The 72,089-nt window shown below is 45.5% G+C and overlaps 1 protein-coding gene across 1 annotated transcript; it reads left to right on the top strand.

Annotated features, from left to right (window-relative positions):
- The first annotated feature begins 13,856 nt into the window (after positions 1–13,856).
- Positions 13,857–46,234, top strand: LOC139759182 (uncharacterized). The gene is made up of 11 exons (XM_071681230.1): positions 13,857–15,255; positions 37,311–37,426; positions 37,863–38,041; positions 38,630–38,816; positions 40,179–40,339; positions 40,471–40,558; positions 41,031–41,161; positions 41,483–41,621; positions 41,942–42,171; positions 42,612–42,817; positions 43,216–46,234. Exons 1-11 carry the CDS (start codon positions 14,454–14,456, stop codon positions 44,598–44,600), a joined length of 3,624 nt encoding a protein of 1,207 aa, XP_071537331.1. The 5' UTR covers positions 13,857–14,453; the 3' UTR covers positions 44,601–46,234.
- The last annotated feature ends 25,855 nt before the right edge of the window (positions 46,235–72,089 follow it).

The following is a 72,089-nucleotide window of genomic DNA, read 5'->3' as shown; positions in this document are numbered from 1 at the left end:
TGACAGACCCCCTACACTCTGTCTCTGTCTCTTGACTGACATGACACATTGTTCCTGTCTCTCTCTGGCTCCACGGCTGACAGATCTGCCACGCTTTGCCTGTCTATGAAGATATTCTTCACATTGCTGGTGTAGATGTTTGGGACTGGAATTTTCCCGCCTGTGGACCTCGGGATGATCCCAGGATTGGCCTGACCCTGCCTGGGGACCGCTGGAAACTCTAGGGGACGGGTCTAATCCGGCCTGAGCACTGCGGGCGACCCTTTCGACCAGCCTAATTTGGGGACGGCTTAGACTCTTTAGACTGGTCTAATTCGGCTTTGGGGACTGTTGGAGAACTCTTGGGACTTGTTTGATCCTGCCTGAGTACTGCGGGCGACCCCTGGGACCTGCTAAATCCGGTCTGGGGACTGGGGTAGACCCATGTTGGAAAAGTATACATCAGGGTGGGCGGAGCAGGCCAGGTCCACCGGTTCAGAGAGGGCCGACATGACCCCCTTGCGGTAGAACACACGCCTCGGGTATTACTTATCTGTACTGTACCTGTCACCCTCCTATGTCGATGTAGTGAACCCATTCTACGCTCTTTACTTGCCTTCACCCACCCCCTAGATATGTGCCCTACATCCATACTCTAATTGAAATTCTTTGTGTATATTTGGATACTAAGTGTGCATATATATATATATATATATATATATATATATATATATATATATATATATATATATATATATATATATATATATATATATATATATATTTACAGAAAAGGGAAGGAGTTCTTCATTCGTGAGGCCCCATCTTTTGCACACTCTTTTTTCATCATTGAGTTTATTTCATTCTTTCACAATTCTTATACTATAAAGTACTTCTTAACATCTTTTTCAGTAACTTTCTTCCTCTATTTCATGTAATGTTTTCTGGATGTTCTATCCCTCCTTCTCTCGAAGAGCTGTTCACTGTTGACGCCATCAAAGTGGTTTATAAACTTGTAGACTGTGGTTTGTATGCGAAGTAAAGCTGTTAAGACCACCAACAGCATGTTGTACTGTAACACAGTTTTACTCTAAGGTTTTGCTAGTTTTCCACAAACGGGATTTGTTGTGGGGTGTTGCTTGTGGCGCAATGCTGCCTTCATATGGTGGTGTGGCCAGAGGGATGGCCAGGCAGTACGAACAGTTTCAGACGAGGCATTACGTATAGACTTGGCCCTGAGCCCCATCATCCCCTGTTACAAGTAAGGCAACCATTATAATGTATGAGAGCCAGTGAGGCAACAGTTCCATACTGTGTTCTCTGTGGCTAAGTTTCTGGTCGATATTTATAGATGGGACTTGGGCAGGCTGCGGCCAGGACCAAGGGGCAGACCTCGGGATTGTGGCTACACGAATGAACGTCTTCCCTCGTCATAGCGGCCTCTCTGTTCCTTGCCTCGCGTGTAATGACTGTTTCCGTTATTTTTTAATTCGTGTGATAACCTCACAACGGCGTCCAGTCAGTCGCGACCCCTGCCCACCTTGCCACAACTCACCACAGCTCCTGCCCACCTTACCACAACTCGCCACAACTCCTGCCTGCTCAGCAAGACCCTCTCCCACTCCTCACGTTCCTCCTCACTCACCACTCTCCTCCCCACTCACCGCAGCCCTAACCCAACCCACCACCATACTAAAGTTCCTCCCCATTCCCTTCACCGTCTCCCCACTCGCCACAGCCCTTCCCCACTCACTCACGAGAAGGCTCCTGTTCAGAAAAGGAGGAGAAGGAGGATGAATCATGAACCATTTCCCTGGGCGGAGGACATCACAAGGCTTTAGCAGCTGCAGCACATGCAAACCTCACATGGTGGACGCCTCTCATTAGATAGGCGTTATCGTGCAATCTAATCGTCGACCAACAGGTGTCCGGTCCGCAGATGTCTCGCAGCATGTGTCCACTACTGATGTCACACACTGCATGTGTAGCTGGGCACGGGTTGCAACTACATCATTTCAGCAAAGTGTACTTGACATTCCCAGCTGATCTGACCTTTGCCCCGACTTCATGATGTGATGGCTGGAGCTATGCAGTAGCAATCATGTCTGGTGTTACTTGAGCCCTCTGTGGTGCTCCTTGTTTCGTAATATTGCTCTGAGTGATTTATATTATGTTGTGACTTGTATTTCAGTGTGCAGCGAGCATAAAGCCAGGACTGTGTCACAGGTTTGCCATATAACTTTATTCTCGTCTACTGTGTCTCGAGTAGCAGTGAGTTGTCCACGTACCACATACTTCATTTAATATACGACCAGCAATCTAATACCTTCTGTTTATTTCGACCATAGAGGGTTTATTCATTTCAGAGAACGTATAGACTACTAGGATATTTTAAGACACAAACTCATTAGTGACCGGAAATTTATTATAGAGTTAAGTTATTGTGTATTTCATTAATGCTTTGTCAGTGTTTGTTTAGACATATAAAGATTATAAAACTGTACTAAAAAGTAAGCGTGAATTTGTATCCGTGACTAAACGTTCTACTGACGTGGAAATATCTTGTTCAGATCCTTTTTCTTTCACAACTAAACGCAGAATCTAATGTAAACATCGAATGGAGTAAATGTCAGACTGTTGATCTTTGAGGATCCATCTCTGAGATTGTTGAGTCTCGAAGAATTTTGAAACATTTGCTAGAATTCGTTAATCTTCGACTCGAGAAGGTTAACATTATTTTTAACCCCACTGAACTCGACATTACGACCCTTAAACACGACAGTACTACCCTTGAGCCGGACGGTAAGACCCCTGGGTATGATGGTCTGGTCTTTGACCTTAACAAACACACGCAAACTTGAGCAGAATTCCTCACAGAAAACGTGGAAGTAGTATATCGTGTCACTGTGTCATATCAAAATATGTTACGAGAAAGCAGCGTTGTACAGTATACTATTATGTATAACATTACGCATTTTATTACCGAATTCTTATGTATTATTGTGTCCATTTCTCGCAGACTTTGAGCTCTCATTCATGGGGCCCAGTTTCTGGTTCGTCGCTGTGGCTCCATTGCTAATACCCCTTTCCCTGTGATGACTTGCCACTCCACCAGGGCCAGGATAACCCGCCACTACCCCTGCTTTCGTTCCACTAACCTCAGCCGCCGCCACCATGTGCCCCACACATTCCCACGTCCCTCAGCGTCCCGCTATTCATCCACCATGGATGAATACAACACAAGCCACTGACAGCCTGGTAAAACAAGCTATCTGTCTCTGCTGGCTGGACACCACTCCACGTCTCCTCCCCCATCAGGCACCCCATCGTTTGCCCGCCCCATCACACATCGTTCCCTCTCACGTCCGCCATATAACTTCCCTCACATTCAACTATACGTCTGTATGCGTTTAGGTCGATTGACTCCCTGCTTTGTCTTGCCCAGTCTGTAGCATGTGAAGTGAGGGAAATAAGAGGGAGTAGATACATTTGAACCTGACTCTCTGCCTTGATGAACTTGACCCTCTGCCTTGCTGAACTCGACCCTCTGCCTCGCTGAACTCGACCCTCTGCCTTGCTGAACTCGACCCTCTGCCTCGCTGAACTCGATCCTCTGTCTTATTGAACTCGACCCTCTGCCTCGTTCAACTCAACCCTCTGCCTCGCTGAACTCGACCCTCTATCTTAGTGAACTCGACCCTCTGCCTTGTTCAACTCGACCCTCTGTCCTATTGAACTTGACCCTCTGCCTTGTTCAATTCGACCCTTTGCCTTGCTGAACTCGGCTCTCTGACATGGTGAATTCGGCCCTCTGCCTTCCCTCGTCTGCCCAAGGGGCGAGGCAGCGTTTAATGGCGTGCAAAGTGGTAAAGACGGTGTACTGGCCCCTTATCACGACGGGCCGGAGTGCCACAAGGGCCCGCTGTGCCCCAGGGACCCCACTTACCCGGTGTTATCACCCGCTCTCCTCACACTCACTCCCCGGGGCCACAAGTCCCACAGCTCCTGTGGTGTGTTCCCCGGTCTTGTGGTGTGACCCCGGCTGGGTCCTATGGTGTGTACTCGGGCCCTCTGGTGTGTCCCCGGGTCCTATGATTTGTCCCCGGGTCCTGCGAGGTGTCCTGGGGTTCTGCGATGTGTCCCCGGGGTCCTGCGATGTGTCCCCGGGGTCCTGCGATGTGTCCCCGGGTCCTGCGATGTGTCCCCGGGTCCTGCTGTGTCTCCGGGTCCTGCGATGTGTCCCCGGGTCCTACGAGTGTCACACATACTGCCTTTCTCGTTTCTGTTGGGTGAATCAGGTCCATACATTATCTCACATCAGTCCAGCTTGTCTTCAGACACAGACTCATTAATGTGTATATTCACACACACACATGTATCATGTATACTACATCTTTACTTTGGAAAAGATTAAGAAACCTTTCACGTTACCTGTATGAAATATCAAACCATTTTCTATGATGTCAGGTGTGAAAATGAGAATGTCGCGTAAAATGATAATAGATTTTACGTTTTCGTTATTTTCGGCACAGAATGCAATGCCACATATTTTTCCGAGTGAGAAAATAGGATTGTAGCCTCTGACGCCGAGTCATGTTTACATACACAGCTGTACTCCTTAGCATTGGCGCAAGAGTCATGTTTACAAACACTGGTGTACTTGGAGGTGGAGACCAAAGTGTTGTAATCATTATTATGGGCTGGTGTTTATAGCTGCGCCAGACACTTTGGTCGCTAGCAATGTAAACACGGGAGGTACTACAGCGAGGGGACGGCCTCCCCTCACCACCTGTTTCCCTAGACACTTGTACCGCTGACACCAGCTGTGTCAGCAGCGGGCGGGCAGGACACCGTAACGGGTCGTAATGTGGGCAGTCACACCGTCACCGCCGTGGACGGTGTGCCGTAACGTAGACGCTCGCCGTCACTGTTTCGGACGATTGGCCGTGACGCAGACAGTCACCGTCACTGTTTTGGACGATTGGCCGTGACGCAGACTGTCGCCGTCACTGTTTTGGACGATTGGCCGTAACGTATGCAGTCGCCGTCACGGGCGCGGATGGTAGGCAGGTGACGTAAGCAGTCGCCGTCACCAGGTTAGACGTTAGACCGTAACATAACCAGTCGCTGTTACTATGATGGCCTGTATGCCGTCACACCAGTGATGGAAATGGATTAAGAGGACCCACCAACACTCTCCCCCACTCCCTTTCTCACGATAGCAGGGAAGGTGCCTGTGGAGTAATTATCTTGACTAATATGATGGTGTGATTAGTGTACTGGCTGTTATGATCAGTGTATTAATTTGTCTGACATTGCTTACGTAACGAATATGTGGTCTGGTAACTGGTCAGCAACAGAAGTAACAGCTACTAACAGGGGTGATCATAGTAACATGAGTAATTATTATAACAACAGTGATGACAACGGAGGAAACACCAATATGATTACACCAGTAGCAACAGTAATAGTGCCAGCCTTAACACCAGTAAGAGCAACAGTCGTAGCAACAGTGATTGCAGCAGAATTAGCAACAGTCAACAGCAACAGTAGCTGTTGAGAGCGAGGATTAGCAACAGCTGTGACAGCAACAGCAGTGACAGCGATGCAGTAACATCCGTGACAACAGCAGCAGCAGTAACAGCAACAAATATAGCAACGACAGTAACAGGACCATCAGCCAACAGCATGAGGGAGGGAGGGAGCTGGGCAGACCGGCCCACACCACCGACACAGTTGTCGGCTATTTGTCAGCGGCGGTGGCGGGAGGAGGAGGAGGAGGAGGGTCGCCTGCCGCCGCCTCCTCCTCCGCCGCTGTTGTGACGCTCTCATCAGTACCACCGCTATCCCCTCCGCCTCCCTCCACCGCTCCCAGGCCCCACCACCACCAAACCTACCCCAACCCCCGACACTGCCTCACCCCCTTCGCTCTCATGCGTCTTTCTCTTTTTCTGTCACACGAAAACGAATGCATAGGAGCGCGTGAGTGAGAGGGATAGTCTCTCTCTCTCTCTCTCTCTCTCTCTCTCTCTCTCTCTCTCTCTCTCTCTCTCTCTCTACGAAGCTATGAGGAGGTAGAGGAACCCTGCCGTTAACGAGGAGCACATGTTTTCGGTGCATATTGTCACGTGTGCATAACGTAGGGAGCGGAAGGAAGGCAGTAGATGCACAGGTATGTGGCCCAGGCCAGGTGGAATGAAGAGTGGTTTATCAGGGACGTGATAAGGCCCGTTATCGCTGGACCCGTTGAACGCAACGGCATCACCCTTGAACCCCACGATACGATCCTTGAACACCACGTCACGATCCTTGAACACCACGATACGATCCTTGGGCAGTACATGACCACACTTAAATGTGACGACGTGACCTCTGACCGCTAAGAATGAGTCTCTGTGTCTTGGTCTGTACATGTTTGTGGTCTCCAACACCTTTGGTTCCTGGTACGAACTTCTTTCGTGGTGGCAATGCTGCATTCACAGTCACACGATGCTGCATTCACAGTCGCACAATGCTGCATTCACAGTCACACGACACTGCATTCACAGTCACGACGCTGCATTCACAGTCACACGAAGCTGCATTCACAGTCACACGACGCTGCATTCACAGTGCCATCCCTATTTTCATAAACTCAGTAAGTTGTTATCAACCAGTCACGCAAGGCAAAGTCCACTGTCGCAAAAAAAAAAAAAAAGAAAAAAATATGCTTTAGATTCTTGACATTGTAGATTTCTCCTACCATAGTGATTGCCTTCCCCCGTGATGTGGGAGGAGTTCTTTGTAGGATAGCCAGTGTCTTCCCTCCTCACCTGCGGGATGATCTCCCGATCCAGGATGACTAGTGGATAGACACAGAGAGACACGTCTGTGTGGGAGAGTCGCAGGACCCTGACGTGTGTGGAGGAGGACTGTTCTCCTGAGGCGTGGCCTTGGGCTGGACTCTCTGCTGAGAGATAAGGTCACGTGCTGCTGACCCCACGCTTGCCACATCCAGCTCCTGGGTAATCAAACCTCCTCCAACCAGGTCAGGGGAGGTAAAGTGACACCACCATCCGACCGTTGCCTCACACACACTGGACTTCCCGGAATTATCCTCGAGCACTGCTGGGTTCAGCCAGCCTCAGGCACTTGCCTTGAACGACAGTGATAATGTTTTACCCCGACCCTAGTGACTTAGTCGTCCTTGGTTTGACACAAAGTTCCTCACTTGACCCGAAGGTTTCTTAAAACCCGAAGTTTGAACCCGACCCGACCGTAGGATCTTAAGCTATTTCCTCAAAACAAGAAAACTGTAATGATAAGTAAAACAATTTGTCGTTTAAACTTGATAAACGTGAGCCAAAATAGACGTAACCCAAGATAAACGTGAGCCAAGGTAAACGTGAGCCAAGATAAACGTGAGCCAAGATAAACGTGAGCCAAGATAAACGTGGCCAAGGTAAACGTGGCCAAGGTAAACGTGAGCCATGATAAACGTTAGCCAAGATAAACGTGAGCCAAGGTAAACATGAGCCAAGATAAACGTGAGCCAAGGTAAACGTGAGCCAAGATAAACGTGAGCCAAAATAGACGTAACCCAAGATAAACGTGAGCCAAGGTAAACGTGAGCCATGATAAACGTGAGCCAAGATAAACGTGAGCCAAACGTGAGGCAAAGTGGTCTTCCAGCGAGCGACCATGCATGATCCTGTAGTTGCTTACCAGTGGGACCGAGACCCCAAGTGGTGCAAGACTGTACGAGTTAAGGCCCTGGCTACCAGGGCGTAGGGCGAGTGGAGCAATCAGCTGATGCACTTGGGACGGGTGAGGCAATCAGCTGATGCACTCACGCCTTGAGGCATGGGTCACAGCGACCCTCATAAGGACCTCATCATGGAAGAGCTGTGATACGGAAGGTATGAAGAACCTCAGTGCCAGAATAAGGAGGGAAAGTAAAGCATCGCCTCGTTACCTGCTGGTTAGAACTGATTGTCGCCTCGTTACCTGCTGGTTAGAACTGATTCTCATTATCCATGGGGGGTCAGTCCCCCTCACAAGGACCTCATCACAGTGGAGGTGCGACCGTGAGGGACTTCTCGTCCTTAGGAGAGGAGCGATGAGGATGAACATCCTCGAGAGAGATTACCCCGTCCACCTTCTGCTGACGAGTGTGTGGGACGTGTCACGCCTGACGCCCGTCACGCTGTGTAAAACGGTTCGTGAACGCCTGTCCTCCATGCTAGAGCCTCAGGGAAACACACAGTATTTATCTCCTACAATTATACATCTCCCTCCTAGTGTCTCTCTCTACCAGACTCGCACCTCTCCTTCTGCCTCACACTCTACCTAACTCCCGTCCGTTCCTGTCTCTCTGTCTCTCCCGTCCCCTCCCGTCTGTCTGTCCGTCCTGTCTCCACCTCCCCTGCCGTCCGTTCTCCTTGGGGATTATTTACGTCGTCTTCCCGGGACGTTTAACTTGAACGCGAATGCCGACCGAGAGCCGTGAAATGCTGGTGTCTTGAACCACGCCTTCCTCGCTGGAGAAATACCACGGGACTCCTACCACAACCACCACAACTACCACACCTACCCCAGCCACCACTACCATGACTGCCACCACTACCAGTGCCTCCACTACGCTACTGCCCGTCAGAGCGTCCCTCCCTGCCTGGGGCACACCTTGTGCACGGCGCCCCACCACGATCACCGGGAGCCAACCAATGAGATTTATGCCAGGAACGGCGGGAGTTTATGCCCGTGGGTGACGCGGGGAGATGGCCAGAGCTGGGAGGGGAAAACTGGCCCCGTGGATACGATCCTAGAGCACGACGGTACGATCTTAGAGCACGACGGTGCGATCCTGGAGCACGACGGTACGATCCTGGAGCACGACGGTACGATCCTGGAGCACGACGGTACGATCCTGGAGCACGACGGTACGATCCTGGAGCGCGACGGTACGATCCTAGAGCACGGCGGTACGATCCTAGAGCACGACGGTACGATCCTGGAGTACGGCGGTACGATCCTAGAGCACGACGGTACGATCTTTAAATACAATGGTTTTCCTTTGACCTGAGAAGGAGAGACGTGGCCATGGGAAGGGAAGTTAGATGTGACCCAACCCACGTCTCAGGTACACCATAGACGTCCATTTCAATTTTTTCCGATGAGGCTCAACCCTGTCCCTTGGACGGTGGGTGGGGCGCCCTGACCCCTCCCACGGCCCAGGTTGGGAGATGGGAGGGCTAAGGGGAAGGGTAAAGAAAGGGGGAGTGAGGAAAGGGAACGGGACGAGTGGGACCACACGAGGAAAAAATATTACAAAGGAAATTGTCAACCTCTCTCTCTCTCTCTCTCTCTCTCTCTCTCTCTCTCTCTCTCTCTCTCTCTCTCTCTCTCTCTCTCTCTCATATTTGACTCCCTCGCACATCATCCACACTCCCTCTACCGGAAAATGAGATAACTTTTCGTTCACTTGATGTACGCTAATTTACGTACGTACGTACGTGTGTGTGTGTGTGTGTGTGTGTGTGTGTGTGTGTGTGTGTGTGTGTGCGTGTGTGTGTTCCAGGGCTGGGAGTAGTACCGCTCACCTCTGGGGAAAAAAATAATCCAGTTCTATTAAGAACGAGTCGCGCACGCTTCGCGTCGGTTAGGCAGAAGGAAAAGACAGCCACTTTGGGCCGAAGGAGTGGAACTTGACAGCCACTAAAGTACTGGTTCATTAAGCAGTCGTTTCTGTATAGCTCTCCCGATACCCGGTCGAGGGTAGTACTGGTAACGTGCCTCCAAGGTCGGTGGGTAAGGAGAGGGAGGAGAGTGAGTGTGGAGGGAGGGAGGCAGGCAGGGAGGGTTGACCTGTGGGAAGGTGGTTCTGACATCAATAAGTGATGACTTCATTACCGTTTTCACTGAGGCGGAACCTGTGTGTGTACCCTCTCTTGACAGGTGTGTCTGTGTGTGTGTGTGTGTGTGTGTGTGTGTGTGTGTGTGTGTGTTACAGTTTGAGAATTATACACTCGTGTTGCCCCGTCTCTTTACCTTTTATATATGTACAACGTCTTTTCTCCTGTGTATGTTCACACACACACACACACACACACACACACACACACACACACACACACACACACCTCATTTGTGGAGCAGTCGCTAGTTAGCTGTGGACAGAAAGAAACGTGAGGCACCTGGGCCAAAAGAGTGACACTTGATAGCCACAGAAGTATTAACTCACTCCCGATAGCCAGGCAAGTAGTACCTCCCTGGTCTCATATTATAATAGACATTAGCAAAGGAGCAGACTGAACACGCCGAAAGAAAAAAAAAAAAAAGTTAATTATGTTAAGTTTAGTTTCCCCCAATTTATTCGATTTCGTCTGGACGTCCGTCAAAGAAAACCTCTTTTTTCTTGAGTAACTAAAACAAATAACTGCCGTTACTTGATCGGATCACCTGAAAATTCACCCTCCAACCTTTCTTTTTTTTTTTTTATCTTGGTTATGTTTGCACACCAGCTAAACCAAAATCAATCCAGAAATAGCTAATATGTTTAAAAGGACAATACGTGTTTACAACTATGGGCAACTCAGGAATCAGAAAGTAAGGAAAGTCAGTTCGATAGAGAATAACACTGTATACAGTTTTGACTTGTCTGAAAGGTCGATACATGAATAGTAATCAAAATGCTTATGGAGGCTTCGGCAGAATTTAGGTTTTGGGAGGAACCGCCACACAGCCTATGATTGGTACAAACTACTGCATTATCTCCGTGAAATTAGAAATAAACATGTATGTATGGCCTTAGAAAAACGTCCATTTTAGTTCTTCTAACGAAACCTATTTAGGGTAGGTAATTTTTTTTTAAGGGTTATGGTTAGGCACTCTCAGGAATATTCCTTAGTATTTAGATAGCTTTAGATACCACCTCATATCACAAGGTGTTGTATGTCCAATGTAATGTGAACAGTTCAGCTACTTTCGTAGAATATTCCATTTTGGGCGCTGAAAATATTGTACCATCACCTGTGCTGATTTGGTTTGCTGACGTAATTGAACCCACACAGAATAATCAGCACTAATTCATTGAAATCTTGGTTCAGTTGCGCTTTTAACTCGTAGACGTCAACACTGAATGGTTTTATTTAGCTCGCTGCCTCGTAGACGGCACGCTAAAAGTGGTTTAGTTAGGTTGTCACGCCACAGATGGCACCACTTATACGGTCGCTCGGGTTGCGTCGCGGTTGACATGGCGACGGTGAGCGGTTAGCCTAACAACATTTGAGACCACGCGTTACCCTAACAGCCACACAGGTCCACGGAGGCAGTGGTGACTCTTGAGGGGAAGTCCAAGGTTTGATCTTGTTACTCAACCCATTGAGGACGACGGTACGATCTCTTAAGTACGGTATTGCGAGGCTTGAGTCCGACGATATGAACCTATAGCACGACGGTACGATCCTTGAGCACGGCCGTACGACCCTTGAGCACGGTGCGATCCTTGAGCACGACGGTACGATCCTTGAGCACGGCCGTACGACCCTTGAGCACGACGGTGCGATCCTTGAGCACAACGGTGCGATCCTTGAGCACAACGGTACGATCTTGAGCACGACGGTACGATCCTTGAGCACGACGGTACAATCCTTGAGCACAACGGTACGATCCTTGAGCACGACGGTACGATCCTTGAGCACGACGGTACGATCCTTGAGCACGACGGTACGATCCTTGAGCACAACGGTACGATCCTTGAGCACGACGGTATGCTCTTTAAGACGGTACGACCCATGAGCAAGACGGTACGACCCATGAGCAAGACGGTACGACCCATGAGCACGATGTTTCGACCCTTAGGTATGATGGCATGAACTTTGACCTCCTTGTTGTCAGGGTAACTTGATATCGTAATGAAACTTAGCTGAGATCACAATATACTTTCTTATCTTCCTCTGTTATGATAGAATTAACGCAGGTAGCACTGTTATGTGGCGTATGGCAACTGTATGATGCGAGTATGTTTCATATATGGCAACTGTATGACGGCCTTGGTCCTCCTTGGCATGAATATATGATACATATGATACATGTGTGTATCCATGCCATTCTCATAATTCTAGGTTTTAAGGAATGTTTTAGAAATACATATGTCTACCATGGTGAGTAAGATACTCATAAATATGCCTGACGTCGCGTGAAAATGATCCTTTCATTCCTCATAGCATTGAATTTGAGAACCGGAATTTAGTATATCCTTAACCATTTTCTCTCATGTAATCAGTACCATTTTCTTTGAATTATTAATCTAATTTTTGTGAATGGGAATTATTGAACTATGTGGGTTTTTAGTTACGTATGTATGTAATTTGTGTGTGAGGTGATTGTTCATTACAGCACAGATTTTGAGAATCACACTGATTATATCTGCTACAATATTCATCATACTGGAAGAATGTGATATAGATATTAAGAATGGCATTTGCAAGGTTCATAATTTATCATGTACAAAATGCGTGTTATGTTAATGCTTTACTTGAATCCAAAAGTCCTTATGTGAACAGGAATCTACTTGTTCATCATGCCGCGTGTCTTGTTAAACCATATTTTATTCTTCGTGTTTTGTTATAAGTTTTCTTTTTGGTGTTTTAGAATATGAAACAGTGAAAGTATCCGTTTTCTCTGAAGCGAATAACAATTCTTCTGAGAGAATGGTATTAAGGACTGACTCTTTTAAACTCGATAACTTTGAGCTACTGTGAAAATTATCACGTTATTGCTGTAACTTTGTTTTCAGAATGATTTAAGGCGATCATGAGTCTAGATAATATTCATTGTTCGCATGATACTGACAAAGCAGCAGCTTTGTACTGAGGTGTGAGCAAAAAATAAAAAGTTTTTTGGCCGTTTAAAAGAGCTTGGGGTGTCCTGTTGGTAAGGCATATGTCCCTAGCGGTCACTTTATACCCTGCAATCACACTTCTGGGTAATTAAGAGGGAAAGAGATATCACTTCTGGGATAGGGGACATATACCTTTGGGATAAGGGATACGACATCAATTGACCTGTGTGAAAATCCTCGGGACCTGAACACGCTTGTTTCTCATACGTAGACAGTATGATAACAACCATTGTTACGGGTAAATGAGAAGTCTACTTGAAAAGTGGTGTAGAATGAGATGAAAACTCCAGTTACACCTTCATCTGATGGGTCTTACATGACCCACAGCGCACTGGCCGGATAACCTTGAGAAAACGAATATATACTTCATGGTGTAATGTGAAGTGAATTTAGTATCGAATCTCATGGTTTAATGGTTGGCTATTCTGGTCTTACAGACCTGTCAGCTTTTAAGGGTCACAATGGCCGTCATCGACGTCATGATGATCGTCTGGAAAATCCTGGACACCTTCTTCAGGCGTTCCAGATAATTCGAAGACTCTGTACACCCACTGATATCTTGGTCTCGTGTGGACTTTTGACAATATAAAAGAATTTCTTCAGCCCGAACGATGCATTGTGAACGGCGTTTGCACTTCTCACGTTAGCAGGAAATACATAGTGTTATTTGTCATGTTGTCTTGTTCTTTTTTTTTTTTTTGTACATATTGGTGGTATAACAAATTTGATGTTTGATCTGGTTCCTAAGGGTCAGGTCAAAGGTCACATTATATTCGCCTTTGTCGTATCGCCAGTAATCGAGGAATTATTATTATTATTATTATTATTATCATTATTATTATTATTATTATTAGAGTGATTAATTCATGTATTATAATTTTTCGCACTGTTGGACGGGGGACCATGGCATGACTGGGCGGAGTCTGGCGTGTGTGGGCGGAGCGTCGCCCTACAGGGGTGACTCGCCCAAACCTCGACATAACATTACACTCCCGACTCCCCCAACACACTGGCGCCTCCTGTGCTGCCCTCAGCTGTGGTGCCTGCTGTGTCGTTCACGGCTATGTTGCCCCCTGTGTTACGTGGGAGGTTACGCCGGCTCCCACACATGCCTCCCTCCTAATCAGTGTGTAAAGATTGGTCTTTCGAAGTGGCTTTGTGGTGTGATGGTGACAATGTGCGATAGCGTTACTGTAGTGGGAAACACTGTATAGTGGTGTTACTGTATGTGTAGTGGGAGACGCTCTGGAATGCTGTTACCGTAGTGGGTATCACACTACAGTAGTGGTAAATACAACACAGTGGTGAATACTTTGATGTATCACTTACTGTAGTGGTAAATACTATTTACTGACATTATTGTAGAGGGGTAAATACTTAACAGTGGTGTTACTGTGGTGGTAAATGATGTGTATCGGTTTTACCATGAACTAGCACTACTCGCTGGTAGTTACAGTGTGCTGTGGTACCATGTAGAGGTATTACACAGTGGTGGGGTTACGGTGTAGGGGTGTACTGTAGTGGTAGTGTTACAGTACAGGAGTGGTATTGTGTAGTGGTGTCACTGAGGTGTTGGTGTTGTCCCGTTATTGTAATGGGGCGTTGGGGTCGCCGAGGTCGTAAGCCTGAACCCCGGGAGAAGCCGCGGACGAACCGTAGCGGGTCGTACAGCGACGACTACCGCATCACTCCTGAACTGCAGGCCGCGGACGCCCACACCCACGCCCACAAGATGGTCTCCGACGCCCATGTTGTGTGTGGCGACGCATGCTGTTCCCAGGACGAGCGATGCTGTACGGACGACGGGTCTTGCTGCTCCCAGGATGAGCGGTGCTGCAGCAAGCTGGAGCCGCTACCCCGTCGGTATAACCGAGTTCGAAGTCCTTCAGCTGAAGGGTCGCGCCGCGGGTCCTTCAGGGGCATGGAGGTTATTGTAGTGGACGAAGGGCGTGTGGACTTGCGTCGCGAGGCCCCCTGCACCTCGTGCGAGTCTTGCGACACCTGTCGCTGGCCTGCTGATCCCGTCACCAAGATCGAACTGAAAAATCACCTATTTACGTCGCCCATGCACGCAGACACGACGCCCCACGAGTACAAAGAGCGCGAAATGTCGCCCCATCGGAGCCACAACAGCCCTCACAGGCGCTATATCAAGTCGGAGGGCGTCGGCCAGCGGCCTGTTGCAGCTCTAGAGGTCAGTGGACGTCAGGGTGTAGGTGAGGATGGGAGGCTGAGGGCCCCAGCAACTAAGGGAAACACAGGGCGTAACCCTAGCAACCCTAGCGGTGTGCGGAGGGCGGCCAGCGGCAGGAGAACCACGTCGACCGCATCGAACTCAGACCAGAGTCGGCAGAGTCGCAGGGACGCACACAGGACCCAGCAGCATACACACGCAGGTCAGTACCCAACACGCCTCTCGCTCCTGTGTGATATAAAGTGTACCAGAGAGTCGGTGTTTGTCCCTTCAACATAAGTCTCAAGGGTCAGGTCAAAAAGTTGTCCGGTAATCGCACCGTCGTGCACAAGGGATCAGCAGTCTTCCCTCCATGACCCACTACCGCTGTGGTGACCGTATCATCGCGACCTCGCTGTATACACTCGACCTGACTAAGATCTATCGCTGCAGTTCACCATCCCATTTTGAGTAACATGTACAGTATATCTTCCCTTCCAGTACCTCTCCCCTACATTCATGACTGTGGTTGGGCCGTAGTTTCCCCTGCGTTGTTCTCCATTCCACTAATGACAAGGAGGCTGCTTCAGGTGACCACTTAACGGGCCGTTTACAAGGCCAGCTTTCTCGATGGTCGTTGTCTGAACGGGAAGACTGCTCGCATTGGCATACACAACCGCCACAGGCTCTGTTGCCCCGCCCAGGTCCTCTCATTCCTGCCTGGCCTGACAGTGTACACGTTGAGGAACTAACTGGTGTACAGTACACATAACCAGACCATAACCTCAGTTTTTCTCTACAGGAACATTTATATTCTATCCTAGAAATAGCAGATGTTATTTATGTATCAAAGTTCTTTTAAAATGGTGAGGATAGTGAGAGTGATACGGAAAGAATGCTTTATTACGTAAGTGGAGAGGTGTAGTAGCTTGGTGCGAGCTGCTGCACATGGTGCAGGATTAGGTAAGAAGGTGAGTTAAGGCAAGTTGAGGTGTAGCAGGTATGGCAGGAGACCCGTAGGAAAGGCTTATCGTAGCCTGGATCTTACGATTCAGCTACAGGAGAGGTGACATGGCGAGGTCCCGAGCTTGTGCAGCAGAAGGGAGGAGGAGTGACCGTGGTCCCGTGGCTTTGCTGCCAGTGCGGCATATGGGGAAACGGCTGAGATTTCGTAGTTCGGATATTGTTCGGTGGTTGCTGTGTTTGTGGTGCGAGGGGAGGGACGTAGGCGAGACCCTATAGGAACTGCGGTAGAAGACGGCGTTGACGATGACCCTCGGGGCTCGTTATGGGAGATGAGGCACCAGCAACCCCGTGCTAGGTGGGGAGTGACGAGCCAAGAGTCACAAGGTGGCAGTTACCGGGCGTAGGACGCTTCGGTGTCGGAAGGCCATTGGAATGACTGATTACACTGTTGCATTGCTGCATGTGAGGCATGATGCGTCAGCCGCGCCCACAGGCGTTAATTGTGTGGGCATGGCCGACAATTCATTGCGGTAGACCCTAGGAAAATTATAGTAGATTGTTGATTGACGGGAGTCAGTTTCTTGCTCCTGGTCTGGTCCTTGGCCTCAAACCTCACCTGGCTGTGAGTGTCATTTCACCACAGCGTCAGTTGTTGTCTGAGAGTTATGCAGGGCGTGTGTGGCATTACTGGGGAATGACGCCATATATATATAGTAACTGTTAATTACTGGAGCCATTAACTGATTGGGCCATTTAATAACCATGCCGTTAATCTAACGTAACCTCTGCCCTATGGTGATCGTGGCTTATGGTCACCATGGTATTCAAACTGGCCACTAGGTAACCTGATACCCTGAGCCATTAGGTAACCTGATACCATGAGCCCTTGAGCATGACGGTGCGACCCGTGGATGTGAAGGTCATCACACCCAGGGGTCGTAACGTCCTGCTCAAAGGGGTTAAGCTGACCGTTAACCACCGAGTCCCTGACGGTCAGCATAACGGTGTGTGTGTGTGTGTGTGTGTCTACCTGCATACACCAGTAGTGCGTCCGTCCCTCACCACACCGTTACCCTACTTCGATGTCCCCTCCTCCGTCAGGTTAACGAAGACCAGAAATTATGATCCTCCTCTCATATATCCACTCCCACTGAAGACACCCATATATCTGGAGGGACGTATTTACTATAGTGTTGGTAGTTAGACATTTATGATTATGTATGTAAGTAGTCATTTGTCCTTAAAGGCTGTTTTTAGGCGCGAGGCCCATCACGTGTTGCTATAGAACCTGCCTGTGAAGTGGTGCTCGACAGACAACGTTCATCAATAGACTAATAATCCTAATAGATACGTAACAGAAAGGTGTTATTAGCATTTTTCATTAGGCAAGAGTGATTTTCAGCGACGGTAGTGGGTTGAAAGGCTATTAATGAGTCGTCTACCTGTACCTTTTAGTATGATGACGGTAGCATCTTATTTTCCTGCTTAGAATAGTAATGAGTTCGGAGGGACAGACGGACCAATCACAGCCCTCCCTGTTGCATACGTCACTAATGATGGTCTAGGATAACAAAGGAACTTGATAGACTCATTTTTCAGCAGCTGTAAAGCGGGTTCCTTTCCCTATAATTTCATCTCAATGGAGTTTCCAATCCCCCTTAACGAGGTATCATCTTCCCACACTCACCTCCTGTGTTCAGGGGTTCACAATGCTTCATGACACAGCTGCTGCAACGAATCGGGGAAATGGTTTCAGATTCTCTTTCAGCTCCATGAGAATTCCTTGAGCGTGATGGTGGGATCCTTAAGCGCGACGGTACGACTCTTGATCACGTCACAATCATCCTTCATTACGACAGCATGACCCCCATCCCTCAGTACGACCCTTGGAACGTCGCTATTACGACCTCTGGATATGAGGAGCACCAAGCGAACCTCTCCATCTTCCTATACGAGGATGTGTATCAACTACCCGTTCGTAGTTACCTATTTCATCTGTGCGGGAAGAGACCTTCTGCATTCGTGGGAACGCAGAATTTTGTAACTCCCTCTCTGTACTGTACCAGGAGTGGAGTTTTACAGGCGTGGGGCCCCATATCTTGGACGTCCTCCACTACCATACAACTTTTTAAAGCTTGTACACGGTGGTGCTCGCTCTTACTGTGTTCTCTTTCCCCTTTCTTCCATTCATCCGCAGCCCTCATGCTATATGAGAACTTACTTGCATCTTTAATATCGATTATATTCATTACTTTCATGTGATGGTAATGGGTTGTTCCGCCCCGTCATCTTTCGGACTGTTTACTTACAGACAACATCAAGTTGATTTGAAGACATACTTAAAAGGTTGTGCTCAGGTCACCCCTCACTCTTTTCTCTTACATGATGGGCAGGTACTGTACCTGTAGCTCGAGAAATTCATAGCGTGAGCGAAATCTGACTTTCGAAACCTGCTACATATTCCCAACACGAGTGAAATCTGCAGTTGTCTAAATTGGCTAAATAGAGCGGGAGAAAACGGGTTGTGAACATGACTGTAATTGATTAGTTTGGTACAGCCCACGAACCGTGCGTGGTCCTGTACCCCACGAACCGTGCGTGGTCCTGTACCCCACGAACCGTGCGTGGTCCTGTACCCCACGGACGCGACCGGACGTGTTACTGCACCCCAGGTTCATCACCAGCTAAATTGCCCCCCCCCTCACCTACGTCCCCTCCCCTTCTTTCTCCTCCCCAGCTCTCTCCCCTACAATGCATCACTGCCTCATGATAATCATCATCTCGTGCTGGGGAGGACCATCTCGTGTTGCCAGTAGTAGGGTCCCGTTGGCGTGGATGAGGCATGAATGCGGTGTTGCCACCTGGCTACGGGGGGAGGTAGGTAGCTACGGTTGGATCCCCAGTATCACCCAACGCCTCTTCATTGCACGGTAAATCATCCCTGGCGTTAATGCGAGGCTGTTTTTGCAGGCGCGGGAAGCGACCCGTAGCGGGTTCGAATCCCAGGTGTTGCGCGTCACGCGTCGCGGAGATTAACGCCAGAATGTTTGGTGGCGGGCGGGTTGGTCATATGTGTGTCGTGGTGGCGGAGACCATATGTTACCGTGTCCCGTCCTCACAACACCCAGCACCACACCTTTACGCACTTCACTTCTCGAGATTATTATTTTCTTTTTCGTGCCGTAACGATGAACACGGAGGAGCTGAAGATGGCACCATCATGACCATGAATGTGAATGAATATGACCAGGACACATGCGGAACATGATGCACGTTTATCGCTGTGTCATCAACTCACACACTCGCACGTTTCAACAATATGGGTAGATGTGTAGGGGCCAAGTGCACATATGGTGTGGGCGACGTCACTCACAGAAGCCGCTATCTCTGGGCACTAGCTGGAGGTGTACCATCCGTGGTTCGTCATAAGCTTATGTCTCCACAGGGCTTGAAAATGATATTTGGCCGACTCGTGGTATCGAAGTGTTTTAATCCCCGGACATGTCGAGAGACGCTGTCAGGAGTCCGGCAGGTGTGCGAGACGCGATATCCGTATTTGATTTCTTGCTGTCATCGGCTCGAGACCCGTGGTGAAGCGTGAGCCAAGAGTGATGCTGTGTATAGTCCAGTCTAACATATGGAGGATCGTACCGTCGCTCCGACAATCCGCCACACACGTACAGAATCCTCATTGTGGAGATACTGTACCGTAAGTCTTGGATGTATCATGTGCGTAGAGGACGGTAAGGGGAGGGGGTCGGTGCGGTACTGCTTCAGCGCCCTCATGCGAAATCAGACGTCGGTAACGGAGTGTTGAAGTGGTAGAGTGAGGGAGGTGGCCACACGCTCGACATTGTAAAGGGACCACACCTCATGATGCATTGCCACTGCACTGCGTGGGAAGGATAGATGACAGAAGACCTGATGGTCTGTGGCGAGGTTTACCTACTGGAGGATTGTGGTAGTATCCTACCATCTTTATCTACTACGTAGATGGAGACGCGATGGTCGAGAGATCGTGGGGCATTTGTTTAAAGAGGAGCGGCGCTGCTACGGGATTTTAGTGGGCACGCTGCAGAAGTACTCCCGCACCTCCCTCCCGAGAGAGATCTTATGAGCCGAGTTCAGAGCTCCGCAGTGTGTGGAAGCCACAGGGGTGACGTACAAGGAGGAAGCCGAGCTCCCAGACGCCTTAAGGTTCAAGTGGAGAGCTAGCGTCCTGGTCTGCCCCAGAGGGAAAGGGTGGACAGCTGGCTCGGGATGTAACCAGGCTGTCCTATACGGAACTCGAAAACTTGGGTCCGTGAGAATCGTGGGTCATAACGGTTGACCTTTCCACCCCCCCCCCCCCCCCCCCCCCACACACACACACACACGATACAGTTTTTAATGTGATGCGTCCAGATTAGCCATGTTCGTTCACTTGTCGTATCACGGCACACCTTCTCACGTAAAACATCTGCCATACTTCAAGCGCTCTCGTTAAGTACCGTTTTTAAAGTACGTCCTTATTACCTTGTAGCTGTGTGAAATCACACCCCATATACAGGTGATGATGATGATAATATGTAACCTCAGAAAGATAGTACGTCATCAACCCCGTCAGTAATTGTAGCAAGTGTCTCTTGGCGACGGTCTGCCCCCTGATTGATGGAGGCAGCCTCACGTATGGTCAGCAAAAAATGGGATGATTGCCGGAACAGAGTAGTTCTCCCCTGGTGTGGAGGATATGGGGCAGGCGGGTGGCGGAGGGAGTAGACTCTACATCGGCCGCGGGTCCAGGACTTCCATATATATTCGTGATACGTTGAGGGACACAGTTCCTCTCACACTGCTATCCTCTCGCACCACAGTCCTTCTTGTTAAGCACCTGTGTGTGTGTGTGTGTCAAGATGATCTCTGGTGTACAGAGTTGTGAGGAGTCGTATGGTAGAAGTATCAGGCATTTCTCCCAGGAGCTGGATGACGACAGTCATCTGTCACCCGGCGACTCAGCAATGAGTTCACACTGTTAGGATAATCGTTCTGTTGTGTTGTGTGGTGTACGTTCGCTGGCAGTGTCAGGGGGAGTTTGTTGTGCGCTAGGAGTGTTTGCATCCCGGCTGACAGTCCCGGTGGGGCCCTCCAGGCTATGATGACCCACGTAAGGCATTAGATCTCTCTTATCTTCGGTCTTGGTTTATCAGTCTGCTTGTTTGCTGTCCTGTTTGTGTTTTGTGTGTGCTTCTGTCTCATTTCATGTAGATATCTGTTAATCTCTACATATGTCTGTTTGAGCTTTATGTTTACACACACACAAAACGACACGCACACGTGTGTGTGTGTGTGTGTGTGTGTGTGTGTTTGTGTCATTGTTATTTTTCTGTCTGTTTTCCGTGTGTCTGTCTGAGTTTCTGTTTATCTTTCTGTTCCACCCAGTCGTCTGTCTGCCATTACGTTTATACGTTTTCATCTGTCTTCGTAAACCATTCATCTTCGTGTCTCTTACATTTGTTCATCAGAAGGAAAAGTGCGTGGCGTCAGGTGTTGCCAACCTGGCGTTGTTTCCAGGTCCTCCCAGAGGAAGCTGTGTACCTCGCTAATTATAGCCCAGCGAGTCGGTTCATGCTGATTAGAGGCGATCATAGTAGACTTAATTACCCTCCGCAGATGCGACAGCTACGCCTTTCACTTGGGCGTTTGGGAGGGAAAGTGGCTTTCCCTAAACCCTCACGCTTTTCCAGTACCAGGAACGTTAACTTTCTATTACTCGTACGCGTCGAGGATTTCCCCTCAAGTTTACATCGCACACAAGGAAGTTGTGGGTATTTACAGTCTTATTTGTCTCATACTTGAAAGTCATGTGTTTGTCAGTGGCTCTGACGTGTTCATTAGTATGAGTTATGGGTGTGAAAAGCATCTAGGAATGTTCTCCCCGAGCCAACAGCTCCGAGATTACACGAAGGCACTTGAGGGAGAGAGTGATGTGTAATAGATGACTCGAGCAGATCGCTCCCCAAGCTGTTGTCAGTTCAGACACACAACATTAGTGTCTCGAACACTTATCCGTCCAACACTCGGGTGATCGCGCGCTCATATGGACGCCACATGGGTGTGAACAAACAGCTAGTGTTAACTTGTAGGATCATTGGCCGAGCTAACGGCAGTGAGATCATCACAAAACCAGATTGTGAATCGGCTTCAGAGACCTAGAATTCTTCTCTCCTGAACTTCTGAACCCTGTGTACATAGGACTGATTCGCCCTTGTATGGCGTAGTTTTCTCACATCTGGAGGAAGATCTTGCTCTGTATACTGAGCAAAGTCCAAAGCAACGCGACTTACCAGCTGTCTTAATCTGGTCACATGATTTGATCCACTTGCCCAATGTGGCAGTGTTGATTCTCTCTCTCTCTCTCCCTCGCCTTTAGATATTACTACAGTGTCTGCACTCCACAACTGGCTGCTTTAATGCCCCTCCCGCATTTACCCTACCAAGTCATATTCAGCTCCATCCCATGTTTCCTATGTGGCCGTTGTTTGATGGGCCGTTGTGTTGTCTGTTTCTTCCCTTGCACAACCAAGCTTTAGGACGTTTTACCTATTCATATGCTTCCTCATATTATATTAGCCACGACCTTATGATCCTTTTTGATAAGGTGGATTTTGCTTTTCCTTCCCAAATTATAGATTGTATATTTCATGTCTTTTTATTGATCTATATCTAGAACCTTGCCATGTTACATTCAAGGCCTTGCTTCCATGATGACGGCTGTTCATAGCTGGAAACTCCATGAAAAAAATGACATCGCACATCAACAGTGTTTATCAAGACCCGGATTTTACAGTAAACTTTTGAAGGAAATCAAGGAAATAAGTTTGAACATGGAATATATCTTTGCGTCTGGCTGTCTCGTTACATAGCGTCCTTGAAATGTAAGTCGGTAAGGAATGCCCATGTGATGAAGGAGCCTTCACTAGTATGGGGCAAGTGTGAGTGCTAGACTTGAGTTACACCTACTGTTTACTTTAATGATTAAGCTTTAATAGAAAATGGAATTCTAGATCTAAATTGCAGAACATTTTGTGAATTGCTGGATGCATTTTCCAAAACGTACATGGTGATTTTTGAAGTATCCAGCTCTTGATAAACGAATATTTAGCTAATTCGTATTTGCGACTTTGCGATCAAAAGAAAAATTGCCTAAAAGAGGGTCGTTTCTGTTCGCTGTTTAGATATATAGACTTTTATATTGTACATCGTTTTTTTTTTTTTTTTGAGGGGAGACGCTTCTAGAGTGACTGTGTACATTGTTTACACTGAGGTGTAAGATGAACTATGATGCTGCATGATCGTCCAGACTGACCCTCTGGAAGCCTTGGATACACAGTGGCTGGCAGCCAAACCCACGATCCAGACGGACGGTGAATTAGCTCTCAACACCGTCAAGATATCGTCTCTCCTGCTGGAGTGGCTGGCTCTCGCCTGCAGGAGACACTCGGGCCTGGATGACAGGCCGTAGGTGTTTGTAGAAAGGTTACGGATGGATGCTCCAGTGGCGCTTCTGCAGGAGTGGTTGGCCCGCCTTCAAGGAGCTTTCCAGACCATGTTGACAGGTCTTTACCTACAGCAGGTAGTGAAGGGCTGCAGATGGATGCTCCTCTGTCCCTTCCGCCTTCAGGAGTCATCGGGGGCCATAACGACAGGCCTTATCTGCAGCAGTTTCCCAAGGGGGGTTCAGATTTAGTGAGCAGCCTCACCTCACCTCACAACGAACATCATGACGCGTTGCAGCTAAATGTTCTTCTATCCCTTCTTTCAGAGTGGGGAGGGGGTAAGGCCCTCAGGAGTACCCCAGGGCTTAGGATGATAGGCCGTTTCTGGAGGAGGTACAGAAGGGGTGCCGGTGAAGGAGTGGCTGCACCTCGCCTCAGCGATCATCATGTCCACACGCCCCTCCGACACTCGACCACTGGCAACGGTACTATTTATGTTTGCTCAGATGACACGACCACTTTTTTTTTTTTTTTCTAACAGTATGATGTTGGCGATACGATCCCCCATCCCACCTACTACATCCCCTCGAAGGATAGAATTAGCGTCAACATTCGTCCCTCCCTCTAACTCACTAGAATTGTTGTTACAACATTAGACATGTTGTGTGAGTGTTTGCTAATTCTGTTCGAATTGCCTTTTAAATTTTTGCTGTCTCACCAGGGGGGAATGATAGGGCCTTTCGTGCCCTTATTGTGGACGGTGGCGCAATACGGGTCCGGGAGCTGGAGGATCGATCTATGAATTCCATTAATGATACATGATGAGAGAAATGTAACGTTGTCTGATGTGTATGGACGATATCGGCTGCGACGGTGTGTACTGCCGGGCGCTCTTCCCTCTGCCGTACAGTACCCAGCTATCTTCCTGTACCTTACGTTCGTAGTGTAGGGAGGCAGCACCTGTGTGAGCATCCTGGCCTGGGGATGTCCCCACACTGATGTCATCTGTGGGGGGGGTCGTCTTGGTGTCGTCAGATTCCTCCAGACCGCTCCAGGAACCCGAGGGGCTCTGCAAACATACTCTGGAGTCATCCCCTGAGACCGATGGACGACGACCTCCTCCTGATAGGTCTTATCATTACTCTTTGAGACATTTCCCTCCATAACTAGATTAAGAAATGCATGTATTTACCTCAAGAAATATATACATTAGATGTCCCGTATGCTTGAAAGATGACAGCGGCTGCGTTGCCATGTTTCCTGATGCAGCGCGGTACTTAAGACAAGGTACATTGCTAGAATACTGTTATGATGGACTCGTCTGTGGCTACGCTACATAGCATTAGGATCCGCCCCGTCTGGATGTGAAGAAACATATGGATCCCGCTCTGTGCCTGTGTGTGTGTGTGTGTGTGTGTGTGTGTGTGTGTTGTTTGGCGCCGCTGTCAGGTAAGACGCAAGGGCTACAGTGTCGTTAACCACACGATACTACATAGCAGTAATCATGGGTGTGTAAACACATTATATGTAGTAGACTATTGCCGCTTGTCATCAGAAGAGCCAGCTGTCATAAACACCCATGATTTACGGGAATATTTGGGTCACGCCTGTGCTGTACACAGCGGGTGACCGGAGCACGGAGCGGGAGGTGTTGCTGCAACGAAGTCCGGTATTGAGTTCGAATATCGTTCCTCTCCTGCAGACCTGGAGACGTGGAGCCTTTGATGGTACCACGCCAGGTCCTCCTCCTCCTCCTCCTCCTCCTCCCTTTCCTCACCTTCGTGAGGTCATCAGTACCTCGCCTCATTCAAGACAGCCAGACCCTGCGGACCCCAAGTATGGACCTTGGATATTTCAGGAACCTTGCCAGTACCATGTCCAGACGCCTGCAGAGGGTAATCAAGGCTAAAGGAAAGATGACAAAGTTTTGACATCGTCTTCGAAAATGTATGGGGAACGCGGACATGTCCTCTTGCAGACGCATTGTATGTGCGCATTGTAATCTGTTTTCTGTATGTGCTGTAGGCGATGTTTTACGTATATCGGGTGTAGCTGCTCCTGCTGATGGGGCTGTAGAAGATCAAGATGTTGTAGTTACTGTAGGTGTAGTTCATGAATTAGTTGTAGTTGGTTTGGGGAGGTTAACGAGTGGTCTGGGTTTGTGTGGTTGCAGGTCTTAGAACCTTGAACATCAAGGTACGACCCCTTGAGCACGACGGTACGACCCTTGGGTATGATATAGCTTAGCCAGTCTTACCCAGGGGTCTTACCCTCATGCTCATGGAGTCATGACATGCCAGCTGTGGACTCTCACACTCCTGTGGTTTAAGGCCACAAGTTGTGAAAGTTATGCATATGGCAGATAACGTGTGTTTTGAGTCGTCTCCTGGTACTTATGTCCCTACAGTTTCTCCTGGTACCTCCTGCTCTACCAACCTGTCTCCACCTATATATATTAGGAATGAAGGATAGCATTACTGTCCTCCAGCAGATGACCTCGTCCTAGACCATCAGGTCTTCTGTTGTCCCACCATCTCTTAGGGCGCCACACTGGAGATGACCCAGAGGGGGATCACAGGGCAATCAGACCTTATTAGGGTCATGTCTCATCACACGTGGAGGTAAGCGTCGCACGACCCCAGACGAAAGGTCGGGGTCCAGGATCACAAGCTTCAGGTCTCTGTCGAGAACTCAAAAATAGTTAGGTCCGTAGGGTTACTGGACAGCTCATTGGTCAGAGTTCACGGGGGGGGGGGGGGGGGGGGGGGGGGTTGTAAAGCCCTCGGAATTAACGATACGAAGTATGACACAGGAACCCATGGACCAGTACCTTTACACTGCACAGCTTGGACTGTTCCTCTCTCTTCCTTGTTTCATGAATCGTATTTGAGCAAAGTGATGCAGCTGGTGATTAATAAGTTGATTAATCTACTGATTTTTTTTTTTTTGTGATGATCAGTGAGTGAAACCGAGACGAGATCATGTTACCGAGTCAGAACGCAGACCATTTTCTACCAGTTACTCGTTCATACAGGTGCAAGAGTTAGCGGCAGAGAAAATGGGGAAATTATGTTAATTCTATGTTTTTAATTATTGCCGTCTGTGAATACGAGAGTGTGGGAAGACTGGGTCCAGCAACCACTCTTCCCTGTCACACGTTAGGGAATAGAATGTCTTGTGATCATTAAGAAATATAACTCGTGAAGGTTTTCATATATGGAGCCACTGTTGTCCCCCTCAAGATGGAGGCCCTGTCTAAAACACGGCCTTTACAGCGTACTTCGAGAGGGAGCACTTTAAGCCTGCTCTAAACGAAGCCATCTGGGCTTACTCTATACTGAGGCCGTGTGGGACTTTTGATTTCGCTCTAAGACCGATTATGATGTGCTCATTCGAAAATAGAGACCAGAAACCATCTCGAAAATAGAGCTTCTTGTGTTTGCTCTATGTAGTGCCCCTCGCATCTCTTCCCTACAGATCCCTTGTCACTCCCACTGTACAGAGAACATCCTGTACATACCCTGAAGCGAGGCACCTTTGGCGAACACCCGGCCGGGCGCCCCCAACGGCGCTCCAAAACTTCGGGATATCCCGGGTTTATTACCGAGTCTTTATAGTGAAATTGGTTGGTGCACACCGGGTGAGGTGGTCTTGTCGGACGGGGATGTCTCTCATCTTCGGCTGAGACAAAAGGATTTTGCGATATGCCAGTAAACTTCGAGGAACTGAAGCCTCAGACGTGTGAGGCCCGTATACTGTTTACATGTTCGGGACGTAACCTTGAGGGCTATATGTTCAGGATTAAGGGTATGTGACGTTTACAATGCCTCACGGGGCGTCACACGGGGCACAGACGTAGGATACGTTCCTGACGTGCTCCTCAGTTCCGTCACACATATGTTAGTGTACATTTCACATCCTGTGGGGTTAACAGTCGACCTCCTGGTATAGTAATGAGTGAGGAAAGTGGTCAGAGCCGACCCACTTGCGTCACACACACACACACACACACACACACACACACACCCAGACACACGCACACACACGCTCCGGCCACGCCTGAGGATGTGTGACTTCCGAACACAGGAATGGTTGATCATAGTCTGGACCACTGGGAGGAGGGTGGTGCTCAGAGGGGGCCAGTGTGGTGATCGGTAGCGCACCTGTTGCCGTTGCTGGTGCGAGCAAGTCGTCCAAAATCGGTGCACCGTTGTGATGTGGCCGTTGACCAACCAACCCTCCTCCTCCTCCTCCTCCTCCTCCTCCTCCCAATCGCGATAGTCTCTTGTTTATTTCCGTTCGGATCTGTTGATGATCTAACTGTTCCTCGCATTTGGTGGAGAAGCTTCGCTTGTTTGCAACTGTGGCTAGGTAGGTGGGTAGGCAGCCTCCTCCCTCCGACGTTGTCTGTGGCGTTCATCATTATGAAACGATACGTAACTTGTATTATTATTAGCAGTGTAGGTAGGGCTAATATGAGGGACAAATGACCACTTCTGGATTTATTATGATGCATCTAGGTCATTTGGGTAGCTTCCAGGAGGTCGTGAAAAACATCTGTAAGTTTGAAGTTAGATGACGTATGGAACCCTCGAATTAAAACTGTTCTAGTAGCGCGTAAATGTAAATTCTATGTAAACGAATTAGTCTCGGCTCGGTCGTTTGTTATATACGATACAGGAAACCTTGTAAAAGAGTTAATATCGATTGTTCTGTCATGATACATGATACAGAAGATACCTAACCGTTTCAGCGCACTGCATCACTGGTTGACTGTACCTAACATCGCTCACAGTTTATGTGAGTTGTAACGACACGGAGACATGCCTGGTCGGGAAAGCGGCCCGAGGAACACCTGGGGCTGGATGTTACCTGCAGCAGACGACGCACCTCGCGCTTCGCTACGCATTCCGTAACACCAGCCCGTGACCCGCTGACAAGTAGGCCAGTACTCGGGTGTTGGTAACGTCCACGTACTTAGTCCTCAGTTGTTGCAGGGTCCCAACCCTGTGTTGGTAACACTTAAGGGAGGGTGGTGGTGGTGGTTCATGACCTTGTTCTGGTAACGATGTTTTGTGTTCGGCGTAAACCTCGGCCTCGAGTTAGTAACACTGGTAATGGGGAGTGTGCCTGACCTTGCTCTGGTAACACTCTTTTGGTAGTTTTGTTTTTTTTCCTGGTCTTATTTTGGCATCGCTGGAAGATAATCATGGAAGTGATTATCCAAACGAATGTGCTGCCAGACGTTATATGTGTCAGACGTACGTGGTTACATGCACAATGTGTGTATGTGTGTGTGTGTGTGTGTGTGTGTGTGTGTGTGTGTGTGTGTGTGTGGCAGAAACCGTTGCTGTGGACAGGGTCCGTTCTTTTCCACACTCCTGCAGTCGAAGGCCCACAATCGCCTTTGAAGGCTCAGGTCAGAGAGGCCAGGCCACCTTTCTCAAGGGTCGTACCGTCCTGGTTAAGGGTACTCTGTCGTAACCAAGGTTCGCACCGTCCTGGTTAAGGGTAACACTGTCGTAACCAAGGTTCGTACCGTCCTGGTTAAGGGTACTCTGTCGTAACCAAGGTTCGTACCGTCCTGGTTAAGGGTAACACTGTCGTAACCAAGGTTCGTACCGTCCTGGTTAAGGGTAACACTGTCGTAACCAAGGGTTGTAACGAAGTCTGTTCGTCGCTGTAAATCCTTCATCATATTCTGAGAACTCAGTCATCTTTCTCTCTCTTCATCTGTCCATTCGTCTCCAACAGGTCCTTACCACCTTCCCAGACGTCCATACACATCACCAAGTCCCTCGGCAAGATCAATTCCCCCCGTACGATCCTAAACAGCCGTGGATTAACTGGATGTAACGTGATTACATACCTCCACAGTCTGCTAACATTGTTGAGTCATCATTGTTAACATCTTAGTCCCCCGTCTCTCAGCCCGGAGTGTGATGGATTGTGTTTCTCATTAGCGTCGGTCGTTGGCTTCTTATAGTCCGTTTGAAGCCACGTTGAAGGTTGAGTGAGTGAGGCATGATGCCGCTGTACCGAGTGTTTCCAGCGTCCAGCGCGCGGGAATACGTCACACGCTGCAGGGGAGTTGTATGGGAGGCGACAAGAGCCGTGACTAACGAATCCGGTTGGGGCATTGTTACGGCGGTCGGCCAGTCAGGAGAGCTGCATCTGGCGCGTCCTGACGGCTGTGTAAGATGGCGACGTCGGACAGAGTCGTCCTCCGAAAGTAATCCGATATTACCTGCGCGAGAAACTAACCTACGTAACACCGAGTGACATGTCTGCTGAGGTGGAGGCTTGTTATGACCACCAGGGGAACAGGTTGATCCTCTCTTCGCCAGAATCCGTCACAGTCGCCTTAATTTAGTACGAGGGAGATAGGTGTTCCTCGCATCAGAATGTGTCGCAGATCTGTGTTTCTTCTGTGCAGATGAGGAGGAGTGGAGGCGAGAGAGAGCCAGGTTATTGCTGCCAACACAGGAATTTAGAACAATACTCGATAAGTTTGTCGTATTTCCCTGTGGTTCATTTGTTCATATCCAGTTCATATCAAGAACAATTAATTCATGGGGCAAGTTTGTTTTTAAATTGTAAAATGTGAAAACGTATGTCGGTCTGTGAAAGTGTAGAATGGTAGTATTGCTCTGAATATTTCTCTTTCATTTTATAGTTCAGTGGAAAGTGTGAGTTTTAAGTGACATTAAACACGGAGTGTGTGAGTGATAGTGTGTTTAAACCTTATAATTACGTTCTAGTATCACGTACTACCCTCGCTCTCTGACACAGGTACCTAGTTTTCTTTGCCATGCTTTTCAACACTTCCGAGCTACGAAACCTGGCCGAGAAAAATGTAGAAATAACTCGTCAATATAAGTATGATAACAGTTAAGATTAGATATTATATAGAGGTGTTGGTATGAGAGGCGATACGATGTGACGTTGTGATAATGTTTGGTATAAATGAACTCATGATAGTGACAATAATCCTCCTTAAAAAGTCTTCCGAGTAACCACGTTGTGAGTGTAAGATTTGATCGGTAGCATGGTGAAGAATGCCACTAGAATGTCGTCTCGTTCTCCACACAGTTGTACAGTGGGTATTTAGGTAGAGGTTCTATCACCTGGTCTCACCGTGGAAGGCAGGAGAATTTACTTGTGAATTCATGTGTGGTGAAGTGCGTTCTCAACGTCAACTGCAGGTGAGGTAATGTTGCCGAATATCTCTCTCTCTCTCTCTCTCTCTCTCTCTCTCTCTCTCTCTCTCTCTCTCTCTCTCTCTCTCTCTCTCTCTCTCTCTCTCTCTCTCTCTCCAGTGTTATCTTGTTCATGACAGTTTACACAAGCGCGATTTCAGCGTCGGATTTCGCAAGAGAAGAAAGAAAAATTCATCTATACTTATTTTTTTGAGAGGAGGAGTACGTTCTGAAGTGTAAAATGAAAATGCGGCAGACGTATTCCTTAACACATTTTTTCAAGCTGAGCATAGTGTATTTTAGTACATGTTGCATGCTAAAAGTGCAGTGTTTTAAGACTACAATTAACAGTAGAAGAGACAAGAATTCATTTCAAAAGTCAAGGGAGGACGGGAGTACATCTTTAGATGTAAACCGACTGTGCGGCAGATGTCTGATGTTGACGGTGTGTTAACAGTTAGCGGGGCTGACCACTAATCGCTTCCATAATGTCTCGTAGCAAGATATGAGAGGAGCGATGCTATCATTACGTGTGACATTAAAATCGTCTTTATTGCCATGGGTGTTTTGTACTGTTTTAATGCATGAGCATCATCCGGTTCATTTAATCTTTGTTGTTTGGCAGCTGTGACCAGGGGTGTGACGTCACCATACACTTGTGACGTAGGGGTGACGTCGCCATCGAGATCTTCTCCCAATTGGCTGCAGAAGACTTGATAGCCCTCAACGCCATAAGTACGAGCGCACGCCCCTAGAGCACGATCGCACGACCCTTAAGCACGACTGTACGACACTTGAACATAGTGAAGACAGTATTAGCTCCTCAGATATACGTACACATATTGATCCGACATTAGAAACCCTTTTGCTATGTTGCTATATAACTGGAAACCTTCTTAGGTCACTCGCGGAGGGTTAGAAATCAAAGACCCCAGAGAATACATAACATCATGAGAATAATTTATCACTTAAGGTTTATGACTTACCAGCGCAAGATATCAAATATGTTCTATTGAAAAGCAAATGTTAACGTCCTACAAAAGTCTCCAGTATTAAGAAATTTTAGACGAAATTTACAGTGATGATGATTGTGCACGATTTGATAGCCAGGTACATGAGACGATATTGTGAAGTCCGCGAAAATGTAGAAGGCTTCTTGAAACTTGAGGGTACGTAACTCTGAAATAGTTACTTAAGAGGTTGTGTTCAGGGGAAAAGAAAATGAGTGAGATAGGGATGTTTACGTGTTATAGAAAACGTGTATTAGTTACGTATATATGAATGACGACACCCACATCTTGGCTGTGTATGATTAGTAAGGAACCCATTTTTAGGTGTTCATTCCAGCGTAACTAACCATCGTTAGAGAACCTGCGAGTCATGGGTCATGGGGATGGAAGATATGAAGGTCAGTGGCTCAGGTCACGCTGGGCAATTCTCGAAAACATCATAAAAACGCTAGTGAGCGTTTCTGTGTCATGTCTACATGTTGAAGCTCTTTAGCATTCAGAAATATGTTACTCAAGCAGTGATTCTCAGAAACTTAAAGTGAGAAATGAAAAATGTCTATGTGCTATATATATATATATATATATATATATATATATATATATATATATATATATATATATATAATCTTAGTTTTTCTTATATGAAAAAATATATACACTTGAACTTGATGGTATATCATTTGCATACGATTAGCGGAGGAAACGTAGAGTGATACTGATTTTACGTATGAGGTGGACCCCCAGTGATTAGGATTCTAGAGGCTATTCAAGGCTTCATATAGCTATATGTATGGGATCATGCGACTCCTGTGTTGGGGGATTGAACACCGGCTGTGAATCGTAAAGCGATACTCTCTCGTACAAGCACTTACTACTTTACTTCTGGCATTCCTCGTCTTGTTTTCTTATAATCTCATTGCTCTACACACCTGTTGTGGATGATGTAATCTTTGGTCTCATTATGTCAGTCATACTAAGCCATTCCCATGTGAGTCAGTCATATTTCTGTCCATGTGGTCCTTCATGTTACCAGTACCTCAGCATGACAACAGACAACCCTGTTATTTCCTGTCTGTGTCTTCACACAACATTGACTGGCGTCGTTTCAGTCTGCTGGTTCGGTGAGCGAGGCTGACCATCACTTTCCATGTTGATCCAGACCGGAGAGTTTCACCTCCACCCCCTGCCATATGTCACCCCCCGTCACACACACACGCACATCTGTTTCTCCAGTACTCACTCACATTGATCCTGTCCATTATTTCTTCCTTGTGTCTCCTCCTTCATCATGCCTCTTCCCCATTCTTCCGTTATTCACTTTTTCATATTATTCCCAAACATTTTCTTTTTTTTTGTGTGGACTCTGTCCTTTATCACCATGGATCTCCCAGCCTTATCCAGCAACGACTTAAGTAACGGGAAAAGTAGCGATTGACGCAAGAGTGACCAGATCTGTCAGTAGCAGTAGCACCGTGAGCAGCAGGAGCACCACCCTTCAGTAGCAGTGGTAGCAGTAGCGGCAGCATCAGTAGCAACAGTAGAGCTGAGGAGCAAAGTGAGCAGTGGACAGGGTTCCTTGGGGCTCAGTTGAATGGTGAAAGTCTCTCGAGCAGACCATCAGCTGTGGAGACTGTCACCAGCATAATGAGTGATACCCGCCCACACTACAGCATTATTAAGCGCATGGGAGTCCAGCTACCGCCCGGAACAGCATTGATAGAAGTACCAGCTACAAGACCAGGAACACCTGTAACGTTAACGTCGTCGTCAGCAGCACCAGCAGTAGTAGCAGGAACACATGCAGCAACAGCAGTAGCAGGAGAGAGTCATCCCTGAGACACAGCAGAACCACAGCAGATGGGCAGACGAGTCTCACGGTCCTGTGAAGCCACAGAATGCCAGTATTACCATATAACGAAGCCGTGGCTGCGCTAGTGCTCCGTACGGTCACTGTAAACGCCCGTCTGTTGGTTTACACACCGCGACACCGTGGTTGGAAACCAAGCGATTTCAATGCCTGTGAGGTAAGAATCATGACTTCCCAAGGAAGGGTACTTGCGCCCCTGCTGTTTGCCCATTGTCTCACGTGATGTAGACGCAAAGTATCTGTAGTGAGTGCTGGAGAGCGGCTGTCTTTCTTAGGCGACAGGTACTCCCGTCTCACTCGTCTGCCATAGCTTATGGGGACGGGACTCCCTCCTCAGGCGACAGAAGCCTCCGTCTCAACCAGTACGTGTTTATTCCCCGTCTGTGTAGGTCTGACCGCTTGATTGTAGTTAAGACGGGCGACGACTGTGGTCGGAAGCTTACCACCAGGGAGCTGGTAGCATATTAATGACTCGTGTTAGCTTTCTAACGGAGGGTGGCAGCTCGCAACGGGGGACTGGGGCCCTTAGGGCGAAGGATTCCTTGACTGAAACCCAGAAGACGTCTCCAGCAGCGAGTGCTGATCCAGGTTCTCAGTGGCCAGGTTACGGGGACCCATGTGTCCTGGAGACATACAGGAACCCGCATGTCCTCCACACCTACAGAATCCTTTGTGTACGTAGGAGATACAGAAACCTCTGTGTACGTAGGAGACACAGAAACCTCTGTGTACGTAGGAGACAGAAACATCAGTGTGCGCGCAAAGTACGAGGGGTTTCAAAAGCAGCTGGAAATTCTATATCTTGAAGCAGCCGGCTTGGTGTGGACAGACACCGCCCCAGTCGTGGACATCTCGGAAGAAGGTCGAGATAAACATTGTTTCATAATGTGGAATTCAGTCAGAGCTTCTCGGGTGTGTTTAAGCTTCGCTGTGAGATTAAAAGGTTCTAGAAAAACGGAAGGAAGAGAGTTCGCCATCTCTGTTCGAGGAAGGAGGTATATAACGGTTCATCCTCGTGTGTTGGAAAGTACACAGGAACACCCAGGTAACACGAGACACAGGAAGGGCGTCCAAACAGCTCCTGGGCTTCCTTCGTTCACATGTAACATCAACCATCTGGTTAGTTAGGCAGGTTTAGCCAGGAGTAAACCCACGCCTGAACACACCGTTAAAAGACCTGCTGATGCCATTCACACGCTTTATGGCTCTTGATAACCCACTCCACCTCCCTGCTGTGTGTATAATTACCCCTCACCGTTAATGACAGGTACCGGTCGTCCGTAGTTGCCTAGTAAGGGTACATCTACTTGACAGGGTGGGCCCTGGAGGAGACTGGTGGTGGGGGAGTATTGGTCCACGGCGCCTCAGCAGATAACCAACGGGTCGATGTGTCAAACAGTTACAATACATCATTCTGATTTTATGCCGCGATTCGCTGATTTATATTTCTCATCTCTTTTTCTTGCCAAGCATTTCCCTCAGACAAGATAATTGATTGGAGGGAAGGGTTGTTCCTTGGGCAGGTGTGGCTGTATTCACCGTGGTGGCTGACGTATGATGTATGTGTGTGTGTGTGTGTGTGTGTGTATGGGGAACTGTCAACCCTGATGCACCCCTCCCTTCCGTACCGTCTCCACCCAGGCTGTCTCATCACATGGTGCAGGCAGATGTACCTTAACGGTAACTTAGGCGACGTCTGTGTCTTGGTTGAGGAGGGAGGGAGTGGCAGTTGGTGAATATCATCATATTTGAGTCTATCTGATTGAACACTGACTGCACAGGTGGCTGATTGGTTACGAGTTTGGCGACCCCTTCGTTCACCAGGGTTCGACAGATGTTGTGGGACTGATCCATGGAATAGCCAAATACATCTAGTGAACTTAAGTTCTTTTTTTCGTCAATAAGTTACGGTTTGTGTGGTTTCCTCTGCAGTACGGTCGGCTGCAGAGTCAGTAATTGATCGTCTATGAAGGATCAGGGCGACATTTTACCGCAAACACGTCTTAAAACTGGTAAATAAGACGTGTGCCTTACACGTGTTACGAAACGTTGTACGATTCATTCAGTCCTGCGCCACACTGGCCTGCCACACCCAGGCCAAGGTGTAACAGGCTTCGGAGCCTTGTTAATTGGGACTATATCAATGACCATTATTACGAAGCGAACACATGAACCACTTGTGTAGTAGTATGACCACACAAAACATTGTGGCTTAGGTTATCGAGTGATGCGTTTTTTGGTACGTAGCAAAACGTGTGGAGTGTAGCGAGCTGTGTCATGTGATGATGATGATGAGTGTAGGTGGTGCAGAGAGGAGCAGTGGAGTGTGCAGTCATGATGATAAGGAAAGGGTGGGTGTGGGTGGTGGAGCTTCCGTGTTACTGGTCTCCTCTTGCACGGGGGTTAAGTCATCTTTTTTTTTTTGCGCGACTTTACCACTGGGAGTACAGTCTCGTCAAGGGACTTCTCATTACAAAGGGGTACATCATTTCCCTGCTACTGGAAGTAGCGCAGCCTCGGAGCTGCATATATGCGCGCCTGGAAATAGTTGCTGACGTGTCAAAAGGGATCCTGGGGTTAGAAATGAATAAATAAAATTAACGAGATTCGTAACATACTGTCTTTCCCACCCAGGTATTCAAGACTGTGGTTTGAACTGTGATTTGAACACTGTTCCTTTCGCACATCTCAGGCAATTCATTGTGAACGTTACAGCAGAACTAAAAGCGTAACGTTACCGTCAAGAGAGCAGTGAGAGCAGAACAGATGATGACCTGGCCCACGCAACACGTTACCAGATCGAGTAAAAGTGGGAGAGATCGAGTGACTGTGTGTCTCCCAGCTTCACGGCAGTGGACTGGCGTGACACACTCGCCGGTGGCGAGGGTGTTGGGTGGGGGGATGTGTAAGTAACTGTGAGGCCTAACGTGGCTCCGGGGTTTGGAGGATAAGCTTTCCCAACTGTTTACACCAACGGCCAACGGCGTCGATGTTGCCAGTGTTGGCGGGGATCGTGTCGTCGTAGCGACATTGCCTCCGGGAAGGTCCACGTCTGGAATCAGTGATGTCGTAGGTCAATTCATGATATTTAAGAGTAACGTTTGCCATACAGCATTATATACTGCTTAAAGGATTAACTACAATGATTTAAAGTGAGGAATATAATGAACGTGAATTTGATATTCACTTTCTAAACTTTTTTAAGCTATTTATTCAGTGGGGGAACTAACACGTTTTGCTCCTTGGACAGTGGATGATTATGAGACCATATAATGACACTCTCACGAGTGTTTTCATTAATCTTTATAAGTTGGTTGGAGTCGGCTGCTCGTGTGATGTTCTGAGACAGTTACGTGAAGTGAGAGTAAAAGTGCGAAGCAGACGGTGAGAGTTAGGTGAGTGTTGTGTGAGTGAGATGATTAATTGTGGGAGTGAGTTGATTAATGTGGGGTGAAGATGGTTGATATGGGAGTAATGAGTATCATCATGGGAACCTCCACCTTCATATGTCATTCTTGCCCCTCAACTTCCACGTTTTTCATCCTCTTCCTCTACGTATCCACCCTCAGTCCCCACATTTCCACCTCAACCCCAACATATCCACCCTCAAACCCTTACATTTCCATCCTCATTCCCCAAATATCCACCTTCAACCCTCACATGTCCACCTTCAACCCTCCCACAGCGAGCCCTCGCCATCCCAGTATATTCTTGGGCAGTAACTAATAACACAGTGATCTCTCGACCTCTCCTGACCCCAGGTATGCCAGCGCTGGAAGTGGTGGGCACCCGACCTCCCTCCCTATACGTGACCTTACCAGAGCCACAGGAGCCTGCTGACCACGCCCATGACCACGCCTGGCCAGGAAGAAGGTACGTTATGGTTTGGCATCAAATGATAGCCTTTGCTCCATCTCTTCCCTCCACACTCAGAACCTACCTTTATCTTGGGTAGCCAGCACCATATATAAACAGTTTCCACTTGGGTGCCTGAAATACACATTGTGTGGGATTCGAAGTTTCCATAAGCAGCTTCGTTATGCACATCCCAGCTGACTAATTCAAAGAAGTCTTCCTTGTTAAACATATTTGCTATGGATAACAACAAACAAGTGTATGTGCAGCAGATATTGAGACTTGATATAATCGTCATAATCATTATGCCTGGGGAACTGTTTGAAATAAAGAAATGTTTATGGTTCAGTGGAAAACCTTTTCGATTAGAGTCTTAGATTATACGTAGTTATATGGTTATGTTTGAAGTGGTTACGTGGAGGAATGTTGGTAATGAGACGGGGTTGTGATCTCTGCAGGGGGCATCGCCGGAGAGGAAAGACTCACCTGCAGCAGGGTCTCCGTCAGGAGGGAGGGTAGGGTCAGGTGGGTCGGCAGGGAAGAAGGACCCTTCCAGCAAGCTCTCCATGACCCTCAGCAAGCGTGACCTCCTCAACCAGATGGTCAACCAGACCAAGCAGCACCGCCAGCAGATCAGGTCAGTCTGAGGAAACATTCTGGGACCTTTCAGTATGTGGGGGGCCTCCTCAGACCTGTGTGGGGGAGACCATGAGGACGACTTATAACCGAGGATGACCCTTGTCACCTTCCCCTACTACAACCCCCCCCCCCCCCCCCCCCACACACACACAGTGAACCTCTCTCACTATTAATTCAACCTATGTAGACCTCAGTTTGACCTGCCGGGTCAATACCATCCTCCTCAGCCCTACTTAGTGACCTATCCCTTTGTAACCCTGCCTGGAAAACACCTTCTGTGACCCTTTCGTTTTATGACCCAGCCTAATGAACGTCCACTGTGACCTTCCCAATGTAAGCCAGCCTGCACAGCCCCCTACTGTGACCCCCTCAACAAGTTATCCAATCCACCCCATTTATTATCGTATGGCAAAAGTGTTTATTGGTCTATTATCTTCTGTCTTAGAAATTATCTTATAGCCATATTATCGTCCTTGATATAATTACTAATGATGATTTGCTTTTGATTCTCAGTGTTTATTTCCAGTTGCTTGGAGTCTTGTAAGATTCGAATATTAGACTGTAAACTATGTTCACATCACACCAGGAGCCTGGAGAACGAACTGGAGCGGCTGCGATCAGGCGATGTGCTCAGTAAGTGCGAGGTTAGCATGTCGGACGTGGAGTGGAGGCCTGGCAACGTAGTGGGCGAGGGATCCTTTTCCACCGTGTACCGTGGCACCTACTGTGGTACAGAGGTCGCCGTCAAGGAACTCAAGTTCAAACTCTCGCAGGTACATGTGATTAGAAACCTGTCTGGTTAGTTATCTGTTTCTTACAATTAAGGTCAGAAGATGCGGGGTTTATAATTCATTACATAATGGTCTTGACGCACACATGCATTAAAGTCTGGGTAAATGTGTTATATGGGTAAAAACGTGAAGCATACCGTTTGAACATAAGTGTGTTTAGTGTCCCAACAGACAGATTACGTTTTCTGTTTTTAGGCGGCCCATTGGTGCTTTTTGATTTTATAGGGAAACTAAAGTTTATAATTTGAAGTGATATGTGAATACGACTGTAAGAAGTTAAGAAGAACAGGACCGTAAAATGGATGACTTAAAGTGTCTATGAATAGAATTACTTTTCTTGTTCTTTTTCAAGAGAAATTAATATATTAAACTTGGCATAACATAACAGTTGAGTCTTAATGATTCGTTCATGAATAACTAGTAATTTCTCATACGATCGAATACCATGTCAAGTGTCATGAAATTTGTATTTGTACGGAAATACCTACTGTAATTCTGATATGAAAAGCTAACATATTTTCTCAGAAAAATTACCCATGGAAGACTTGAAATATGGTCGTATGATTTCGAGGCGACAGCAACAGAAGCATTTCGTTGCTCTGCTGAAGTCATTATTATGGGATCTAATTTCACTCAAGTTCTTGGAAGTACATGCCAGTTCTGAGCCACAATGCCTACGGGTTTTACCATCATGTCTCATAACCCAAGTTGATGCACCTTCCTCCCTCCATCATAGCAGAGAGTGTGAGGGAGTTGCCCATCGTCCATCCATCTGGCATGAAGAGACGCCCTCCTGATGCAACACACACCAGCAGTGTCCTCACAGTTGACCTGACAGATGGTACCTGCGTTTTGACCTGACCTGACCTTAATGCCCTCTCTCTCTCTCTCTCTTTCACAATCCTAGGGTTTCTGTGACCCAAATTAAGCACTGTATCTTCCTGATTTTCTATTTAGATATGCAATATTGGGGTCGTTTGATATGTAATAGTAGGGTAATGAAGTGTTCTTTAGTCACACAAGTTCACAATCTTATTTTGAACACATCTACAGACAACTTTAACCCATCCTATGGTGATGTGGTCACCCCATGCAGCTCTTGGCATTGCAAGCCATGACCATGCATCTAACATGACACTCTGTGGCATGTTGAACTTCGAACTACCTTTCAGACGTCCTCTTTGTAGCAGTGTACACTTTCCTTACTCTGTCAGTTCATCTTGAGACAGTGACACCTCTTGACCCTAGACATGATCCTATGGGGCCTGTTCTCCCTGTGTGACTTGAATACCCAGACAGTTTGACCTCCTTCCATGACATGCCAACCTCCCTGACCCCTCGCAGGACGACAAGAACTACTTCCGGTCGGAGGCAGCACTCCTGCAGCAGCTGCACCACCCACGGGTCGTCCTTCTGATGGGGGTGTGCACGGTGGCTGCACGACCCTTCATGCTCCTCGAGTACCTCTCTGGTGGAACCCTCTACAACCTGATCCACGCCACCACGTAAGTACCTGACCCATGCCACCACGTGAGTACCTGCCCCAGTCCACACCTCTTGCTAATTGTGAATGATTTTTAAATCCATGAATGAGTCAGTTTGCAGTGAGATGATCTAATAGGCTTTTCTTTACCAGGCGGGAGAGACTGGACCATGCTGCCTACTTCGTGGTGGCCAAGGACGTGGCTCAGGGCATGAACTACCTCCACCGACATGAACCTCAGGTACTAACCTTATACACCGGTCATAGGGCACCTGTATGTATACAGTTGGTGATATTCTCATACTTAGTATCATCCAAAAGTGATAATCATTCTTGACATTTGGCTGTTAGAGGATATCCCTCTTCATAAATTCAGTAACACTTTTGTGATATTGTGGAACGAGAATTACTCTCCATATGAAGGTGTCGAAGGTTACTCTGTACAAAGTTGGTAACATTTTGATGCTTAGTATTTATGCAAAAGGAAGAATCATTGACCATATACAGATATTAGAGGTAATCCTCCTGTATAAATCGGTATCATTCTACTAATGTATATTGGTAAGAAATAAGAAATATATCACTGGCCACATGCAGCAGAGAAATTCTTCAGTATAAAGTTGAAAATGTTGAGAAGTGAGAATAATCATAACTACAAATGCAGAAAAGTTTTTAAAAGTAAGATTTTGTAGAGTTTTTCCCTTGGTTGACAGGTGCTCCACCTTGACCTCAAGTCCATGAATGTTCTGTTGGATTCCTACTGCAGAGCTAAGATTGCTGATTTTGGTTTCTCCATCCTAAGGCGTTCAAGAACTGGCTCGCCTGCACAGCGGGGCTCCATCCGGTGAGACACATACACACACACACACACACAAACACACAATTAAAGTAGCACTGGTAAATTCAAAAGCCTATATGATATGAGTATAAGAATAAGTGTGACCTCCTGAATATAAAACTTCCTTCCCTTTTATATAAATATCACAGACAGGTTATAAGATTCTCGTTAAGTGGCATTGTTTTGTTTTATCTGTAGAGATGTCATCTTCTTGCATTCCTGTCCTTATTTAAGCTTTTACTTATGTTACAAGGCTGTGTTTTTCCCAACATCTCTGCCTATGGCCCTTCCTCCTTATTGTGTATGCTGACGCTCATCTTACCTTAGGGGCACACCTGCTTGGATGGCGCCTGAGCTATTGACAAAGGGTGACGTGTCTTCCAAGTGTGACGTGTATAGCTACGCCATCATCTTGTGGGAGATGCTCACGGCCAGCCACCCGTTTAAGGGACTCGACATATATCAGGTAGTTGCTGACTCTACATCTTTCGCATCCAGGTACTGGCTGATTTTACTTTCAAGTAGTTCGAGGCTGATATAGAATTCACGGCACTGTGGATTGACCGATTGTATAAACAAATGCAAGAGAGTAACTTTAAAATGTATAGGCCCTGACTTGGTGATAACTAATGATTATTAATAAAAATTGAAAACCTTTTCTGCCAGCGATGGAAGGTAACGTTGCATTGGGATTTACCATTACTGTACTTGATCATCGAAAGCTTAGCAAATATTCTCATGCACATCACTTCTAGAGTTCAAGTAAACCCTGTACCTTCTCAACAGATTATGGAGACCATAGAGGCTGGGAATCGTCCACCACTTCCCTCTAGTGGTGTGTCTCAAGAACTAAAGGAGTTGATAACATCCTGCTGGGCTCAGAATCCCTCCCTACGACCAAGCTTTGAGGAGATCCTTGGTGCCCTGGAGTCTGCAGCTGTGCCTGCATCATGGCGAGGAGTCCTTCACAAAGCCAACATTGCCCCCTCACTCTTGTCAGATGTAGCAGCTGCCAGGTAAGGGCGATTCACTACCAACATATATAACTCATTGTTGGATTGATTGTAGGGGAGATGTACTGAGGCAAGTGGGAGGGTTTGTATGAGATGTGTAACAAGTAAGGGGAGTGATTGTGGAAACTTGGGAGATATAGATGAAGAAAAAGAATGAGGACTTACATATGAAGTCTGGACAAAGTGTGGAGATAGTGGGGTCTTGCATCATTATAGTATGATTGGGAGAGTGAACCAGCTGTGAGGAAAATTGGTCACATGCCATGTAAATAGGGAGAGTAAACCTCTTATGTATAAGGTGTCATGTGTGGTGACATTAGTGTTGTCAGGGATATTTCACCACTGTTGTGATACAGATAGATGAAGATATTTTTGAATGTTAGCTTTTTTAATTTCATGTGATGATATTAGAAAACTTGTAAATCAACCAATGATCTTATTAGGACAATCATTGGAGTGGTGGAGCAGAGCGTTGAGCTAGTGCGGCGCTCACTGCAGCTTCAGCGAGCTAAGAATAGAAATCAAGAATTTGTTGAGATGAAGAGAGAGCATCAACTTCAGCAGTATGATGCTATGGAAACAGTAGGGGTCACAGTGGCTACTCCTGCCAGACAGCAGCACTCCAGGGATCCTGCAGCTCGCTTTTTATGTATGTACACTGACTGGTTTGATATTTAAATCACAGATTTCTGTTATATACTTAGAATGTTTTGCATGTAATCTTAGAGGCATTACAATATTGCAGATAAGTAATGTGCGTTGAATATCTCTGGAAGGATATAGTTGCTTGTTTATTTTTTGTCATTCTGGTGAATTTTTTTAAAACTGTGTTTATTAACCTTAACAAAACTGGCTTGGCCTAATGATGATGAATTGGAGGCTGACTGAAAAAGTGAAAAGAAAATTGTTGGCGAAGGTGAGTCAAGATGGCTTGTGTCTTCGGTTTCAGAATACCAGTTTTTACCACTTTTATTAATTCTCACTGCCTGCATGTCAGTATGATTATTTGTCTATTGTCATGTTTGGTAAGATTTATCCTTATTCCAGCTGGCAGATTACCCAGGTCCCCACGTGAACAGACAACACCTACCCAACGCATTACATCCCCACGTCGACCCTCTACCAGCAAGCAAACACAGGAGGTCACACACACCCAAGAGCATATGGCAGGAAGTCGTGAGCATCATCGCCAGAGGGAGTCCATGCCAAGAGATGACAGCCGCCGTCGCTCACCTGACAAGAGATCCAGACCCTCTCGTAGTAATTCCAACAGGCTGGCAGCTACAAGGGACACCAGGGACGGTAGTATGGATCAGCGCAGAGTAAGGAAGGGACACAGCAAAGAGAAAGGTGAACGACATCTTGATAACCGCCCTGAGAGCAAAGACCATCGAAGAGGCAACAGACGTAGTTCAGGGAACAGTAGAGACAGGGACTATAGGGGAAGGGATATAAGACTTAAAAAAGATCGGAGCAAGGAAAGTGAACTGAGGGTAAGTCAGAAACAGAGGAGAGATACTGATGCTGACAGAGCTCGAGACCAGTGGAATTGGGATGATGAACGGGGCTATAGCCGAGGACGACAACCACCTAGGCAGGTTTTTGAACGAAGAAATGCAAATAAGAAAGATAGATATGTCCGTGACAGAAGGTCCACCAGTTTGGAGAGTCACAAAGACAATGTGCATCGCCGGTCCAGCAGCAGAGATCACCAGTCTAGCAGTAATGAACGACGCTTTAGCAGCACTGATCGACATTCTGAACTTCGAAGAGAGATTCGCCGGGGAAAGTTCTACAACAGAGAAAAGGGGTCTTCTAGGGAGCAGAGACGACATGGAGACCGACGCAGTGATAATCATGAACGGTTAACTGACAGTAGGGATAGTCTAGGCGAAAGTCCTGATGAGTCTTGGACCAGCCTTGAGCGAAGTAGTTCAACAGGTTCCAACAATATTTTAGATGACCCTGATGATCCCCGCTTACTAAAGAGGGATCACAGGAGATATTCCTCAAGTCCAAGACGGCGTTCACGAGAACGACGGTATTCTCCTTCAGTTATACACCCTGAACACCATCACTACTTGCCAGATCAACATAACCCTGATTATCGCTGTAGTCCCGAGAGATGGCGTTCTTCACGTAGTCCACAACGACGGTCTAGGATGCGAACTCCTGACTCTCGACGAACGGAATCTGGGTCACGTTTGGGACCTTTGGTAACATCAGAGCAGCTGATGAGCCAAAAGCAGAGGCTGCGCCCTGTGAGGCCAGCTGCACTCTCTGACCTCTCACACATCCCTGAGAATTCCTTGAATGATATCTCCATCATCCTGAAGACTGCCATCACTAAACGTCGTGATGCCTTTGATGAGGGACTCAGCGGTCGAGACTCTTTTCGTTCAGAGGATGTGGACTGGTCAGATTGGCACTGAGTTGGTGTGTTTGGAAACAAGTGAAAGCTCTCAGGTCATGTTCTGTCTTCCCAGTGATTGCATGTTTCTTGTGATATGACGTCAGTAATTAAGAATATCATTGATGATGCCCACTTAAGATCATGGTACTGATTGACTCATTTATGTCAAGTATATCACTTTATGATGTTTGGAATTAGTTCAGAGTAAAGTGAAATGTTTTACTGAAGTCATGAGAATGATTTTTTTCTCTCAGGATGATGGGCATAATATTTTTTTACAGGAGTTGCCAAGCTAGTGTTTCCATTAGCTGACATAGATAGATTAGATGATATTTGGTTAAGAACCTGTGTATTGAGTGACAGGGATTGTAATCATGCAGAAGCCTTCACAGTCCTAAGCTGCATGTCTGACTCTACTTTGTAAGGAGGCGCTAACAAAATTGCTTCCATAGCCAAGTCTCATCTGATTGTTCATCGATGAAATATTAGATGGAAAAGTTTTAATCCTGTAGCTCACTGATCAGTCTCATTTGTAATATATGTATGGAAACTTTGATATGATAAACCGTAGTTATAGTATGTAAGGTATGATTCAGGCTCAAGGTATGAAGACTTACCAACCAACAGTGATTGTCTTTCCTGTACCTCTCAGTTTTATCAGCCTCGTGCACACACCAACCTGAATATGGCAGTTTTATATCAATATTTTCTCTATTGTAAGGTGTTTATTATGATTTAAGCAAGTAATTCAGAAATAAAGGTTAGATCACCATTTTCAAGAACAGTCATAAGAGTATCTAAACTGATTTTGCTCTTAATGAAGATGAAAATGGAAAATTTATTTTTTTGACTTTTTATGGGGTCATCAAAATGTGTCAGAAGTTTTACATCTTGAGCAAATGTGCGGTGTTCCCATCTGGTGCCCTGGTGCTGGAAGTCTGTGACAAGGTACCATTGCTTCCACTAGTGCTTCCAGGATGACTTAGGACCAGGTGATTTATGGCTTATGTTGATAGGGATGAATTCCTTTGAAACTATTGTATCCATTGATGTTGGTATGGGAAAATGAACTTTTTAAAAAATCTGGCTGGTGGTATTGTGATTAAGTGGTAAATTTGAATCGCTTAATCTCAAGTAGTGTACATATGTATTGTTCCAAAGTGATGTGTTTACCAGTGGACTGCTATGTAATGTTACTAGAGTACAAAGCTGGGACTGAAGAGTAGCATGAGTGTACTTGCTGGTTTTATTTTGATCTTCAAAGTGAAACTTTAGCAGTATAATAGGGGTGGTTCTTGCAAATATATCTCTTTTTGAAAACAAAAGAAATGCTTATGTGAAGCAATTATTTTCAACTCTCTGCATATTTTTCATGTAAAGTAAGAAATAAATGCACTTATGATTATGATTTATTTGTAGTACCTCTTGACACTGATATTCTGCATCAGTGAGAAGGTTCAGCTTCTTCACAATGTGGAGTATATATATGGGAAGTGAGCACTTTGTATACTGCCCATCCCCTTAAACACATATTGATCCAGTCTTATTTGAAATATTCCAAATGAATTCTTGTTTTAAAGATTTGATCCTCATCCAAATATATTAGTCTGTTGAGAACCTTGTAAGTCAATAAAATCTCAGTTCACTTTATAAGGAAGGTGATTACAGCATTTTCAGCTTAATTGCCCTGGCTGACTCATTTGGGCGCCAATGTAGTTTGCACCTTTTTCCATTTTCCAACTCCAGAAGCTCCATGTCCTTGTTCTTAAACACTGAAAAACTTTATTTGACCATTATTTCTTCCCCTCATTTCTACAATTTCTCAATCATCAGTCTGTATGCACAACTGCTTTTAGCATTCAATTTCTCCTTAACACTTATTTCTAAAGTTTTCTCATGGTGTCTTTCCTCTTCATGTTGATTTTTAAGAGAGCTTTTCATAGGTGTTGCTAAGTGAACTTTTCTAAATTTTGTTGTGAGAGCTTTTCACGAGTTCTGTTGAGAGAGATTTTGTAAGTCTTGTTGAGAGAGCTTTTGATAAGTTCTGTGGAGAGGTTTTTTTTGAGAGAGAGATTTAATGATCTTGCTTTATGTGTGATTCATTCCTTGTATTATGGCTTGGAAGGATTTACTTATGTTATTTGAACTCCATGTCAAGTGCACCTCTAGAGTCTAGTACCTCGTTAAGTGTGTTTATGTTCTACCACTGGAGCCAAGCTAGAGAAGGCAATCTCGTATGACACTGCACTTCTTTGTCTTTTATCCATGTCCCAAGTCCTATGTCTGCACCAGAGCTGGTGTCTTCTATTCAGTGTGAAATATGGTGGCAGCTGGGTAAAAGTGGAGTGGACTTTAAGATAAGGTGGGATGGACCCTACGCATTCCCCACAACACTATTTGCATGCAGGCTGCTTCAGTGAGCAACGGCATGGGACAATTAAAAGACATTGTGAGTAGGTTGCAAAATTCTTATTAGCATCCCTTGTGATGACACCGTTGCTCAGGGTGAGTTGAGCCCATCACTTTTACTCCTGGATGTAAAACCCCCACAACCCTCCTCTCTGGGGATAATGCTGCTGACAGCTTGAAATTATTATATATGAGATGGAAGAATTGGACTCTAGTGTTCCATACTTCAATGCCTGTACTCATTCTTCCAAAATTACCTGTGCTTGTGTTTGCTCTGCTTTAAATTTTCTAAGCATGAGACAATATAGGGCTCAAGGTTTACTGATGTTGATGCTTAGGCTCAAATTATTTAAGCATTTAACACTCTTATCTACTGTAGCATACTTTTTGCATTTGGTACACATCAAAGGAGAATTTTGATTTCAATAGGTAGATTCACCCATAATTTATATAATATATGGAGATGTATATTATGTTTGGAAAATATAACTGCTTGTGTTTGCTCTGCTTTAAATTTGCTAAGCATGAGACAGTACAGGGCTCAAGGTCTACTGATGTTGATGCTTAGGCTCAAGTTATTTAAGGATTTAACACTCTTCTCTCCTGTAGCATACTTTTTGCATTTGGTACGCAAAACAAAGAAGAATTTTGATTTCAGTGGGTAGATTCACCCGTAATTTATATAATGTATGGAGATGTATACTATGTTTGGAAAATATATCTCCACAAGTTTGGATCTGGATTGGCTGTCAAGTTCCCTTGGTAATACAGATGCTAATGATACAGGAAAATCCATAATTCTGTAACGTTTTCTCTCTAAGTTTAATGGATTTGAGACATTAGTGTGTAGGCACAATTCTTGATAGCAGCACCCTCTAATGTGTGTGATGATTATTTTTTTCCAGACACCAGCCACTGCTAGATGGTCTTAAGAGCCTAGCTAGTGATAGGAAGCTACAGGAGCAACCAGGAACATTAGTCAATCCAACTGAATTTAAGGGCAGCAGTAATCTTTAATCATCAGACCATCCCATCCTACAAATAACAAGTTCCAATGATAGTGTTCAGGGGTAAACAACCGAAGCAGTCTGAATCATTATGGCATTCTACAGATTTAACAGGTTTTCTATGATAGTTGATATCACTTGGCAGCAACAGAAGCAGTCTGAATCATCAGGCTGTCCTACTGATTTAACAAAAAAAATGAGGTAAGTTTTAGAAAATCGTTATGATAGGTAAATACCATCAGTTATCCAGAGGCTGGTGGTTCAGTTGACAAGAATATTGTCAAAGTCCATTATTGAATTTTGGTTTTTCAGTAATTTTCATCAACAGAAATATTAGACTTGAAAATATACTGGATGAGGTGGTATATGTTTATTTACATACATCTGCAGATGTTTTTGATATGTTAGAGTAGGATGTGTCCATTAGTGGCAGGATAGACTTTTTGAAACTATTTATCCATCAGGTGAAAACAAAATTATAAGATGTAATGTATCAGAGCAATAGTCCCCTTCTCATAGAAACCACTCCATAACTAACCACTAACCCAAAGAAGAAATACTAAGTTTACCCCTTCCTTACACTTCACCGGCCTTTTTCTCACAGATTCCCCACCCCAAAAAATAAATTCACATCACTGAATTATTATTCACATTTTGAACTTTACTTTTAAAGCTACATAAGTATGAATTTCTCAGTGTTAATGATAAAAGGGTATTCTACGGAGCACTTCTGTAGTATGTTCTAAACCTATACATGAAGAATCCACTGTTAAAGGGACACTTATATAGTTTGCTACTTACAGACAATCATGTATGATTTGGTAGTGTAATTGGACTTATGAAAATATATTGCTTTTAACTTACATTTAAGGTACACAACACCAGTATATAAGATCCAGTTATATACAATATTTCTTTTATACTTGATCACAGTCTCTTGCATTAGCAAAGTAGCACCAGGAGCAGAAAAAGAAAGGCCACATCTGCTCAATTTTGCCTTTATTTCTCATATGTATGTAATGCACTGAAACCACAACTCCTTATCCACAACTAGGCCCTGCAGACTTTTCCATGGTTTTTAATATATGCAATATGTGGTTCTAGATTGTGTAAACATACGAAGTCACGTTAATATACATCATTCCAAAACACACTGTTCCTACAACTGTTGAGAGGCTCAAAATCCAACTAAAGATTGAGTGTTATTTACAAAGAATTAGATGTTTTTTGAATTCACATCACTGATACAACTTTAGGTCTGACGTCAGCATTTGTCAAACTTCTTTTCTTAAAACAACGTATTTAATTTTTCCATTGTTACAGTGACCCACCCAAAAATGAAATTACCCATATATGATTAAGTATTCATCATAATCACAAAACTAGGGTATCTTAAAAAAGCAAGGGTTGCTTAATAGCATTTAGTAAAGTAAGCCAAATCTGGCTTAATAACACTTTCAAAATATACATGGATGTGGCATATCATACAATCCTTGGCATTAGATTAACTATGTTTTGACAGATGTGAATGTCTCAGTGTCTTCATGACTGCAAGCAATATACTTAAAAGTCCACACTTGGGGTCACAAGCTCAAGGATAGGAAACCATGAACTTTACCCTGGCTATCACAGCAGTACTGGATGCAATCAGAGCTCCACCCAGTGGATAACAAGCATAAAACTGCAGGGAATGGAGGTAAAATGATTTTTTTCCATTGCTGCAGTAGTTTGAGTAATGATGTAGATTGATTCCTTCTTTGCCGTAAATGTTTTGTTTATCTCTACATTATTTAATCGCACATTTATGCGAAAGCCTCATACCTTCCCGAGTGTCGAATTATCAGATATTGTAGAAATTTTTTTTATCACACTCCTCAGCATAATCTATTACACATACACTATACTACACTGCTCCCTATGAATTCCTATAAATTTTCACAACTGATAGAATGAAAGTTCTAAAGTATACTTTGAACATTAACCAGCATCAACTCCTCCGTGGAAAAGAGAAAATTGAGTAAGGGAGCATAACTAGAGAAAATTGTAACAGTTTAGTTCCACATCAGTTTTAGCTTTAGATACCCATGAACTTTGATGTGTATTATTGGTGCACTGTTCTGAGAGTATGTTAACAACTGAGGAGCATGATTTGGAGCATTTTGTGAAATGAAGTTCAATAAGGCTATATTAGTGAATATGTTATTTGTTTTGAAAAATGTGGAGCTGACTGATTTTGAAAATGGGTAAAACACCTGTTACAAAAAAATCAACAGAACCAATGAAAACCTGCCCAGCAGTGGAACTATACAGTAGATATATACTCATATTAAACCAGTATGATGCTGGGGATAGCATGGGAATTCAGTCTGCAACTGGTTTATTTCAAGTACAATACTGAACATTGTGATGAATCTCAACCTCTAGGGAGGTTAAGTTATTTTCATAGGTTCTCATGAGTTTTCACAAATGTATATCCTGCTTAGTAATGCCTGAGTCATACGTTCTGAAGACAGCGGTACCACTGGGATCCTTACACTCTGTAGTCATAATACAGAGGGTGGGATTTCAGGTGTAGCAGCTCCCATGGTAATGAATATTGTGTAAATTTCGGCCCTTTTGTCAGGTTATGTGCCGTTTTCATAGCTTCTGTATGATGTTCAAAGTCGTAAAGATCAGAAGGGTGAAGGTAGAGGGAAAGACGAACGTAGGAAGAGATTCCACATCTTTGTTCAAGGAAAAGAGGTATCATGATGGTTCATCCTCAAATGGTGGGTCTCCACACGCAAACTGTGGGAAGCAGCAGCCAAACGCGTGCCTCAGATCGCAGTTATGAGGCTGAGGACACATGCAGACAGTTCACAAGAACAATGGCTCCCTGAAGAACAGAGGGGGGGGGGGGGGGGAAGCAATATCGCTGTTCAGTGTTAGAACAAAATTTTATTTGTTCATTTAATTTTTCTTGTGGACAGATATTCACTGACAGCATTCTCTCCTCAGCACAAGGGCTCTTTTGTTACGTATTCCTCTGTTCCCTCCTCTCCTTTTTTTCCCATCATTCTACAATCCATTCTGTTTCTTTTCCTCCTTGTTCTCAATTATCTCTTTCCCGCCTCCCCTTCGAGCCATCACTGCCGTGTCTCTCCCTTCGTGGCCTCCCCATCCTTGTTTCTCCTGTCCTAGCCTCCCAAACTACTCTGGCCCTGGTCTCCACCTCCGAGCCTTCTCTGCCCTGTCTCTTCCGTCCTACCCTCTCTCGCCTTTTCTTCCGTCCTAGCCTCCCCCCCCTAACCATCCTTGCCCTGTCTCTTCTCCTCGTAACCTCCCCCATCCTGTGTCTGTCCTCCTAGCCACAAATGCCGCTTCTCTCCCGTCCAAGCCATCCTCCCCCGGTCTCTCCCGTCCCAGCCATCCTCCCCCCGTCTCTCCCGTCCCAGCTGCCCTCCAGGCCACCAGACCCCGGCAACAGAAGCCCCACCATCACCGCCTCTGGCAGAGTTGCCACAAGTTTAGCAAACAAAAATTTCTCCAACACGGCCTCGGCGCGAGATTGAAAACGGCGCTTTAACTTTAATTGGCAGTTTTCGGCAGTTTTGCTGGGGCTTCTCTGCAGCGCTTCCAGACGTATGGAAAGTCTGGAAACATCTTACTCCCGGAACGAGACGGATTAGAATCTGTATGTAAATGTTTTCTAGTTCCATGCAAGGCAAGGAGCGGGTATCTGTCAAAGTAACCTGCAAGGGTGTCTGTATATTGAATCGAGTGCTCGGAAATTATTCTGGAAGTCGTCTGTTACACTTCGATATCATCTGGAAGCCGCCTGATACACGTGGAACCAAAGACCGTGCTGGATTGAGGTAATATGGTGTTAATGGGAAACAAGTCTATGGCCGGAATGGCTTTTCAGACGGCAGAAGAGAAAGAAAACACAGACAATTTGTGTCATGGCATGAGGCCCTGTTGCTCTATGTTGAAACGTTTTGGAACACAAAACAAAACGACGGTACGACCCTTGGGCGCGACGGTACGGCCCTTGGGGACAACGGTACGATCTCTGATACGATATCCTGGCCTTTGACCTGACAGAAATATATCCTGCTCTTGTAGGTGAGCTAACCAAGACTAGAAATCAGATGGAATGGATCCCTCTGTGTGCCCATCGTGGCAAACTGGTGTCACCACAGTTCCTGCCATCATGAACCTTTTTTTTCTTCTAAAATCGAGTTAAATGGTACAAGGTCGACGCCATAACCTTGTGCCGTGTCTGTCCCGCTGGTGTACCATGACTATAACACCAGGATAACTATCCTTCAACCTTTGTTCCATGGCTATGACAAGCTTTTTGCCACTTTTACAAGTGGTATAATGTCCTTTAAGCTTTGTACCGTGTTTACAGGACATGAGTACTGTCCTCCAAGCCTCGTACCGTCTTTACAGGAAGCTAGTACTTGCCAGCAAGCTCTGTACCGTTTAAAGCTGGAGATAAGCAAAAGGATTAAGTCTAATACTCTACGGATTTGTTTAGGACGTGATAGAGGGTTAGCAGCTCTCTCATGAGTAAGGACTAGTGTTAGATCCTTAAGAAAAAGTACAGTTCAGTCTTCGAGCAAATATGTTGCTTAGCAAGATCGATTCTCATTGAAAGGTCTTGTTATGGTTTTATGTGCTGATCGATAACTAAGGTATTGTTATTTTAAAAGGCCCAGTGGTTATACCGTTGTACTTAAGGGTCATGCTCAAGAAGTTAAGGCCATATATTATTCCAACCGTTATGGCATGGGGGGGGGGGGGATAATACCATTCCACAAACAAAGTTTGAAGAGAAAAATGTCCTTTTTGTAACTTAGATGCTGGTCATATTGTGTGTGTGACTTACTGGTTTGGTCTAGTCGGGCTGACACACGTAAGAACCAACATCACCCTTGGTTAGACCGGGAAATTCCTCTTTAGAACTGTTTAAACTACCACATTCCCATTCTCAACGAACCACTGATTCACTTATCTAATCTCCAAAAACAAAAATATTTACCATCATTAACAGCTATCTCCCTCTTTTTCCCGACTAAATGGGGTCCCACAAGAACCTATATATTTCCCGCAAAATAGCCAGACAAAAAATAAAATCGGGTTGCGCCCCCACCCACTGCCGCGCCCATTCCCTCCCATTCCAACTTATGCTGACATGTTGGCAATAACGCAGGCCCTATGACCCCATCCGCAACCCTGCCCCAGTCACTGGCTTCGGCTCCAGCTCATTTATATCGATTACTCGTCCGGATTCTCACTTGCGCTTTGGTTGTGCTTTCCCGGCGGAGGTTTGGGTGAGGATATTTTTTTATGACGGTAATCACTATTCCTTCTAGTTCATATGATAGCGACCAAACAGGGTATCATACTCCACGGTATGATCGAGATTAAGTTATTTAGATAACTGGATGTTTTTGTTTTGATAAGAACTTACAATTCTGATAAAGAACGTGAGCTTAAATGTTGACCGTAAAGGCTAAAATCTGTTGGTAGCACAACTGACCGTTGCCAGTAACGGACGTATTTGGATACTTGACCCAAACATTACCAATGTTGAAGTGGTCTTTTATATCCCCTGTCGTGTGCCCTACTGAACCATGTTAACATGAGTCTGACCACACGTTAGGTCATTTCTCACGTCATTCTTCACCAGCAATTTTGTGGGGTCATGGGTCAGATAAATGACCGGTAATTGCCCAAACTCGAACGGGACTTTGGTGTTAGCCCGCCTTTCTTACCACTGATACTGTCTGACGCTGTTATGACCCCTGCTACACACACACACACACACACACACACACACAAGGTTAACTGATTCAACAGAGAAAAATGACCAAAAAAAAAAAAAAAATGTCCGAAGCCATCCCTTCCCTGTCTGGCCACACTGCTGGGCTGGGTCTTCCCTCTTGTTATTCCTCCCACCCCTACAGTTCCTTCCCCCTCAAGGTATTCTGAATTCTTTCCCCTCCCTCTCACTCCTGATCCTCTATCCTCCAATTTTCACTCGTCAATCAGTCTCCATCTCCCCTCTACCCCTCTCCTGTGTGCCTCATTTTTCACCCCCAACTTTCTCAAAGCGCCTCTTCCCAAGCCTTCGTCAGCATCCAAACGCCAAGATTTCCTTCCTTCCTTCCTGCAGTGTTTTTTTCTTCTCTCTCTCAGTTTGAGCAGCGTAGCTAAGCATATTCATTATACGCACGTACGTATACCATCTGTTCTTATCACTATGCCAGCGATTCCTTTAGCGTATCCTCAAAACCATAAACATTCCAGCAATAGTTACGTACATGAACATACCTATGTAATCGAATCTCGTTGGTACATAATAGCCTTTTAGTGATTTAAGCAGGTTTTAGGTAAGTAAAAAGAAAAAAAATCGTGGTGACCAAACCGCTCAGTTCGATGACAGACTCGACAAACCATATCTACCCGATTTTCCTGACAAAGTGACTGTTACATCTAGTACGGCATCAAAGATGGATAAGGGGTCACTTTTTCCATCATCGGCATTGGCTGACTGACACAGGATTTAGAAATCTAAGACTCCATACATCGACGCGTCGTTCCCCAGTGCCCTCTTATCATACCCATCCCTATTTTCACCACCATTACGCAGCATCGTAGACTTTGCTCACACATCCATGTCATCCCGTGCGCTCTGCTAATCATACCAGTCTCCACTGCCACTACTTCGTGCTCATTCAGCACTCCTCACCGCCTGAGGATATGACCACGTAGCCAATTTTGTCCGGTCATCAACTGACCAACCCAAATCTTCACATTTATTAATATGTTGATGATGACATAGCTTCCATCAAGGAGTCTGATGCTTAAGTTTACCTCATAATATATATATATATATATATATATATATATATATATATATATATATATATATATATATATATATATATATATAAATATTGGGAAGGATCACAATTTTGCGCGATCAAGTATTTCCTAAGAGTTCACGGGGAAAATGAAACACGTAAGTTCCCTTATCTTGTTTCATTTTCCCCGTGGACTCGGGAATATATATATATATATATATATATATATATATATATGGCCTCGAAACAAGTACAGATTAAAATCCGTCTCTTTAAAAACGAACTTGAGGTGTAAATATAAACACTTCGATTGGCTTCCCGTAATGTACTTTCGTTTTACCATGATTTACGGGCATTTATGAAATTATGGGGAAACGGGAGAAGTTTCAATAATATTGGATGGGAGTTAATTATTTTGTAATGTAATCAAAGATAAGACGGAATGATTTATGATTTATTGTCTTAATACTTATTTTAATTTTGGCGCAAATGCTCGTCTTTTCGATCATGGAGGACAATGTTGTGGTTGTGAGTGAACACGTCTGGCGCTTTGTCATGCTTTTAAAATAACTCGATAATTGATTGGGATTCTCTTAACATATAAATCGAACGTCTATTTGTGATCTGTGTCATTCAACGATTCAGTTACTTATTGGACTCCAGCAATTTTCTCGGTGACAAGAAACTGACTGTACGGAGAAGCCACAAGGCCGCTCACAGTGTTACGTCGTGATACGATTTTCGATAAGGTACGACCATTTGAATAATATTGTTCTAGGCTTTCCTGTTATATGCTTGGAAAAGCTAACTTTGTGTGTAACTAACAAGGTAAAGTTCCAGTATAGGGACCCCATAAGAATAACTTATGGATGAAAAGCGTATCAAAATGTAATCTTTTTAGAGTTATTCAGGCCATGGGAGAATGATTTGTTGCATATTTTCCATGTGGAATATAATGAGACCTGACAAATTTAGGTAAAAGCAAATGGAATAATCACCAGAACTCAATAAAACCATATGCAGAGCCCGAAATTTACCTCAATATACAGTTAATTCAAAATATACTAATATTTTCAGCCACATTGGTTGCATGCAACTGTGTGTGAGGCAAACACACACTGCAAACACAGAACACCCTGAATTAAATTCCCATCAACTGAATACAAATGACATCAGAACATTTTGCGGTTTTTGTTTTTCATGGGTTATCGAAAATGCCGTTTATTTTGGTTGCTGAAGAAAGTTAGGTAAGGCTTTCGTAAATTCTGTTGATGTCTGGAGTTGTTTCCTGGAAGCTCACTTCATTTTCCCCACATCATCATCTCTCCTCTACATCATTATCAGTCATTGTAGCATATGGTGTAATGCTCCAGGCTACATTTCCTCATTCTTAATTACTGATCAGCATAACGAGTTCATTAACATTTTTTTTTCTGCCAAATCTGGAAGCTATTTCTGTGGTGCCCTTAAACTGGAACTTATTTCTTTTTTCTTTTTTTACTAGATATTCACAAACTAACTGCCTCAACTCTATGTATTTTAGGAGCCCAGTGATATGAATTCTATTCAGATCCATGTAATTTCTTTGGTGTCCTTTAATTGCAACTTGTATAATTGATTAAGAATATGTTGAACCAATAATTTATGAGATTAAGCCTGTGGTTTTAAAATTTCTGGCTTCGTTCATTGTACTTTTACGTCTTGGCTTCCGTAATTCTGACACATATGTTGGCATGTCGTGCCAGCACCATTCGAGGGAAGGCCCGTCTTTTGTCGTTCCTTCCTGAACCATTGCATTCCTTGTTTGTGGACGACTAGCGCAGCCATGTTGAGTCCGGGGGGGAGTTGGGGGTTGGATACGTCTGTTGACACTTGTGAACGTGGCTATTCTCCCCAGCGGCGGCGTCGCTTCGCTAGACATTTTCACAAACTTATTTCGCCGAAGGTTTCGTCAAGTGTATTTCCCAATCGAACTGTGGTTCCAGCTTTCCAATTTTCTCTTACCTTCAATTTTTTTTTTTATTATGCGTGTTTTTTTTCGGTTTTTGCGAAGATTTTGTGGTTTTATATTAACGATGAAGATATGGATTAGGAAAATATAAACTATGCATTTTTTCGATTTTTTTTTTTTTTGTGTGTGTGTAAAGGAAACTGGCAACCAGCAGGAAAAGTTATAAGTAATCGTAAGTTATAATGTGGGTATGTTGTACGCCCCTCGAATCTTTAATGTTATTTAAGGTTGTGGAGTCCCATGCCCTACGAATTGAACTTTTTTCGTACTAACCAGTTATTATACACATTGCTCTACGGGGTAGATTAAATTGATACGTCTTTGTCATCGTATGATAACAATGCTAGAAGTTACATATCTGTGTACTTGTGTTTACAGCCGAACTGTACATCTCTCAATCTGTTCTTAAATCTTCCTTATTATTCTTTTTTCTTCACACAATAACATAACAGTGAAACTATGTATGAATGACCTCATGATTCAGACAATACTGTCCACATACTCACTTCCGTAGCTCATACCTCCCCTGTTCCACCTTTGTAAAGCTTCTCCATTTATTGACAAAAAAGTTTTCCTGCAAATTGGACGAAACATGCGTTGTCTCTTTCCGAATGTCAGTAATGCACAGCCCTGCTTGACATATTTCTCCTCACGCTGCCTTCTCTTCTGGCCTAAGATTGCACTGCCCTCTGCACAAGGTTCTGCTGTTCAAGTGTGTCTTCTTTGATTGGTAGTCGTGCTTAAATTTAGGTAGAGAATATCTTATAATTACTTGCACAACTTCTGCCTACACCTCTGAGCTTATAAATGATATTTATACACGTTTTATATATTTCCAAGAAGGTCCACATATGCTTCTCTACCACTTCAAATATTTACGTCTGCTTTTTTTTTTTTGTCCATTTTTCTGAGGTGTTCACTGGAATTGATTTTGGTTCTTGTCATTCGTGTCGTTAGTTACCCTGCACATGTATTTGTTTGTGTTCTAGGTAAAGCTAGAAATATGGGTTGGCCTTACTGGTAAAGATATATGTCCATACCTTCCTGTCACACGACATAAACTACCAATATAGGAAGGCATATATACTTTCAATTAGTCTGCCGTCAGTCTGTAGTATTCAATCTAAGTCAGGCAACTTTCCTATCCCCTGGCGACATTTGACACTGCTTTAGGCGTAGATACACTTTCATTTATTTTTCTCCCAACTCGCTCCACATCTCTTTAAGACGTTACTGTCCCCACAGTGCAAGTCATAGGTGGTGGCTATTCTTACGTGACATGCGCTTACAAATTGGAATGTTGAGGCTTCAGGTTTCCACAATCACCAGTCCTCAGGACAAAGAGAACAGCTCCACAGAAGCACTTGAGACTTAAGGCATTGGGTCTATCAAAAATTCCTGAAAAGATGTGAAGAGACTTATTGTCTCATCATGTTAGATTTTCCTTTTGTGTTCGTGTTAGCGTGCACTTCCGGCCCATTCCACGTATAAACACACCGGAGAGAATTCCATGTTTCGTATTTATATCTCGTTCCGGTGGTTAGAAGAACAAGGACTAGGAAGGGAATACCTGCCTGTTACAACGAGCCGTGTGGCTCACATAACTTCGGCTCATGTGCAGCCTTGTGGAAGCACTTGGGGAAATATCGTAATATTGAAGTGCGCCATAAACCTGACCCGTCCACCACCGGTAAATATTGGAGTCTTCACTAATGTGTGTTTGATCCTGCTGGCCTGTACGACACTGCTCTCGTGTCTCTCTGTTTCTCCTCCCGCGTCTCTGTTCCCACTTCCGTCCTTCCTTCCAGAATTATCTGTTTTCCCGTATCTATACATTTTTTTTTTATTTATACTTTGTAGCTTCTCGGAAGCTATACGCCCCCTCGAATTTAGCTGAGGTGGTACCCTGTCTCTCATACATCATGTTTCATGGCAGTTCCACACTTGTGTACAGTGGGACCCGGCGTAGCGAAAAGATGCATCGACGTAGTAGCAATATGTGAGGGAGGACGTGGAGCGGTGGATGGGTGGGATGGATTGGGAGGTGAGGGGGGGGGGTCGAATATGACCAAGGCCTCGTGTGGTGACGTGGGGAAGGTATATTCCCGTTATGGCTCTCGTCCCGGCCATTGCTGCAGCTAATAGGTCCTCTATGCTAATGGTGTGGTAATATTGCCTCCACTGTGGCTGCCACAATATACGCCCGGCGAGGAACATGGCTGCCTCCCCATAAACTGTCACACCTGATTAAACTACAACACAGCACGTCGCTGCCCGGGCGAAACCGCGCCCTCAGCTGTGTTAATTCACCCTACCCATTCCTCGCGTAATATGTCGTATGTACTTCTTAGAGTGTATGTATGATCATTATATATGTACGACGCTATGGACATGAAGCAGTGGTGTGTGGTTTTCGTTCATACCTGGAGGGTTTGTAAGTTGGGTTATGGTGTGTTTTAGGTGAAAGACGCAGAGAGGGAAGTCGTAAATAACTGTGGGTTCCAAACATACAAACCGAGATTGTATTGGATATATATATATATATATATATATATATATATATATATATATATATATATATATATATATATATATATATATATATATATATGAAGGAATAGTTGTAGTAAATACAGTGTGCTGACATGAGTGTGTGGTGTTGCATGATACAGTGCATTAGCTCAGATCTAGCGGAACTCACCCCAGGGAAGCCTGCAACGTTTCAAGCAGGAGTCTCAAGGGATCGTGACGTTAATAATTCGTACGAAGGATGCCAGGATGAGGTCCCTAGACCTGGGGAAGGAGGTAGGAACCTGGGAAACACCATCTCACCATCTCCTGGCCGTAATGAAGACAAGGTACTTGCATATCCCAGGCCTTGTGAGCTGTCTGGCCTAGTAAGGTATTATTTTCGCATGACGTGTGAGTCTGCCTGATGCTGTGTGAGAGGGAGAGGGAAGTGAGAGCCACTCTCACCTACGTAGTGACAGTAGGTTTAGGTAAGCAATGAGGGTCGTAAGCATATATATGTATATATAGGAAGTAGTCCAACGTCCGGAATAGATAACTAAGCCTTCCTCTGTTCGTTCTTGTTGGAACTAATACAGGAAGGGAGGACTTCCAGCCCCCTGATGTGAGTAGCAGGACCAGGGAGGCTCTCTCCAGTCGCTTACCTGGTAGTTTCCTGGTCCCCAGGTCGTCACAGCTCTCCCGGCCGTTCTCTGGGATGAACGTCACCATCTTACACTCCTCTTTTACGTTCCGTTAATCTGGGAAATCCTCTCCTTCCTTTTCTCCAGCCGCACTTCGGTTGCTTCACGTCTTTCCAGTTTAATCCATTTCATTTTTCTTGTCACGCCCGGCTCCCTCGTTTTCGCCATTCATTTTCTCAGTATTGTCGCAAAATGTATCTCGGCTTTTCATTGGAGCAGCCATTCGTCTTGACCCAACTGGTGAGTGAGCGCCTTTTCTCGCACTAATCTTTCTCTTCTTTATTTCTTACATTTTTGTTTCGTTAGCATGACTCCTGTTTGCCTCTATTCATTCTGTCTTCGTCTTTTTTCTATACTTAGTGTTTCTTTTGTTGGTCATGTACTTCCATATTTACCGCGTTTTATCCCGTATATATTGCTTGAATATCTACAACACAGAAAAGTAATTCCACTGTTATATGATCGTATAGTTCATATATCCAAGAGGATATTAAATGCTAATAGCCTAAAGGTTGTCGCTGTAGTTGTAGTTGCTTATATACCACAACCATGGCTTCTGTCTCTCTTAGGTTGTGCTTATATACCACAACCATGGCTTCTGTCTCTCTTAGGTTGTACATTACATTGTCTGGATCGGCAACAACTGTGCCTTTCTGTCTTGTATTTAACTGTGTGCTTGCTACAGTTCTTCAAACTGGGTTCTTAAACACCCACAGTAAACTGTAACTCGCCTTTGTTGGATTTTGAGAGACTGATGTGAAAAGCTAATTTTTTTTCCTCTTTCTATGGCCAGCTTGCTCTTTCTCGTTGTCGCTCATAAGATGGTTGCTATCGAACCCAGGATGGTATAGAACTTTATGATATCACTGGGACAGATTCTGATACATTCTATGTGTGGAAATGTTTGTAAACATGAGTCCGATGGTACGACCTTTGGGTATGATGGTCTGGCCTTTGACTTGGTATTTCCACAGAACACATGATAGGTGAGGGGGCATAGAAGCCACGTTTGCCAACGATCTAGAAGAACCAAATTGGGTGACGGTTCGAAAAATCATGATTATTGAAGTCCCCTCAATACCCAGTCACAAGGATACGAAAATATCTTGGGTTTCGTAATGCCTTACGATTGACAACATTCGTACGTTATAAACTTGTTCCAGACGCCATTGTATTCCCCTAACACTACCTTAGCCAGGTGTACAGGAAGACGGGACTATTCTTCAAGCGCCATTAAGACTAGATTCTCATCTCTGAAGCCCCTGTAAGGCGTCTCATTGCTCCGAGTCATGTTCCGCGCTGTCTCGAAGCCTCGGATCGTCTAGGGTGTGTGTATCCAATCGTCCCGTAAACTAACTGTACTTTATATGCTAATATAACGACGCGACTGGGGCATGGTAACTGCAGGGGTGGCAGATGAGTCGGTGAGGGAATGAGTGGACTACATGACCGTAGTTATTTAGGACGAGAAAGTGAGATTTACTGACACGAGAATATGGTAATATTTACAAATGTCTCGTTAGGAATATGTGTCTAAATTTATCTTTTTTTTCATTCCAGTTTACGGATTTTTACGTCAGATATGTCGACGTTGGTCAAGTATTTTTAATTTGAATCTTAGGCAGACGTTTGTCTAACATTTTAAAGTTAAGCCTTCTTTATAACGTTCCCCAGTTACAGTAAGTTTGAAAAAGATAGTTACCCCTGTACCGGCTGCATGAGAAAATGGGTAACAAAAAAAAAATGTCAAATTCACCATATCCTTAGACATTCATGTATGTACGTACTACACTTATGCATATCCAAATATCCACACATGTATGCATATATAGAAGAATATACATACATAGATAAAGATACAAAGGGAAAAGAGCATAAGAAAAACAGCAACATTTAACATACCCCACTCGTATTACGAAGAAAACGAGAGTAGCATAATAAACAAAATCTCGACAGCTTTCAGGTCGACCTAAAAAAAGAAAACAGAGGCTTCCCTCGCTGCTCAGGACAACAAAACAGTAACGAGCCGTTGATAACAGTGTCCAACAACAGTCACGCCAAGACCTGCCAACTGTTCTTGCTGGCTTTCGCAACACAAGGCGAAGGAAGTTTTGAAATAACACGTCCTAGATTTCCCAAGGGAATTATTAGCTCCCTTAAAAAGACGTTTTCGGTATTTCTGTTCTTGTACAAGAGCATCAACAATTACTAAGTGTATTTTTTTATTCATTATGAAATACTACACATTTAAAAGATCGGTTTATTGTGGACTTGGAATTAATGTTAATGAAATCTCAGCTCGATAACGTCTTTATTCACGGCCTTCCTCAAAGAATAGTTTTGCAAATAGTCATCATGACTGTATATATTTTTAAGGGATTTTTGGAGACGAGGACGCCGAGAGGTTGGCTCCTTTTCACTCCACCCAAGTCCTTAAGCTCTTCCTTTTTCATGATCCTTTGGATGTTCCAGCCCCTTCCTCGTCCCACCAACCTTTAGTAGTTTCCAGCGGATCCTGTACTGTACTTCCGTGTGTCTTCTACAGTTCCTCCAGTAAACACACCCACACCCCTCCAGTGCCTCTCTCCGACACACACCCCACGCCTCCAAAACCTCCCACTCACATTTAGCCCCCTGTGATCTATCTTCCCTGCAATATCCCAACCCTCCAAAAGTTTCAAACCCTTCTTCATCCACCCGGCGCCTCCCAAATACACCCCTCTCCCTCGCACCTCCACTTCAACCCTCCAAAGTCACCTCCCTCCAAGGGGTGTGCTGGCCCGACGGAGGCCAGCTGGCCGACCCTACACTGTGATACGTGGCCGTGATGAATGACCAGAGCCCCACTGCTTCTTGTCGCCCAAGACGGAAGAAAAAAGAAATACTTTCCTTTCGACGAAACACAAGACGGCAAGGAAGGGGATAGACGTGGCGCGAGGAGAGAGAGAGAGAGAGAGAGAGAGAGAGAGAGAGAGAGAGAGAGAGAGAGAGAGAGAGTTAGACTATTGCCACTATAAACTTACTGGGTAAATCCTGTTTGTTATCATCGGTAATGTTATATAGAGGGTCTTCTTTAAGAGCAGGATGCTGGGAATTAATTCCTGAACCTTTGATGTTCTCTAGGTTTGTTTCGTCTTTGGTAATGTACACATTGTACACCACGGGGATAGTACAAGGCCATTTGGTGATGTACACATTGTACACCACGGGGATAGTACAAGGCCATTTGGTGATGTACATATTGTACACAGGGGGATAGTACAAGGCCATTTGGTGATGTACATATTGTACACCAGGGGGATAGTACAACGCCATTTGGTGATGTACATATTGTACACCAGGGGGATAGTACAAGGCCATTTGGTGATGTACATATTGTACACCAGGGGGATAGTACAAGGCCATTTGGTGATGTACATATTGTACACCAGGGGGATAGTACAAGGCCATTTGGTGATGTACATATTGTACACCAGGGGGATAGTACAAGGCCATTAAGGGTTAGTTGCCCTTCGGTGGTGTACTTGAAGGTATCACCCATCCCTAGAGGACTCAGGACGAGCAAGGATGTAGTGGTAAAGGACAGGCAGGGTCTCGGGTCCCCTCCATCCTAGTGGTTGGCCCTGAGACCCCTCCATCCTAGTGGTTGGCCCTGAGACCCCCTCCATCCTAGTGGTTGGCCCTGAGACCCCTCCATCCTAGTGGTTGGCCCTGAGACCCCCTCCATCCTAGTGGTTGGCCCTGAGACCCCTCCATCTTAGTGGTTGGCCCTAAGACCCCTCCATCCTAGTGGTTGGCCCTGAGACCCCTTCCATCCCCGTGGTTGGCCCTGAGCCCAGTATGTCTGTCTCGTGCTGAAGAGGTTTTGGACTAATCGCATCACCGTGCGCGTAGCTTCTCATTTTCTTTACCCTCGCCTCATCTTTCTCAACTCCTCTCTCGGTTACCCTCACACTTCCATCCTCCGTTGCTTGTTGTTCCCCTTCCACTCTTCCTCCTCCTCCTTCTTCCTTCTTCTGTTCTGCTGTGTATCGCATCTCCACTCGTTTCCCTTTACGTAGAGCAATACATTTTCTCTTGGGAGGGGGGGGGGGGTCCTTTCTTGCTCGCATCGCTCCACCATTTGCATCAAGTTCTCCTTCCACCACCACCATGTATATATCTCCAAATCCCTTCCTGGGTTTCTCGTCCCCAGGTCCTCCCGACGTCGCCCCCACCAGTTTACCTCCCGCACGTTCCTCTGTATTTCCCTCCCCCGGCCGTTTTCCTCCTCTTCTCCTTTGCCCGGGAGACCTTTGATAGTCTCGTGCCTCTCTCTCTCTCTCCCTCTCTCTCTCTCTCTCTCTCTCTCTCTCTCTCTCTCTCTCTCTCTCTCTCTCTCTCTCTCTCTCGTGTGTGTGTGTGTGTGTGTGTGTGTGTGCTCACACTCGCCATTCATCGCTCTCTCCGAACCCTGCAACTCTCTTCTCTCTCTCTCTCTTTCTCTCTCTCTGTCTTACTTTTCCTCAAGCTTCCCGGTTGCTCTCGGCGGCCTTCTCTCTCTCTCTCTCTCTCTCTCTCTCTCTCTCTCTCTCTCTCTCTCTCTCTCTCTCTCTCTCTCTCTCTCTCCTTCCTCTCTTTGTACCTTCCACATTCAATATCTGCATCCAGGTCGCCTTCTGTTTCTCTCTCTCTCTCTCTCTCTCTCTCTCTCTCTCTCTCTCTCTCTCTCTCTCTCTCTCTCTCTGTATTTATTTATTTTGAGTTCTTTATACATTTGTCTTTTCCCTCATTTTTCTGCATCCCTCTGTTTATCTTTTTCTTCCCTTTCATCATAGCTTCCCTCTCTTCACCATGTTATTTTATTGTCATCTTTGTTCCCATGTTTTTCGTTTTCTTTGTTTTCCAGTTCCCTTCTTTGCTCTGTGTGTGTGTATCGTTGTCCCAGTTCGTTCACGCACTTTCGTAGTGTCGTCTCACGAATATTAAGATTCACCCACAAACGCACGGATGCGAACACACACACACACACACACACACACACACACACACACACACACACACACACACACAGAGTAATTGATACTTTGTTACTTTTATTTTTATAATTTATTGTATTCGTTATAACCATCGTTTGTTCACCACTGTCTGCCTCTGTCATCCTTCATGTACCGTCTGTCCATCGTGGTAAGAGGATAGGGAAAGCGACCTTATCTTCAGCTGAGCCCTAGTGTAAAGTTCCCTGTGACCCGCAGGACACGCTGGTCGTGCCTCTTGTGCCATACTGGGGATAAAATGGCCATAACGAACATGGCGACCGGGTTTAAACCATCTTTTATTGTTCGCCTCTTGATCCCCGCTCGTCTTGTGAGAGGCAGGCCACGATTGGGGGCCACGCCGTCCTGTAAATCACACTTAGCCGCCCCTTCCCACATTAAGGTTGTGGAGAGAGTGTGAAAAACGCAGCTCAGGCACAACCCTGATACCTGATATCAGTTGTTAGATTTGGATTGGAGACGTTAATGTTACACTGTCCTCAGCATTGAGCGGCCATGTTGTGACAGACAGCGGCGTCATATCGAAAAGGAAAAGCTCACTTGAACTTTCCATCCTTAACGGCAGCGATTGTAATCATAAGGCCTATGACCCATTCCAGTCAGTCCTTAAATCACAGGGTTTATGTCCCATTCCAGTCAGTCCTTATATTAGAGGGTTTATGTTCCACTCCAGTCATTCCTTAAACTGACAGGTTTAGGGACTCGATTTTCAAGAGTATTTTGTCACTTAGAACGTCCAGAGAAACAGCTTTGCCATTTATGGAGACGAGCAATTCCATGTGGAACTCGTGTGTTCCACTGTTTACAACCTCGCTAAGAACGTTGCTCTCCTCCCCAACTGCTCCATGGAAGCACTTCAACACCTTTGAGATTAGTGAGGTAAGGAAGGGCTGTTAACGATTGTCTGAAGGAAGATTCGCAAGAAAGAGAGAGTGAGTGAGAGAGAAACTGTTCGTATATGGAGAGATAAAAACGTCCATACACCTTGAGTGAGACAGGCTAGAAAGTGTGTTAAGGCTCCCTCTGTTGCCCTGCTTACCTGGAGCGAGCCAGGTTCTACCCACAAGGGAGGTCAGGAACCTGGGAAGCAAACAGTAGCAAGACTTTCTGTGGCGGGTGCAGGTGGCGCGGCAAACCGGGTGAGACAGGAATACACACCTCCAGAATATGTCCCCCCTTGTTGACGCAGAAGAAATCCCCGTAAAGACGCCTACGTATTTCCAGTGAAGTGAGGCAAGCCGTGCTCATGGGGACCAGAGGACCATTCGCCCAGGAGGCCAGAGACCATCAGCCCTGCAGATAATACTGGTCCGAGACCGGCAGACCTGAATATGGCGGAGAAAATGAAAATGTGAAGATCGTGTGGGATTCCAACCTCTGACTGGACAGGTGGGGGGAAGCCAAAAAGCATCGACATCCTGGCGCTTCAGAAGGCTTTCAGAAAACCCTCACCGAAAAGAAAAAGAAAGTCATTGTCTACATTTCGAGATAGAAAACGTGGCAAGGAAGAGAAAAATCTTAAATATCCACCGCTGAAAAACACAGCAAGATAAACAAACCTTCAGGAATAGAAGGTTTTGATACATCTGTTTGTCGATAATCAAAAGGATATTTATCAGTTCGAACTGATCTCCACTGAAGGGAAACTGATGAGTTCTGACCAGAGCCGATGCCCCACCTTCGTCTTGGTTTGGCCCATGTCATAACAGGTCACTAGTACGGGTCAGGCTAGTCTGAAGAGGCACCTCCGTCAGCAACACTTCACTTACCCGAGTTAGTACCAGTGAGGCACTTTCACATTGCTACTAATGGCTCAGAAACTAAAGCAGTTAGACAGCATAAGTACATGGATAAGTTCTTGATGTTTGTGGAGCATTGTCTTATGACCTGGGTTAACCTCTTGAGCAAGACGATAAGGCCACCCGAACCATTCGATGTGACCCTCGAACCCGACGGTACGGTCCTTGAACATGACCAGACTACCCTTGAACACGGCTATACTATTCTTGAACTCTCTGGACGATCCCTGAACCCGACGCGACGGTACGGCCCTTGAACATTACGGTACGATCCTCGAACACGATGGTATGGCCCCGGGGATAGAATGGCTTGGCCTTTGCTTGACCCTTAAGTGTCAGGTCAAAGGCCAGGACATGGTATGGAAAGAGAGGAAGGACAAGAAGCACGTAGTAACATGGAGAAGAAAAGATAAGAAACTAATCAAAAGTACAAGAGTAGTAATGAACTAAGAAATATGTAAATAGATGAGAAAAAGATAGAAACGAAAAAGGAAAATGTTTCTCAAAACGAATAAAAAGGACCAAAATAAGAAGGGGAGAAAGAAACGAAAAGTGGGTAAAGAAAGAGCTAGAATACAGGAGAAGTAAGCCAAAAAGAAGGAAAATGAGAAGTTGCGGTGAAAGAAGAGGAAGATGAAATATAGAGGCAGGTCGTGAGTGTAACCCAGGTTGGGAGTGAGCGCCTCATCCCAACCCTCCATGTACAACTGACGCCAAATGTAACTTTAAATCATCCCAGCTCGCGCGAAATGTAATCAAAAACAGTAAATCCTCAGGGATTTGTCTTCTTGCTAACTGTGTGTGTGTGTGTGTGTCTCTCACCGTAGCCTGAGATCCGGGAGAGGCGGTTTCATGGAAGAGATTAGTTGACATTACAGAAATAAACCAGTGTTGGAGGATGGAAGAAAGGACGGCCCCGCACGGTCGACTGGTGTCGGTAAACTAAATTGAATGTTGTAGGATAACTGCCAATAAGACGCAGGGAAGAGATGTGTGTGTGTGTATGTGTGTGTGTGTGTGTGTGTGTGTGTGTGTATGTGTGTGTGTTAGATTTAAGAGGAAATATTAGTACACTGACCGTATATCACATGTACGTATCTCACATTGTAACAGTAAAGTACCAAGTGTGGTCGACGCAGGTGTGGATGGCGAGTGAAACGTCGATAAACAAGATATAAGGAAGGAGCTGAGTACTGGGTAGATGATGAGGATCCACCACAGGCCGGAAAACCTGGCTTAACAGTCGACACAGAACCAGAAGATCTGAATCCTGGCCTCACAAACTAGACCCCCCATATCCTAGCTTCACAAACTCACTTCTCACTCAGTCCTCCCCATATCCTAGCTTCACAAACTCACTCCTCCCCCATATCCTAGCTTCACAAACTCACTCCTCCCCCATATCCTAGCTTCACAAACTCACTCCTCCTCCATATCCTAGCCTCCCAGACTACGTCCCTAGCGTTGCCTAGCAGCTTCCTGCTCTCCATCCTTGGTAGCCTCTTCTCATCCGCTCTTGGCCGTTCCGGGCTGCCGGCAATCGCCAGGCTTATCGTTCATTACGGCGGGAAGGCAATAATCATAAAGAAGCCAGCATTAATGGGAGTCTGTGCCTGTTGGAGTAAAGGCGGCAGGTGATAAAGTAGCAATGAGGGAGCAGGGAAATGGTGCGAGAGAGAGAGGGAGGGAGTGGAGAGGGGGTAAAAAATTTGGGAGAGTGACAGAAAGGTAGCAAGAACTGGAGGGAGGAGCCTGTAATAAACTGCGAGATTTGTTCAGTGCAGTTCCTCTGTGTGGGGTTTACATGGAGGGGAAAGAAACGTGTGGGGAAAGGAAGGGAAGGAGATGGGTTATAGAAGGGGCGGGGAAAAGCAGTTGGGCAGTTACTACAGCTGTGACTACGACTACGACTACTACTGCTACTACTACTACTACTACTACTACTACTACTACTGTACTACTACTGTACTACTGCTACTACTACTACTACTACTACTACGAGTGCTGTTAATACTACTGACTCCGGTCGTGTGACGATATTGACAACAAAGTGGTGAAGATGATGCCACATCCGCCTTTTGTTCTTTCGGCTGCCTTCGCTTCTTATCCCATACCTGCTGCTGCTGGTACCCGGCATCCATGTTGCTATTTCAGCTCTTAGTATTACTATTTCTGCCGCTACAAAAGTACCTTTGAAAATGAACTCTTTTGTCTCCAGAAAAGTGAAATCTGTTTGGTTTAAGTGCAATAAATTTGGTGTAAGAAGAGTGAAATTTATTTGGTTTTAGAAGGGTGCTATTTATTCTTCATAGATTTTTGAACTGATGAATTAAAGGTGAAGAGGCGAAGTGTCCTTGAAACTGCATTCAATCGGATTCGCTAAAGCACTTGTCATATCGATGGGCCATGCAAAAAGGGGTCCTTTTATTTTCTAATCTTTTTTCTTTTCCTTCGTGCTTTGATTCCCAAAGCTTGTTGTTTGAGTTTCTTTTTCCAATCAGCTAATTGACTTAATGGGGAAAAAACAGTGTGAAGCCCATTCTGATGAAGGGTATTATGCCTTTTTTGGGGAGGGGATGGGGGAAGAGGGGCAACAGTGTGCAGTTCTTAGGTGTTAAAAATCCGATGCCATTTTATGTAGTGATTTGACGAATTATATTGAGTGATTCTGTCTCGTATCGCAATTCAGACCATCTATTGAGGCCCATGTTGTGGGGTGGGCAGTGAGGCCTAGTAGAGATACATAAGATGATTTTGTGCTGACTGTTTCTGTCTTGGGTCTGTTGTACTCAGGCCTCCTGTTTAAAAGGCTCTTCTCATTCTACCTTGTTGTGGGCGAGCAGTGAGACCTCGCACTCTTCCCTTCGCAGTCTTGTTTTCCTTCCAGCACTTGCTTCATCATTTCATCCATTGTGAGACCTCTTGACCACGCTCTTGTAACAACTGTCGTCTCTACTTTTTAGCGTCGCCTTTTCCAACCATGATGGACCCGTGGGTCATTTGGCTACCTTTACGATGCAGGTCATACCTCCCTTGACGAGTGCTTGACAGTGAGTTGCTTCCCCGGAGCCTTGACCATGTTGTGGGCATCAGTACCCGCGATCAGATCAATAGATTAAATGTAACGAAGGATACCAGCTAGCCAAGAACTTCAGGCAGCTCTGCGTTACTCTGTCCTGAATGTATTTGCGTATGTTACCACTGATATGTTCCAGCAAGTTGTATAGGAGTCACTTAACACTTAGTGAAAGATCGATCTATAGAGCTTTTTAACTGTACGACATACAGGATACAAGATTAAGGACTGAATGATCCAGTCAAAGCCTTTGACGGAAGGATAGTATGATAAGTGTCACTATGGCGCCATCGTTCTCTTTCGTTATGGACGAAACAGATAATGAATTCCTTACATTTAGTAGAGTTGGTTTGGGGGAAGGGAATGTGATTTGGTGCATATCATTATTATAGTATGACTTAATGTCTATAGTTGGAGGGGCTTTGGAGATCAGGGAATATTGGGGTTACGTGAAAGAGGGTGAGACACCTATAGAAATCAACAGAGCCGTAGATGCCCCCACTCAGTCCTCCCATAGCGATCGAGTTATCACAATTTAAGTGGTGTGCTGGGTGCTTCGTGCTCTGGGACGCGTTTGCGTGTTCAGAGCACGGAAATCTTCCAGTAACTGGATCAAAAGAAGGAGACTGTAACAATCATATTTAGTTTTTCAAATAACATAAAAAAAATACGGTACATTTCGTCGTATGTTATGTATGGTATGCCAGGGAAGAAGTTGGGTCAAATCAAGGGGGGACGGGAGGAGGAGGAGGGAGGTCGTGGAACAGCCGGCCGTTACGGGCAAGCGGGAGGGAGGAACGCCTCGGCTGAAGTGGGTCAGCTGGACGGGGGCCCAGTGAGACACACACACACAGATTTCTTTCTTCGTTAGTTTTCTTGTGGTCAAAGTGTAAATGATGGGGGGATGGCTGTTTCACCTTCGATAAAGACTTGTCTCCCAAGTCGAGGAGGATGTATCCCCGCGAGTTTGTGTGGGTTTGTGACCGGTGGATTCATAATCGATTTTGTGACGAGGAAAAGAAATGTTCAAGTTTTGAGAGAGGAAAGTGAAATTGTTAGGGAGGGAATAAGGGAAGGTTGTGCTGAATATAGATCAGGGCAAGGTCTTTGGTTCACGGCCACTGGTGGCAGAAACCTTAAAGGAAATGCATAAGACTTGGTTAAGGTGTGGACTCCAGCGTAGGGGGCAGCAGGCACAATAAGCTGTATTCCTTTGGTCGTCTCGAGCAAGACAATATATATATGTATGTATATTTTTGTCAGGTTACGCAGACATAAGTGAAAGCCACATTGTTGAGAACAGTAGCCTTGAAATATCATATGGTAAAGGATGAGTATGTAAGTATGTGAGTATGTAAGCTCTTACAAATTTCCTTAATTCATTTCAGCACAGTATTTTATTGAGGACATGGGACGCCTGTTTGAGGCAAACCAATGTACTGTACTCCCATTCACGGAAGGTTTGGTAAAGAAATATATATATATATATATATATATATATATATATATATATATATATATATATATATATATATATATATGAAATTCAGCATCTTGTCATTTCCAGTTTTTGCTAGCCCCGAAAGACTACATATATATATATATATATATATATATATATATATATATATATATATATATATATATATATATATATATATAGTTACAAATCCTTGAAATGATGATATGCCTGAATATCACAGACAGCTGAAAATATGACGGATGAATTTTTTCTTTTGTGTGGGCTGATTAAATTTTGTCGACCATCCTCCACCAAAAAAAAAAAAACAAGAAAAGTAGTTACGGAATAGAATTCCCTTTGGTCCGTCTGACCTTGGAAAACCAAAATTCATGGAGAAGATCGCCCAACCATTTTGGAGAGCTGGGTGGAATAGCCATTGTTATGGGTGGGTTGGGTGGGTTGTATCTTCCCATATATTGTAGGAAGGAGACTCCTGCACTTTTTACCGGGCCGTATCTCAACCCTGTGATATTTCACAGAGAGACAAACGAGAGGTCATTAGCCTGGGATATTGCTCTTAATTCGCATGGGCCTCGGGAGGAGATGAGTGGGGGGGGGGGGGGTCTATCTCCTTCCCGTGAT

This window comes from Panulirus ornatus, chromosome 32 (genome assembly GCF_036320965.1).
Source record: "Panulirus ornatus isolate Po-2019 chromosome 32, ASM3632096v1, whole genome shotgun sequence".
Lineage (NCBI taxonomy): Eukaryota > Metazoa > Arthropoda > Malacostraca > Decapoda > Palinuridae > Panulirus > Panulirus ornatus.
This window is presented reverse-complemented; position numbering and strand designations above follow the sequence as displayed.

Bases quoted from the DNA above. Each gene is read 5' to 3' on its own strand.
- LOC139759182 (XM_071681230.1), top strand. From the start codon at position 14,454: ATGGGGCGTTGGGGTCGCCGAGGTCGTAAGCCTGAACCCCGGGAGAAG. The intron at 15,256-37,310 runs GTCAGTACCCAA...TCCTGACCCCAG, and splicing joins CCAGCAGCATACACACGCAG to GTATGCCAGCGCTGGAAGTG. The intron at 42,818-43,215 runs GTATGTACACTG...TCCTTATTCCAG, and splicing joins TCCTGCAGCTCGCTTTTTAT to CTGGCAGATTACCCAGGTCC.